Genomic DNA, 72,089 nt, shown 5'->3' on the forward strand with positions numbered 1-72,089 from the left:
CAGCAATTTTTTTTTCAACGTAGCATCTTTCTTTCTAATATCCTTGGTTAAATTTAGATGACTTAAGCATGAGTAGCATTAGTCAGTATACTGGTAGTGTACCTTAGTGCAGTCCGCCCCCGGTAACTGAGTGGTCATCGCAACCGAATGTCAATCCTAAGGGCCCACGTTCGATTCCCAGCTGGGTCGGAGATTTTCTCCGCTCACGGACTGGGTGTTGTGTTGTCCTCATCATCGTCATTTCATCCCCATCGACGCGCAAGTCGCCGAAGTGGCGTCAAATCGAAAGACTTGCACCGGGCGAACGGTCTACCCGACGGGAGACCCCACTCACACGACATTTCCATTTACCCTTAATGCAGGGGACATATTAAATTGCTGAGATACGCTTGTGTTTGTTAATGTTTACCTTTATTTCTCCCAATTTCTTGGATATCATCTTTCTTGTTGATTCTATGGAGCACGATGAATGAATGAATGACTGAAAGAATGGGTGCCTTTTTTTTACAATTTTCGTTTATTTTATGAATGCTACCGTCATGGTGTAAGTGACCAATAAAGACATTCAATTTTCATCGTACATTAGTTGAGTACCCAGCATTGCATGGATATTATTTACTCCAGTCTGTTGTTACACCATCTTCTTTCCACTCTGTACATCTCCTTTTCCCTCCACTCTGTGTCCACCCCCTCCTACCCTTCTCCCTGACTATTAGCTCCTCTTCCTCTCTCTTTCTGTCTGCACCTTCCCCCCTCACTCTGTCCAGCTGCTCCTCATCCTTTCTCTGGCCATCTCCTCTTACTCCTTATCTCCTCCTTCTCCCTCTCTCTGTCCACCTCTTCCTCCTTCTCTCTCTATCAACATTCACCTCCACACACACCTCCATCTCCTCCTCCTCATTCTCTCTGTCCATCTTGTCTTCCCCCACACTCTCCATCCATCTCATCCCATTCCATTTCCTCCTTCCTATCTCTTTGCCCATCTCCATCACGCCCCTACCTGTGTCCACCCTCTCCTTCCCCCTTTCTGTCCATGTCCTCCTCCTCATCTTCTCTCTCCGTGTTATGACCCCACTCCAATAGCACGCTGGTAGCTCTTCTCCACACAGTATCTCTTTCCAGACAATAACCAATATGTGTACCAATTTTGGCTGAAATCGATCCGGGTGTTTAGTAGCAGCTTTTTGCCCTTGGCTTTGCCGATGCAGTTCACATGTATTTAACAAAAAATGGTTCCAATGGCTCTTAGCACTATGGGACTTAACATCTGAGGTCATCAGTCGCCTAGAACTTAGAACTACTTAAACCTAACTAACCTAAGGACATCACACACATCCATGCCCGAGGCAGGATTCGAACCTGCGACCGTAGCGGTCACGCGGTTCCAGACTGCAGCGCATATAACCGCACGGCCACACCGGCCGGCTGTATTTAACATATTTCCCACGTACTTGTGCACATATTTCACCTTATCTCTAGCGAAGGTACGACGTCCTGCAGTTTCATTTTCACGCAGCCCAATGCCTATGACGTCATGTTCCCTGAACTATGTGCTGTACAGTGATATAATTTTGCAGGTACATCCAGTGGTATATGTGGATACTGTCTGCGAATTATGTTGAGAATAGAGTCAATAGTAAAGAAGGAATGCATTAAAACGTCATACACGATGCGGCAGTTTTTACGTATCTCAGTGTTCACGACGTCGTACCTCCTATACTATACGTATTTAAATTAAAACAGCTTGCCTGATGCAGCAATTTTGCTGCGTGAACAGAGAAAATATAGCAAGCGATAATCTTTTTTTCGTTTCATCACTTTGTGGAGTTTGTCAGCGAGAAAAAGTTACGTAATGGATTAAGATTATGTGTACACTTTGTTGCAAGTATCTGAGGGCTCTCTTGCTCAAATACTGGATGATTAAGGTCTGAGAGTTTGCGAGTCATGGGCTACACTTCTTTTACAATCCCCCCCCCCCTCCCCTCCCCTCCCCGTCCCCAGCGCTTTGACAGCTAAATGGTTCTTACCCCACAGCCATTCTTTCAAGACAGTAAGTAATATGTAATATTTGGACCAAGTGTGGTTGAAACCGGTCCAGTGGTTTAGGAGGAGAAGTGATACACAGAAACATTCTTTTTTATAATGTTATTTTCATTTCGAGTTGTTTTTTATTGGGAGACAATTCCACAGTAGGCCACACTTTTGTGTTAAAAATATCACATGACAGAAGCTGTTGCAGAGTGAGAAATAAGATGTGGCTCTGAGCTGTCACCTTTGTTAGAAAACTTCAGCCTATGTGTGCGTGGGTTCATGCGTGCGTGCACTTTTGCACAGACTTAATCTCCCGTTTCACTTTTCACAGGGACAGGAGGGCCACGCGGTAGCGCAACTGCAGCGCGACAAACTGCCTCATCTGGTGAGTACTGACTTTTTTGTAAGACCTTCTACTCACATTGGACTGTCTCGGGTACGGCAAGAGAATACAGCCAGAGCGACCCATTTTGACTGGGCACACCGACAACGGAAGCACTGCACTGCTGTTCTATGTTTGCGCCTAATAAAGCGACAGCGTAATATCGCTACTATTCCTTTGCCTTTGCGGGTGGATATTGGCTAGTGCAATATTATCAAGGAGTCTATGTCTGGCAAAAAGTTCAGAGTGGCTATTTCCGACTTTGGGCTCGTTGTAATCGATCAACTTACGTTGTGACACACACACACAGATGAGAACACTGACGATCTACGGGGTGCATGCATGGTGTAGACTTGGTGGCGATGATTTTAAATGAAATTGAAATGGAATGACGATTTCGAGTGTGAAGTTTAATTAACTAAACCACTGCCGCTGATTCCTTGTTAGCTGGAATACTCAGAATCACCTGATAATTTTATGTTGCCGCGGCATTAGTGTTTAATTACTCGGTATGGTCTAGCAGTGGTTTCTGGTAGCTAAATAAAGCTTTTGAAATGAGGCAACAGGGAAATTCTGCAGACCAGAAGACAGACAGAGGTGATGAAAAGTCAGATATATCGACTCATAAAACTCATGAAATGCGAGGTAGGCTGTTAATTCTATTTGCGGGTACTCCAGACACAATTTAAGCAGCAATGTGGCACGAAAACGTCTTGCTGCAGGCCAAGGTAAAATGATTGGAATCACTGAACTCGTGAAACAGAGCATGAATAACTCGTCCTGCCTCTTTTTAGAGATAGAGTGTGCAAACAGATAATCACGTTGGAGGTGGTCAAGAGATCTGCGCTGAACGAAGCCCAGGGAGGAACAGAACGAGCTAACTTATAGCAGCAGCGTCGATAGCTTCATCATATCTAACGATCGAGATGCTACCTGAAGTATCACTAGGAAATCACGACCGAAATAGCGGTGAATATTTTACTGAGCAACGGTAGTGCTAACACGAGCTATCAGACATATTTCCTAAGTATGCGCACAGACATGAAAATGCCTTCGACACCCCCACTAGTGCTATCACGAAATGGCTCCGACAAAAGAGTGCGGCCGACTGGGGTAGCGAAAGCGTCTCTCGTCACTTTTATCAGTTCGGTCAATACAATGCGGTAGGCGCCTCCGGCAGAAAGCGGGCCCCGTAGCCAACCTAGAAAGGGTGACCACTTAGAATTTCATAAAGCTAAGTGATAGCCTGGTCTCCTACTCCGGGTGTAGTTGGGACTGAAGTGGTGCCTTCTCGCCAACTCTGCGACGGTGGGAAGGAAGGTCTGGTAAGCTTGCGCCTCAAGGTAACCGGGACTTGAAAAACGGCTCTGCAGAATTCCACTATCTTGCAAATTACAGTATTACGAATAAGTAGCTTAGTGCTCGCTGCGTTGCTCAGTAGGCTGTATAGTCTGCAAAGTTCTTCTTTTTTTTAAATTTCTATGTTGTTGACAAATTGCAAATTTTAGTTAAGGCGATGGAAGCAAGGTATTAACCGAATATAATTCCGACCATAATACGATTCTGGTAGGTGAAGTCTGAGTCATTTTTTAATCCTGCCTGTTTTAAGTTCTTTTGGAGACACTTCCATAGATACTTTCATTTCGTAACACATATTTCTTTAGAACTCAAATACAGATTTTCGTAGACTGAGCTTTAAAACTATTTAATATAACAAAACACTTTCATAAAAATTTTCGTACCCTATTTCACCCCCTTAGAAGTTGAGTTTCCATTAGCTGTGAAACAAGTATTTTTTTTTTTTTTTTTTACTTATAACCGAGAAGCCAAATACATATACAGATTTAGTTTTATAAATGTTTTCATAAAAATTTTCACCCCTTTTTTAACTCTCTTAGGGGTTGAATTTACAAAAACAATGAAACAAGTGCCGGTCGGAGTGGCTGTGCGGTTCTAGGCTCTACAGTCTGGAACAGAGCGACCGCTACGGTCGCAGGTTCGAATCCTGCCTAGGGCATGGATGTGTGTGATGTCTTTAGGTTAGTTAGGTTTAATTAGCTCTAAGTTCTAGGCGACTTAGGGCCTCAGAAGTTAAGTCGCATAGTGCTCAGAGCCATTTGAATGAAACAAGTATTTTTTTGTTTCTAACCGAGAATTCAAATACCAGTTTGTATTCATGTAGCTTTAAAAATACTTTAGTATTTCTTTAATAACGCTTTGTTAAAAAAAAACTTTCACCTACTGTTTCACCACCATAGGGGTTAAATATACCAAAATGCTAAAACATTTATTTCTTTCTGACCGAGAAACCAAATACCAATTTTCTTAGTTCTAGCTTAAAAATTGTCTTAATAGCAACATATTTTGGAAAAATCCTTTAAATCCCAATTCCACCCGTACAGCGGTGGAATTTTCGAAAAATTCTTAAACGATGCATAAACTATAACATCAATATCCTTTCCAAATTTCAAGTTTTTTCCTTAGCGATCTGGAGTGGACAATGATGAGTCAGTCAGTCAGTTAGTCAGTCAGGACATTTCTATTATATACACAGATCGATCCATGATTCGGAAAAATTCTCCGCACCCACGAGACGACAGTTCTCCGCTCAGACAAGCCATCATTGGCCTCATATTGCCAGGGAAGATTCGTTTAATGTCATTAGTTCAGCAATTAATTTTGAATTAATAATTTGATGAAACCCATTTATTATATTCATAACTTTTCAGATAATCAGAATAAACGATCGGAAACATAAATTAGATTTTATTTAACAAAGAATAAAGCAGCAACAACGCACTGTTTTGGCATAACATAAAATGAGGAATTTGACGTTTTAGCTAAGCACGCTGAATCTACAGAAATTGTCCTCGACTTGAAACTGCCATATGCAGACTACTTACATCAGGTGAAGAGCCGCAGAAAACAGCAGTGGCGTGAGATGTGTGTCACAACAAACGCACTGTAAACAATTACGTCACGAATCGACTGCTGACATGCAGCGTTACTCTTTGCTTGGCCGGCCAGCAGCGCCATCGAGTGATGTCGTGTTAAGGTTGCTAATGGAAGCGATGTTCCGCCAGCGATGGCCTAATGGCGCTTCTGCCATACCGATGGCGGTAGTCCACTACTGAGAGTCACAGAAGAGCGATGGCCCATTTATGAGGCACTGAAAAGCGGCCTTAATAAGCTAAGAAAGAAATGAGGGAAGGAGAAAGAGATTCTGGCTGTGGTCGTGTGGATGGCGTCAATAGAGACGTGAACAAGTTTCGATTGGATAGGGATGGGCCAAGGAAATGGATGTGTATTTTTCGAGTAAACCATCTTTGCATTCACCTTGAGCGAATTTGGGAAAACACAGAAAACGTAAATAACGATGACCGGACAGAGATTCGCACCCCTTTCCGCTTATATGCGAGTCCAGTGTTGCTCTGCGCCGGCTCGCATTGTTTCCCCTGTTTGGGCCGCGCTATTACAAATTGTTATTGCGCGCTTAAAAGTCAAATTTTGTGACCTCTTCGACACCCGTTTCACGTGATTAGGTTCTCTGTTCGCAAAAGGGCTCGTTTTCACTTCGTACAAATGTTAACAGGGATCGAGGCGACACAACAACGCGCTAGCTCTTTCGATCTCTGCTGGCTTCGTTCCTAGCGCGGGAATCACGTCTTGATCTTTGCGCTTTCGTTCAGTATTTTATAGTTTTCTTCTTTCTCACACTGACAAGCCTTCGTGACCTGTCATATTTAACTACTGGCAGACAGGAATTTATTTGTTTACCTCCCGCTCAATGTTGGCATGTAACCAATCACGTAGCATGCGTTGTATATGCACACTACTAAGGGGAAAATAAGCGAAGATTAATTACGGAAAATGAGTATTTTACCTTAGCGTTTCAGGTCCTTTATGAAAGCGCTATGTTAATGCGAGTCTTAGATACACTCTGTGGCGTTTAATAGCGACCGTTCTCCAGTATGTCCCAGAAACGTTGCAACAAACTTCGAGGGGTTGTACACAAAGTCTTGAATAACAAATCGAGGATAAGATTGGCTATGGCGGCCGCCACTTGGCCAGTCCTTCGGTAGCAGACGTGACCTTGCGCACTGACGGACAGCAGGCGGAACATCTCGCGCTGTCCTTCGTTATTCAGGGATCGCGACCGATTACACGATCGCCAATGAAGAAGATGGAGATAACTGTTGCTTAGAAGAGACTTGTCTCCTGTGAGAGCAATGCTCTGTTTCCTCGGTGGATGACGTTTCAGACATGGGACTCCATCCACAGTTTTTCTCTTGGATCCCCCTAAAGTTTCGATTACTTTTCGATATGCAGCAGAAATATAAAATGCAGATGGAAATCAGTATCCAAAACCGTCATCCACCAATGCAAGAGAGCATCACAGTCATAGGACACTAGTAGTTGCACCTGGTACCATCCGCCATGCTCTGTAAGTTGGCTTGTGGAGTATGTATATACACTCCTGGAAATGGAAAAAAGAACACATTGACACCGGTGTGTCAGACCCACCATACTTGCTCCGGACACTGCGAGAGGGCTGTACAAGCAATGATCACATACACGGCCCAGCGGACACACCAGGAACCGCGGTGTTGGCCGTCGAATGGCGCTAGCTGCGCAGCATTTGTGCACCGCCGCCGTCAGTGTCAGCCAGTTTGCCGTGGCATACGGAGCTCCATCGCAGTCTTTAACACTGGTAGCATGCCGCGACAGCGTGGACGTGAACCGTATGTGCAGTTGACGGACTTTGAGCGAGGGCGTATAGTGGGCATGCGGGAGGCCGGGTGGACGTACCGCCGAATTGCTCAACACGTGGGGCGTGAGGTCTCCACAGTACATCGATGTTGTCGCCAGTGGTCGGCGGAAGGTGCACGTGCCCGTCGACCTGGGACCGGACCGCAGCGACGCACGGATGCACGCCAAGACCGTAGGATCCTACGCAGAGCCGTAGGGGACCGCACCGCCACTTCCCAGCAAATTAGGGACACTGTTGCTCCTGGGGTATCGGCGAGGACCATTCGCAACCGTCTCCATGAAGCTGGGCTACGGTCCCGCATACCGTTAGGCCGTCTTCCGCTCACGCCCCAACATCGTGCAGCCCGCCTCCAGTGGTGTCGCGACAGGCGTGAATGGAGGGACGAATGGAGACGTGTCGTCTTCAGCGATGAGAGTCGCTTCTGCCTTGGTGCCAATGATCTTCGTATGCGTGTTTGGCGCCGTGCAGGTGAGCGCCACAATCAGGACTGCATACGACCGAGGCACACAGGGCCAACACCCGGCATCATGGTGTGGGGAGCGATCTCCTACGCTGGCCGTACACCACTGGTGATCGTCGAGGGGACACTGAATAGTGCACGGTACATCCAAACCGTCATCGAACCCATCGTTCTACCATTCCTAGACCGGCAAGGGAACTTGCTGTTCCAACAGGACAATGCACGTCCGCATGTATCCCGTGCCACCCAACGTGCTCTAGAAGGTGTAAGTCAACTACCCTGGCCAGCAAGATCTCCGGATCTGTCCCCCATTGAGCATGTTTGGGACTGGATGAAGCGTCGTCTCACGCGGTCTGCACGTCCAGCACGAACGCTGGTCCAACTGAGGCGCCAGGTGGAAATGGCATGGCAAGCCGTTCCACAGGACTACATCCAGCATCTCTACGATCGTCTCCATGGGAGAATAGCAGCCTGCATTGCTGCGAAAGGTGGATATACACTGTACTAGTGCCGACATTGTGCATGCTCTGTTGCCTGTGTCTATGTGCCTGTGGTTCTGTCAGTGTGATCATGTGATGTATCTGACCCCAGGAATGTGTCAATAAAGTTTCCCCTTCCTGGGACAATGAATTCACGGTGTTCTTATTTCAATTTCCAGGAGTGTAGATGCAGACAAGGCCTGTCTACGCAGCAGACAGCTCCAACTTCTCCACAGGCGATCGTGTTAATCAGTCGCGATCACTGCACAGCAGAAAACATTTCAAGACGTACTGCCTGCATTCCATCAGCCTACAGTCACGTTTGCTGCCGAACGGGTGGCCTATGGGCAGGCGCCGGCGCCTACAACTTCGACACACCGTTGTGTCGTTGGATGAAGTTTGCTGGAAGGACACAAGGGACTTTGACAAAGGGAACATCGTTACAATCCGACGTCTGCAATCGAGTATCTTGGAAACGGCAAAGGTGGTACCGTACTCGAATGCTACTGCCGACGACGCCTATGGAAAGCAGTGGATACCGCGAGTAGGCCACAAACTGTTGGTCGTCCATGCCTCATCACAGACGTCGAGTTGGAGGCTTTCCCGGTCTGCAGAATACGATAGGCGTCAATCTGTGGCAGATCTGACGGCGGGGTGCAGTGTTGATGCAGGCACAAGTGTTTCGCAGCACGCCGGTTAACACATGTTGTTGAACAAGAGGCTCCACAGTGGACGCACGTACGTCCAGTCATATCCAACGACACTGCCGGTTACCGCTGCTGGAGACGGGATCATCAACAAGCGCTCGTGAATCGATGGGAAGCCTCGTCTAGTCGGGTAAATCATTTTTCTTGTTACACGACGTCAGGGTTTGGATACATCATCATCCAGGCGAATGGCTACTCGAAACGTGCCTCGGGCCCTGGACGCAGGTCGGCGGGAGAGTATAACTTTTTCGAGACATTCATCTGAGCTTCTGCGGAACCGGTGGCACTGATCGATGGCATCATGAAATTTCTCACCAGGCCATCATACTTGGCGGGAGACACTATTATCTAGGCATCTTTACGTGCTCACTCTTCTCTCAGAACTGAAAAGTGCGACAGGTTCTGATAGATGGGAATGCTATGGGAATGCTATAGACACTACCCAACACATCTGTGCAGAGCTTCATTGGAATTTCAGACTGGTAGATCATTTCGCGACTGATCGGAACTTATTTCCGAACAGACCTCGCATTATAAAAATGTATGTATGTATGTATTAATGTTCCACATCTCCTCCTAAACCAATGGACCTGTTTCAATCAGACTGGGTACAGACATTATTTACTGTCTGGAAATCGTCTTTGCATGTGTAAGAACCATCTACCTGTCAAAAATGTAGGACTGGGAGCGTGAAAGTAGGGTAACCCACGATGAGCAAGTCATTGAGTATTTGAGAATGGGAGACTTGCAAAAACTTTACACACAATTTTAAACTTTTATGAAACTTTTTCTCGCTGATGAACCTCACAAAATTATGAAAGGGAAGAAAGTAATTTGCTTACAAAATTTTCAGTGCTCGTCTAGTAAAACTGCCACATGAAGCACGACGTTTTAATTGATTACTTCTCTGCTGCTAACTGTATTCCCGATACGTATTGCATTTTCACATGTACGATTGTATTTACCTGGAAAATTATAACATCGCACAACACATATTCAGGACAGATGACGTCAGATACTGAATGCATTAAGAACTGCAGCATAATGCATGGTCTTTTAATATGTTACTTCCTTACTACTAACTCTATATGCAACACATTTCGCAGACAGTATTCACATATGTGACTGAAGGTATTCGGTAGTTCGTGCAGTGTGGTGTTTGACGAAGGCTGTTGTGGAATGGATTAGCGTGACACTCCATATGGACGAGCATTTGTAAGGGTAGAAGCCGGTCAAAGTGTGCCTACTGTGGCCGCAGTAATGCGTCATCTTGCGATTAAAAAAGTCCGCTGATGATGGAAATGCTATGTGGATTTAGTCATATATTTCTGCATACGGACAATCTGTTCGAATATTGCAATAAGTGAGACGATCTCACGAAGTCCATAAATTGATATCCGCGGTTATTTCACGCAGTGTTACTTGTCTGTTAGCACTGACAACTCTATGCAAACTACGCTGTTCTCGGTCGTGAAGTGAAGTCCCTCGAGGATCGATACGTAGACCCAGTGGCGAAAATGAACAGACATCTCACTCCTGGGCAGGTTGCTGCGAACTTCGCAGTTGAGACCGGTACACGTGTCTCTGCCAGAACCATTTCTTCGCGATTAAATCAGTCTGGTTTGTATGCTCGGAGCCCTGTTAAATGCGTTCCACTTCAACCACGCCATCATCTACAAGAAGTTCGTTAGTTTAAGGAGCATATTGGTTCGAATCAGCATGAATGTTACAGAGTGATGTTCTCCGACGAATCCCATTTCACAATGGTAAGTGATCCTAGCCAGAAGTTAGTATGGAGACAGAGAGAGGAACACTTTACACACTACAGAATGTTCATGAATGTTGTCGGTGTGGCCTAGGCATTACGGTGTGGGCAGACATTGTGTACGACGGACGAACACCGCTGCATATCTTCCGCGAGCACAGCAGTATTGCAGTGAAGTTATTCTGCTTCATGTCCGTCTATTTATGGACAATAATGCCTATCCACACAGCACCGCTGAGGTACCAGAAGTGAAGTTATTGCACGTATGGAATGGCCTGCGTATTCCATGAACCTAAACCCTAAAGCGCATGCCTGGATGCTCTTGAAGACGTGTTTCTTGGTGAATATCCCCTTCTTGTACGAGTAAGAACTGAAAAACACCTTGAGAGAAGAGTGTGACAATATACTCGAAGGGCTCCTGTACGGCTTGGTAGCCAGCATGAATAACATGTGCAAAATGTGCTTTAGTGTCCGAGGAGGTCATGTTCCTTTGAGTCCGATATCAACCTTTATTTTGGGAGTCTGACCTCTGTCAATGATGAAAGTTATTTATGTTTGTGACCCCCCCCCCCCCCCCCCCAATGAACCATGGACCTTACCGTTGGTGGGGAGGCTTGCGTGCCTCAGCGATACAGATAGCCGTACCGTAGGTGCAACCACAACGAAGGGCTATCTGTTGAGAGGCCAGACAAACGTGTGGTTCCTGAAGAGGGGCAGCAGCCTTTTCAGTAGTTGCAGGGGCAACAGTCTGGATGATTGACTGATCTGGCCTTTCAACACTAACCAAAATGGCCTTGCTGTGATGGTACTACGAACGGCTGAAAGCAATGGGAAACAACAGCCGTAATTTTACCCGAGGGCATGCAGCTTTACTGTATGGTTAAATGATGATGGCGTCCTCTTGGGTAAAATATTCCGGAGGTAAAATAGTCCCCTATTCGGATCTCCGGGCGAGGACTACTCAAGAGGACGTCGTAATCAGGAGAAAGAAAACTGGCGTTCTACGGATCGGAGCGTGGAATGTCAGATCCCTTAATCGGGCAGGTAGGATAGAAAATTTAAAAAGGGAAATGGATAGGTTAAAGTTAGATATAGTGGGAATTAGTGAAGTTCGGTGGAAGGAGGAAAAAGACTTTTGGTCGGGCGAATACAGGGTTATAAACACCAAATCAAATAGGGGTAATGCAGGAGTAGGTTTAATAATGAATAGGGAAATAGGAATGCGGGTAAGCTACTACAAACAGCATAGTGAACGCATTATTGTGGCCAAGATAGATACGAAGCCCACACCTACTACAGTAATACAAATTTATATGCCAACTAGCTCTGCAGATGAAGAAATTGAAGAAATGTATGATGAAAAAAAGAAATTATTCAGGTAGTGAAGGGAGACGATAATTTAATAGTCATGGGTGACTGGAATTCGGAAGTAGGAAAAGGGAGAGAAGGAAACGTCGTAGGTGAATATGGATTGGGGGTAAGAAATCAAAGAGGAAGCCGCCTGGTAGAATTTTGTACAGTGCATAACTTAATCATAGCTAACACTTGGTTCATGAATCATAAAAGAAGGTTGTACACATGGAAGAATCCTGGAAATACTAGAATGTATCAGATAGATTATATAATGATAAGACAGAGATTTAGGAACCAGGTTTTAAATTGTAAGACATTTTCAGGGGCAGATGTGGACTCTGACCACAATCTGTTGGTTATGAACTGTAGATTAAAACTGAAGAAACTGCAAAAAGGTGGGAATTTAAGGAGATGGGATCTGGACAAACTGATTAAACCAGAGGTTGTACAGAGTTTCAGGGAGACCGTAAGGGAACAATTGTCACAAATGGGGGAAAGAAATACAGTACAAGAAGAATGGGTAGCTCTGAGGGATGAAGTAGTAAAGGTAGCAGAGGATCAAGTAGGTAAAAAGACGAGGGCTAGTAGAAATACTTGGGTAACAGAAGAGATATTGAATTTAATTGACGAAAGGAGGAAATATAAAAATACAGTAAATGAAGCAGGCAAAAAGGAATACAAACGTCTCAGAAATGAGATCGACAGGAAGTGCAAAATGACTAAGCAGGGATGGCTAGAGGACAAATGTAAGGATGTAGAGGCTTATCTCGCTAGGGGTAAGATAGATACTGCGTACAGGAAAATTAAAGAGACCTTTGGAGAAAACAGAACCACTTGCATGAATATCAAGATCTCAGATGGAAACCCAGTTCTAAGCAACGAAGGGAAAGCAGAAAGGTGGAAGGAGTATATAGAGGGTCTATACAAGGGCGACGTACTTGAGGACAATATTCTGGAAATGGAAGAGAATGTAGATGAAGACGAAATGGAAGATACAATACTGCGTGAAGAGTTTGACAGAGCACTGAAAGACCTGAGTCGAAACAAGGCCCCGGGAGTAGACAACATTCCATTAGAACTACTGACGGCCTTGGGAGAGCCGGTCCTGACAAAACTCTACCATCTGGGAGCACGATGTATGAGACAGGCGAAATACCCTCAGACTTCAAGAAGAATATAATAATTCCAATCCCAAAGAAAGCAGATGTTGACAGATGTGAAAATTACCGAACTATCAGTTTAATAAGCCACAGCTGCAAAATATCAACGCGAATTATTTACAGACGAATGGAAAAACTAGTAGAAGCCAACCTTGGGGAAGATCAGTTTGGATTCTGTAGAAATATTGGAACACGTGAGGCAATACTGACCTTACGACTTATCTTAGAAGAAAGATTAAGGAAAGGCAAACCTACGTTTCTAGCATTTGTAGACTTAGAGAAAGCTTTTGACAATGTTAACTGGAATACTCTCTTTCAAATTCTAAAGGTGGCACGGGTAAAATACAGGGAGGGAAAGGCTGTTTACAATTTGTACAGAAACCAGATGGCAGTTATAAGAGTCGAGGGACATGAAAGGGAAGAAGCGGTTGGGAAGGGAGTGAGACAGGGTCGTAGCCTCTCTCCGATGTTATTCAATCTGTATATTGAGGAAGCAGTAAAGAAAACAAAAGAAAATTCGGAGTAGGTATTAAAATCCACGGACAGGAAATAAAAACTTTGAGGTTCGCCGATGACATTGTAATTCTGTCAGAGACAGAAAAAGGACTTGGAAGAGCAGTTGAATTGAATGGACAGTGTCTTGAAAGGAGGATATAAGATGAACATCAACAAAAACAAAACGAGGATAATGGAATGTCGAATTAAGTCGGGTGATGCTGAGGGAATTAGATTAGGAAATGAGACACTTAAAGTAGTAAAGGAGTTTTGCTACTTGGGGAGCAAAATAACTGATGATGGTCGAAGTAGAGAGGATATAATGTAGACTGGCAATGGCAAGAAAAGCGTTTCTCAAGAAAAGAAATTTGTTAACATCGAGTATAGATTTAAGTGTCAGGAGGTCGTTTCTGAAAGTATTTGTATGGAGCGTAGCCATGTATGGAAGTGAAACATGGACGATAAATAGTTTGGACAAGAAGAGAATAGAATCTTTCCAAACGTGGTGCTACAGAAAAAAGCTGAAGATTAGATGGGTAGATAACATAATTAATGAGGAGGTATTGATTAGAATTGGGGAGAAGAGGAGTTTGTGGCACAACTTGACAAGAAGAAGGGACCGGTTGGTAGGACATATTCTGAGGCATCAAGGGATCACCAATTTAGCATTGGAGGGCAGTGTGGAGGGTAAAAATCGTAGAGGGAGACCAAGAGATGAATACACTAAGCAGATTCAGAAGGACGTAGGTTGCAGTAAGTACTGGGAGATGAAGAAGCTTGCACAGGATAGAGTAGCATGGAGAGCTGAATCAAACCAGACTCAGGACTGAAGACCACAACAACAATATTACGTATGTTTTTTTGTCAAATCCAAAAATAAAGCGAGTTCAAAAGTTGAAGAATTATAGATCGATACGCTATCGACGATAACAGGCTAGTGGGTAATGAATAATGAATTGTTCTACAGTCAAGGTTTTCTTACTCTGTAGGCAGTTCACACATTCAGGTTTACTAAATGCTGAACAATGCTACATGATCTGCTACGAACTTCATTTAACTTAGTAAATCTAGAACAAAGTCAGTGTAGTACCCACTCTATAGTTAAAATCTTATTTTTGTTAATGAAAATACTGGCCCAAAAAAGTTTTGATTTGTACTTCAAAAGCCGTCAGTACTCCTGAAGGCGCTAGATAAGTCGCTAAATAATTTTTGTCGCTAAAAAGTTTTTTTTGTCGCTAAGACGAAGGCAAAAGGCGCCATTTCTAGCGACAGAGTCGCTAAATTGGCAACACTGCTGTGATTGTTGCTGTCCAACAATATCTCTCTCCCTCAGCAATTGTCAGGCAGTGTAACATGGTTTGTTGTGAGTGCAGACGGACATTAGTTCGTCTGACAATCGTGGTGAAGCTCCAGACTGGCGTGCCCCGAGATTCGCAAACACGCTGTCTGGCACGCGGTGCCAGATGCACGCGCGGCCAGGGCACGCACTCAGACGCGCAAGCGCTGGTACGCCGGTAGTGCTACTCGGCCGGCCAGCGCCGCTGCGTGAGGCTGGGCTGCCGCGTCGGCGTCCCGCGTCGCATTTTTTTTCTTTCCTTTCTTGTCCGGCCGGCGCGCTGCCTCGAGCGTCCTTGCTTTGAATAAACGCTCGTAAAGACGCCGCAACTCCGCGCTGCGTTCTCCCGGACAAGTCGCCGGCTATCCGTGTAGCGGCGCCGGACGCATAGTGCCACGTGCTCGCCAGCGATTTAAAGGTACACACTATACATTTGGGGGTATCCTGTATTTGAGCGATACAAAAATTATCCTGTAAGGACATGGATCGCTAATACCGTGAATTTAATATGTTTCCTCTTGTTTGTCTTAATCGTGTAACTCGTTACCGAAATGACACTGAGGTGACAAAAGTCATGAGATTTCTCCTAATATGGTGTCGGATCCCTTTCGCCCGGCGTAGTGCAGCGTCTCGACATGGTATGGAGTGAATAACTTGTTGAAAGTCCCCTGCGAAAATATTGAGCCATGCTGCCTCTATAGCCGTCCATAATTGCGAAAGTGTTGCCGGTGCATGACTTTGTGCATGAACTGACCTCTCGACTACATCTTATAAATGTTCTGTGAGATTAGTGTCGGACGACCTGGGTGACCAAATCTTCCGTTCTAATTATCCAGAATGTTCTTCAAACCAATCGCGAACAGCTGTGGCCCAGTTACATCCCATATTTTTATCCACAAAAATTTCATCGTAGTTTGAGGGAATGAAGTCCTTGAATGGCCGCAAATGGCCTACTAATAACCCTGAGAGGCACCCACATGCCTTGCTCATACTGTGGCATCAAGCAGTCAGGCCTGCAAGTTGAGTGGTCTGCCAAGCGAGTGGATTCATTCTTATTTATCGAGTAACATGAACTCTAGTGCTCACACTTAAGTTACAAGTTATCCTCCTATATGATTAATACGCAACGGAAACACGCATCTGACTATCAGTAATTTACAGAACTCTGACTGTACACTACGCACTGGCAATACCACATTTTCTTTCTTTTTTCATTTAACGGCTTTTGTTAACACGTGGCCACCGCACTGAATATGAATGGCGCACACATTATATATTTGGGACATTATGACAACATACAATTCGAAGGAAAAGTCCACCAATCTTTTTCTTTTCACTATCCTATTTATTCCGATAAATTCTCTAACTTAAACACACAAATTCTATAACCTACAACAATATCACATGAGAAATTCCGCCCAATGGGCATGGCTTTACATTGGTGTATCTCTATATTATGGTCTCGTAATTATTTAACGCTACAGTGCACTTTCTGGATAGGATGGTGGATCTTTTATTATACCTCACACTTCGACTCTCACAATCATCATCACGAAACTTTCCTCCAGACCGAGCGGTACCGAAGGAACAAGCATAACCCACTAATCTTTTGAAACTACCTTGCTACTCTCCCATGCAAACCACACATACCCAAACTACATCACATACATCACACTGCAATAAGAAATATAAAACACTAAATAGTCACAACACTATCACTTTCAGCCTTCCCACTTCAATTAATATTTATCCCAGTTTCACACGACACTGCCCCACTTCGTAATTCTACTTTCCTACTATGAATTCTGGAGATATACGCACGTCTTCCTGTGCAATGCAAGCCAAGTGGCGTTGCTGGATAGACGGCCGATTCACCTTGCTTCTCTATAAGAGTTTGAATCTAGCGTCACACGGAATTATATCACGGAAGGTAATATTAAGAACGTATTCATCACACACGCGAGTCCTCAACTGATACCATGGACGAGTACTTCTCTTTATCCTTTGTCTCATACACAGATTGAGACTCACACAGTACTCACCACGTGGAAGTACTCGTCTCTAATTTCAAGTCCTGCACACGCCATTTCTTAAATATTTCAACTTATGGTACACATGCTATTTCTTAAATATTTCAACTTATTGTACACACGCTAGTAATTCAGCTTAACTTAAGCACACGGAAGTATTTCAACTTATTGCTACACATGGTTTCATTGTGACCGTTGGTCACTTCCGAAGATTACTACAATCCCTTTAATATTACCTGCCTGACATTTAATTCTCCCCACAAAAGTTCCTGAAATAGAGAAATTATTATTTCAAACTACTCTTAAATATTCCACATGCATACCATGTCTCCACTCTTTCATCATTACGGAGCACAACTAAAACAGGTCTTAACAGCACAAGATCCGGCGGCAGAGTGCTGAAACATGGCCGTTCTCTAGGTCCTCTCCCATCTCTGTGGAGGTGGGGGAAGCACCTGGCTATCGTATTGGTCAGCCACATTTCAGGCGCTCAAAGCTCAGGTAAATGTCATCTCTTTGGTCCCACCAAAGGTGGCCAAAGGATCGACTCAAAGATGATCATATATTCACATTCACTATCTGCGCTTAGCAGACGACCATACATTCATTCATTTCACAGATCTCACCAAACTGGATGTAGGGATTTACTTTGTGAGAGTGCACATGTGATCAATTAAATAAATAAATTGTCATTCTTTCCCACACTGGTATCCGGCTTCGCTGTATTAATTGAAATTGAGTTATTTTACAAAAAAAAAATGGGTTGTTCTGACAAAATAATGAAGTATTTCGTACCTATTTTCAATGTCGGACGGTACTGTACCCTTTCAACCCAACATAACTAGGACCCAGTCCATTCCATATAAACACAGCCCACACCATTACGGAGCCTCCACCAGCTTGCACAGTGTCTTGTCGACAACAAAGATCCATGGCTTCGTAGGGTCTCCCCCACACTGGAATCACACATTAGCTCTTACCAACTTAAATCTGGACTCGTATGACCAGGCCATTGTTTTGCAGTCATCTGGGGTCCCCATTATGGCTCGAGCCCAGAAGAGGTGTTACATGTGATGTCGTGCTCTTAACAATGGCACTCGCGTCGGTCGTTTGCTCCCATAGCCCATTAATGTAAAATTTCGCCGCAGTTTCTTAAGGGATACGTCAGTCGTACGCCCCACATGCATTTCTATGGTTATTTCACGCATTGTTACCTGTATGTTAGCACTGACAACTCTAGGCAAATGCCTCTGCTTCAGGAGAAGGATGTCGGCCACTGCGTTGTCCGCGGTGAGAGGTAATGCTTGAAATTTGGTATTCTCGGCACAATCTAGATACTGTGAATCTCGGAATATAGAATTTAGTAACGATATCGGAAATGGTATGTCCAATGCGTCTAGCTGCAACTACCATTCTGCGATCGGAGTCACCTGAGTGCCATTAACAGCTCCACCAATCACCTGATCTTTTGTGTCTTGTGTACGCAATACTACCGCCATCCGTATATGCTTCCCACGGAGGACATCCTTCATTGGCCCAAACAGATGGAAGTCTTAAGGTGCTGGATGAGGGCTGTGGACTGTATGAGAGAGAACTGTCCAATGAACGTCTTTGAGCTGCCCTCGGCTGCACAGACTTGTGTGATATCTCGTTTTGTCAAGGAGAAGAGAAGTTAGTTTGAATTTTTTGTGGCGACGAACACGCTGTAGACGTTTCTTCTATTTCCCGAGGGTGTGTGCAGCCTCCGGCACGCGGCAGGTCGGACGGGTTAGCGCGTCCTCCCTATGACGACAGACGCCTCGCCCAACGAATTACCGTGCTTTTGTTCACTGCCAGGTCACCGTAGACATTCTGCAAGCGCCTTTGAATATCTGCGGTGCTCTGATCTCCCGCCAGAGAAACTCAATGGCAGCTTTCTGCCTGGAACGCACCTCTGTTACGGACGTCATTTTGATACCTACGTGTAGTGTCGCCACCTATCGGAATTTCATGAAACTGTAGGGGCTGAACCGGGAATATTCCACAGTAACTCACAGTAAATTCTTCGTTTTTTCAGCAGACGCTGACCGAGAAAACGCTTGTTGCATTATTTATTTTCTGTTTGCAGAGTGGCATTAGCTTGGCAGTGAAGTATGTCGAGTACAACATAGGCGGTACATCAAATAGGGGAGATCGAGACGTAAGTCCATTGCCTGTAGAAAGTAAATTGATACCAAATAACAATAATTCTTAGATTTACAGTTTCTAACACACAGTTCAACTAAAACTGATTTCTGATTACGCGGCATGGGCATATGATTAGTGAGCATGAAGAATCAAAATTCCAAGGTGCTAAGGTAGTGGCCATGGAGAATTTCTCCTCAGTTTGGTCATACAGAACTAGGAATGTGAAGTAAAAATAAAAGTAAACTCAAGCTTAGACATATCGTTGACGAAAATACGTATTACTTCATAGTATATCCATGAAAAATGTAGTTTAACAATTAAGCAAAAATTATTCACGTGCTGAAAACAAAGCAGTACTTAACATTAAAATGAATTAAAAGAAAGTGAGCCTCAATGGTTTCAACATTTGTCATACTCATCACATTCATTTTATTGATGTCATCTACTGAAGTTACATGGGGGCTTAATTATATATATTTATGCAAATAATTTTAATCTTAGTCGCTGTTTGTCCGGTTACGCAGTCTCGTAACCGGTTGGCCCTGACTAGTATTACTCCGCAATCTGACTGCTTGGAATAACAACAAAGAATGAAAGAAAACTTCCGTTAACACAATTAATTAATTAAGTCCCCAGCAACTATAAAACCTACGAAACAACAAAACACAAATGTAACTGTTCTGTGTGTGGAAGTGTGATTCAATGTACACATCTGGCACGGTTCTTCCTCAATAAGACAAGATATTTTAAATACCATTTACACTGAATTAATTAAATAAAACTGAAATACTATACTTGCACATAGAAACCAGAATTACACTCTAATACATGAACACAAGCTAGATGCTTTGTTGACGGAACCTGTGACCAAGAGGCATTATTGTTTAAGACATTTGAAATAAAAATAAAAAAAAATTTCTTTACCTTCATATATATTGACGAAAAGTACACTCTGATCATTACAATATCCGCAATCGAACAGCATCGGCTGTCTAGCCCATCAGAACAACTGCATACAACATGCTCACAACTAGTCACGGCTACATCAGACCTCCTACTTCCCACTTCTCAATATGCACGACGACTTCTCGACAAGAACTCTCCACTACCACATCTCAACAGGCACTGCCAGTGGAGACGGCTGAATAATACTCTTTGGCGCAATCTCTGGCGCTGTGACTCAGTGTAGCCACCTTTCAAAGTGATTCCATCACGAGAATAATTTTTGGGTAGTCTTAATCCAGATTTATCGTGGATGTACTGTGAAAGAAGCCGTGGAAATTGTGATAAACAATACAGTCGATGGCGAAAATGCTGTCACTTAAAAAGTTTTGTGAGACTGTAAACCCTCAACAAAAATAAATATTTATTACTAGACAATCTGCAGTTGCCTACTTAAACTGTGCAAGGTGGAAAGAATTTGGACAACGCCTTTTTCATCACAGCATTAGGGGGAGGGGCTATGAAATTTTTAATCATTTATTGGTTGATGCTGGGTAGCTGCACACAAAAGTCGCGGTAGAAGGGCATTCTTTGGTTGTAATTTCACGTTGGGTCTGACAGCAGGGCAAACGTGGGCCTTCATGACATCCGTGATCCACATGGGACAAGGGCTGCAGCGAGAGCAGTTTTTAGCATACCAGGCGTTTAGAACCTACGAGTTGCACCCCGTCGTGAGGCCTGTGGAAAGGGGGCTTTGAATTCCACGGTAAACTATAAAATGGTTCAGATGGCTCTGAGCACTATGGGACTTGACTTCAGAGGTCATCAGCCCATAGGACTTAGAACTACTTAAACCTAACTAACCTAAGGACATCACACACATCCATGCCGTAGCGGTCGCGCGGTTCCAGACTGAAGCGCCTGGAACCGCTCGGCCCCACCGGCCGGCGGTAAACTATAGATCTCCTTTCCCCGACTGGACAACTGGAGTAAGTGAGGGACTCACAAGTTGCCGGTGTGGCGTCCACCCAAAAAACTTGGACCCGGGCACTGAGCCACACGCACTAATTATTATGGCTGACTAGAAGAAGAGACAATATGACACGCGATGCAGTATCAGTAAACGAAATCAATGGCACTAGAGGGAGCCATAGAGGGAAACGTTGTGAGGAAAGACAGAGACTGAAATACACAAAACAAATAATCAAGGACACTGGGTGCTTCTCTGAGATGAACACGTTGACTGACGAGAGGAACCTATGGCGTGACACGTGAAATCGGAAGAAAGACGACAAAAAATTAAAAATAAAAGCAGCTCTGGGGTCCGTTGGGAATGTGATAATATTTTTTCCACACTTATGTGTTACGAGCAAAATTATTTACATGTGGTGTATGTCAAGAGATGATTTTATATGTGCATGTGACGAAGATGTAAGATAATATTTTGTTGAAGCAGTTTTGTTATGATAGTACAAAGTTTTTGTTAATCCAGAAGTTGGGCACTAGGGGCTCGAAACACTAGCATCGGAAATGAATGTAAAGTTGTCTTTCCTGGCGGGTGTCCCTTGCGCTGGTATCGCCGGTGGGTGATTGAAGGGAGAACGAGTGCGCTGGTAATTCACAACCTCCCGACTTTGCGAACGAGCGCTCAATTGCCCAGTTGGCCAACGAGCTGCTAACTGCGGCCGTAATGTAACAAGTCTCGAAAGAACTCATAAGCACATTACAAAGTTAGAGGCGAGGCGATAAAGCGGCTCGCGTTTTAAAAATTGGCCAGTTTGCGAGCCGAGTGAGGCGCGCTAAGTGAATGGGCACAGCCTCTCAAAGGCCGCCGTGATGGGTGCGAAACGGAACTAACTACTCGTCATAACAGCGGTGGCGGCCGCCGTTAACGCTCGCTCCTCCTGAGGATGTTAAACATTAGCGACCGCAACTCAGTGCCCTATAAATTATGCGGCCTGCCGTTTCCCTTTGGCGAACAACACGCACTGCCGATCGGCCGGGAATTATCCCCGCTGAGTGCACGCGCGCAGGCCGGAGACCATTGAGCGGGAAAACTGCGGGGCGTAAAGCTCTCCACTGAAGAGGGTGCGTCCGGACGTGGAGTGCTCCTAAAATCGCCATCGCCGTGCCTGAGACCGCCCAGGTGGAATCCCGCCGTTAAGGGCAGAGCTCCTCTTGAGCCAGTGTAGCGACTCTTTCACAAAGCGCGTACCGCTCTCTGCTGTGCAGGTGTAAAAATGTTTCGCAGAGTTACCCTACCCCGTGTGTTTGCTGAATATCACTAGCTGACATACAAACGCTACCGTGTGCCGATCAGACTTCTGGGTCCAGTTGTCGAGTTAACTGTAGCGTTTCTTATGGTTCCTTACTTGAACAAGTTACACTGAGATGACTGAAGTCGTGGGGTACCTCGTAATATCCTGGTGGACCTCTTTTCTCCCGGTCTACTGCAGCATCTCGACATGGCATGGACTCACCAAGTCGTTGGAAGTCTCCTGCAGAAATACTGAGCCATGCTGCCTCCATAACAGTTCATAATTCCGAAAGTGTTGTCGGAGTAGAATTTTGTACACAAACTGACCTCTTGATTATGTCCCATAAATGTTCGATGGGCTTCGTGCTGAGCGATCTGGGTCGCCAAATCATTTGCTTGAATTGTCCAGAATGTTCGTCTAACCAGTCACGAACAATTGTGATCCAGTGATGTGGTGCATTGTCATTCATAAGAATTCCATCATTAGATTAAAACTGTGTGCCGGGCGGAGACTCGATCTCGGGACCTTTGCCTTTCGCGGTCGAATGCTCTAGGAGCAGGTAGGAGACGAAGTACTGGCAGAAGTAAAGCTGTGAGGACGGAGCGTGAGTCGTGCTTGGGTAGCTCAGATGGTAGAGCATTTGCCCGCGAAAGGCAAAGGTCCCGAGTTCGAGTCTCGGTCCGGCACACAGTTTTAATCTGCCACGAAGTTTCATATCAGCGCACACTCCGCTGCAGAGTGAAAATCTCATTCTAATTCCATCATTGTTTATGAACTTGAAGTCCATGAATGGCTGAAAATGGTCTCCAAACAGCCGAACATAACGAGGACCCCGTCCATTACATGTAAACAAAGACCACACTATGATAGAGCCACCACCATCTTGCACAGTGCTTTGTTGACAACTTGTATCCATGGTTTCCTGGCATCTGCTCCACGCTCGAACCCTACCGTCAGCTCCTACCATCTGAAATCGGGAGTCATCTGACCAGACCACGGTTCTCCTGCCGTCGAGGGTCCAACCGATATGATCACGAGCCCAGCAGAGGCGCTGCAGGCGACATCGTGCTCTAAGCAAAGGCATTCGCCTTTGCTTAGCCCATTAACGCCAAACTTCGACATTCGTCGCACGTCCCAAATTGATTTCTGCGGTTATTACAGGCAATGCTGCATCTTTGTTTGTACCCAAACGCCATTGCTCTCGATCGCTAAGTGACAGCCGTCAGCCACTGTGTTGTTCATGGTGAGAGGCAATGCCGGAAATTTGGTAATGTCGGCCCACTGTTGACACTGTGGATCTCGGAGTATCGAATTCCCTAACTATTAACGAAATGGAATGTCCCATGCGACTACATCCAGCTACCATTCCGCGTACAAAATTTGTTAATTTCCGTAGTGCGGCCATAATGATGTGAATCAACTGAGAACAAATGACAGCTCCGCCAATGCAATGATATTATCGCCATTTGCATTTGTACATCTCGTCACCACGTGACCCTTGTCACCTCAGTGAATCTTTCCAGTTCACGTCTCTCACCTGGAAGTAATCACCAACAGTGCTGGAAGCAGTTAAATACTAACAGGAGCTTTTCTGTGTTTTTTGTTTATGTTGAATCCCAGCACCTACTTGCTTTTCCTTCCATGTTGTTTTGTGCGTCATTGGTGGTTCAGTGGTCGACTCGAATCAGAGGGAAAGGGGGCAACACGGGGGTCATGAGGCTCCAAAACACTGTTTTAGTGAAATTGTTTATATTTTTGCATATATAAGCCGGCCGAAGTGGCCGTGCGGTTAAAGGCGCTGCAGTCTGGAACCGCAAGACCGCTACGGTCGCAGGTTCGAATCCTGCCTCGGGCATGGATGTTTGTGATGTCCTTAGGTTAGTTAGGTTTAACTAGTTCTAAGTTCTAGGGGACTAATGACCTCAGCAGTTGAGTCCCATAGTGCTCAGAGCCATTGAACCATTTTTGCATATATAAATTTCCACATTTCCCACCTAACTTTCGGTGGGTGAAGTAGCTAAAAGAAAATAATTAAGTTTCTCGAAAGTGGCAAGTAATTGTAGGAAACTGCAAGCTACTTCTCACTTTCTTGTCCTGTTGGATCATTTGGACTCCTGACCGCTTGCGGGCAACATTGCACCCAGACTGCCGACAGAAAATATGACATACGCCGAGAGTCCACAAGTAGGACGGGTAAACCATAGGAAGGTAAGTAAAACGAGACAGAACGGGAAACATTTCCCGCCCTACTAACACTAAAATCTCAGAATGTCCGATTTTCAGAAAGCAGGACTATCATTGATAGGCTCATAAACTTGTGAATCTCTAATTAAGCTAATTTTTATGTGCCGCTAATATTCTGCCACCCTTGGAGAGTGGCGTCAAACATTTCCAGTACTGCCTAAACGTTATTCTTTCCAGTTCCTGTGCTACGTAGTAAGGTGCGCTTTCAGCGGAAGATGCAGGTGCGTTCAAAAATGGTTAAAGAAATGCTGTATAGCTGTTCAACGCTCCACCATTCGCCGTTCCTTACTTACGCAAGCTGGTGGTCCGAGAATCACGGAGAACAAGAGCTACGAGAATCTGCTGTAAATATTGACAGCCGGCAAAGAGAAAACAGAGAGAAGAGAGTGTGTGTATGGAGGTGTGTGTGCGTGCGTGCGAGCGAATGTGTGCATGTGTGCGTGTGTGTGTGTGTGTGTGTGTGTGTGTGTGTGTGTGTGTGTGTGTGTGTGTGTGTGTGTGTGTGTGTGTGTGTGTGTGTGTGTATGACGCCGTTGGTTCGGAGAGTTGCTTAATTCACGTTCCTTTGTAAGGATTCTTTACTTCTGATGCCGCAGGAAAGGAAATTTACGTTCATGCTACGAGGGAACATCAGGCATTAGTAGGGCTGCCCAAGAAACTTTTATTGAATGCTGCACTACACTTCAAACAGATACATGTACATCTAAATCTACATCACACCCCACAACCCACCTAATGGTCTGTGGCAGAGGGTACGTCTGATACCATTAACTGATCTCCCTACCCACTTCCGCTCGCGAATGGTGTATGGGAAGAATTACTGTCGGTTCAAATTTGTCGAGTTTTCTCGTCGTGGTCATTACGCGAGATGTATGAAGAAGTAAGTAATATGCTGTACGATTGTTCGAAAGTGCCACAGATCACTAGGTGGGTTGTGGGCTGTGATGTAGATTTAGATGTACATGTATCTGTTTGAAGTGTATAAAAGTTTGTTGGGCAGCCCTACTAGTGCCTGAAGTTCCCTCGTAGCAAGAGTGCTCCCTCGAAATTTCAATAGTAAATCTCTTCGTGATGCAGAGTGCCTGTCTGCCAATGGAGTTTGTTGAGCATCACTGTAACGCTACAGCACCGACTAAAAGATACCGTGACGGAACGCGCTGTTCTTAATTGGATCGTCTCTATCTCTCCATTCAGTCATACGTGGTAAGGATACCGTACTGATAAACAGAACTCAGAACCGGTCTTTCTTTAGAGATGAATTACATTTCCTTAAAATCTCTCGCATCTACTTTTCCTGCTTTTTATATGGCCATTCCACTTAAGGTCGCTCTGGATATATACTCCTGGGTATTTTACGGGAGGTACTGTTCCCAGCAGTTTCTCATCAATAGTGTAGTTGTACAGTAGCGGCTCTCCTGCGTATGTACAGTATGTTACATTTATTTATCTTAAGCGTCAGCTCCCGGAGCCTGCACCATTCATCGGTAATTCGACAAATCGATACTGTCCTCTGGCACTGTCACACTCTTATTAACAACCGCCCGTCATCTACGAACAATCCTAAACAGCACCCGACACTTTCTATTTGGTCTTTTACGTACCTTGTAAACAGCAACGGTCGTGTCACACTTCCATGGGGTACTCCGCGTATTACCTTTACACCAGTCGATTTATCCCGTCAAGAGCAACGTGCTGATTTCTGTGTGCAAGGAAGTCTTTAATTCAGCAGCAAATATGATCCGGTACACGGTAAGCTCGTATTCTTTTCGCTAACCATCAGCGTCGGACGGTGTCAAGTGCGTTCCTGGACTCAAGGAATACGGTCTCAACCTGAGTGCCGTTGTCCACAGCGTTGTGGATCACTTGGAGGAACAGAGCGAGCTGAGTTTGCGGAATCCATGTTGGTCTTTATAGAGGAGATTCTCGTTCTCCAAAAATATCATAATTCTGGAGCATAATAAAAGATTGGCGTAAACGAAGCAGATATGAAATTCTATGACTTTGTCCTCCCCTTCTGGAAAACGGGAATGACTTCCACTTTTCTGCAGCCAGTAGGCACCCTTGAGCGAAATTTTCACTTTGCATCCGAGTGTGTGCTGGTATGAAAATTCCTGGCAGATTAAAACTGTGTGCCAGACCGAGGCTCGAACTCGGACCTTTGCCTTTCGCGAGCAAGTGCACTACCGACCTTTTTTTTTTTAATATCATTTTGTTCGCTTTCGTTCGTCGCATCTACTCGGGGCGGCCGTCGTAAGACACCCTTTTAAGTTCTTTGTTGATCGATTAACTCAATTTTTGTTTGTTTGTTTATACAGAGGGCAGCTAACCCTCTGACTGAACACTTCCGACTGAGCTAGCCAAGCACGACTCACGACCTGTCCTGACAGTTCACTTTCGCCAGTACCTCGTCTCCTACCTTCCAAACTTCGCAGAAGCTGTACTGCGAACCAGGAAAAAAGTGTGTCATTTTGTGTGGAAGCCGGAAAACTGCATATCCACCTATGCGCTATCATACAGGTTTACTGTCAAATTCATATTAAATTTTACATGAAATTTTATAGCAAGTTGACATGATGAAGTTAATCGCGTGGTAATGATGTTGCCTCGTAAACAGAGGTCGCTTGTTCGAATCTTGCCGGAAGCTTGGATATGAATTTCGCTGTTGTAATGTAAACACTATTAATCCGTACGCTATTAAGGGAACCGAGGAGGTTCGTCAACTCAATAGATTAAATTGTGCTAGCTCTGAGTATAGCACGTAATAGCCACTGTTTTGTGTGAAAATTTTTACGATGTCTTTATATTATCTTCATCGGTTACGGAAATATTTTACTTTAATAACTTAAAATGGCTCTTTATATGTGTGTGCACATGCATGTGTGTGCGTGTGTTTGTGTGTGTGTGTGTGTGTGCGTGCGTGCGTGAGGCGAGCTTGTGACAGCGGTGACGGACACGCCAAAACGAGAAAGCCGACAGCGAGACAAAGACGGAAACACAAAACGAAATAGAATTTCGCAAGCGTCGCACGCTCGAAGTCTCATTAACTCTACTGTGATTGGAGGGTCGGTTTTAATGGCTTTGTCCCCTACCCTCCGCCGCCGTTGCAGATAGCTGGCTGACTGCTTAATTTCCTTCCATTCTCTTCCCCCAGTTTTCTTCCTTTTTTCTTTCCTTTTTTTTTTTAATACTAGAAGCCTTCCTGCGTCCGCCATTCTTCATTTTACTCCGGCAGTAAATCGCGACAGCCCTCGATACGCTATCTTTACGCGTAGATAGCGCTGATTTATCCAGACGTCGCCATTTTTATGACCTGTGTGCTGTGCAGCTTTCGACGTATCGCTTTGGCCTGCAGTGTCCGACCGGTAGCTTCAGTTTACCTGAGGCACAATCTGGCACATTCCCCGAGATTGTTTCGGGCTGAAAGGTGTGTCTGTTATTGCGCTACGTTAAAGAGATGCGCACTGTTCTGTTTACGGTATTGTTTATAAAAAAAAATCAAGTAACTGCAGCAAACAGCACCAGGTGTAACTATTTTCAGTGGTTGCCATATCGGAAGCAAAATGTAGCGGTGTCCAATAATGCGTCTGTGACATTCATTCCCCTATCAAGGGCCATCAGTGAACTTTTAGGTAAATTAGTTGGAAAGTTAATCGAAAAGCTTACGTTTCAAGTACGTTTGTGCTCACTATTACAACATTTCATACTGCAGTTACTTTCAGTTCGCGACAGCGCTTTCATGATTTTATCACCTTGAATTCCGCATAGTTTGTAAAATACGACTTAAAAATCGTGTAATGAGCTAGGAGTAGGCTTAAGACGAACAAAATAGTTTAGAAAATACATATCTATCGTAAATAGAGAAGGAATGGAAAAATATAGAAACTGTACTTAAGAAAGCTACTGAAGAAGCCTTAGGAAAAAAGAAAAGAATAAGGAGGAAGAAAGCGTTACAGTTTTGGGCACCAGAATTAGATAAAGTTATAAGCAAAAAATGAGATGCTTACTGCAAGTATCTAAATGAAACAATAGAGCAGAATCATCAATTTACAAACAAGAGAAAAATGGAGCAAATCGAGCAGTCAAATGAGTTCATCAAGAATGTTGGGATAGGTTTATTAGCACTGTAGAAGACGATGATCACGGAAGCCAAATGATAGCTTATAAAACAATGAAAATACTAATTCAAACAGAAAAAGAAGTTGCTCAAATAAATGACATCCAACAATCAAAACGGATAGAACACTACAAGAACTTGTGGTGTGGAGAAACGTGCTCCACACAGAATATAGGGGATGAAATTGAAATAGTATGCGTAGACGATTTATGTATGGATGAATTAAGAAAAGCCCTCAACTCCACAAAATATAGAAATGATGCAGGTATCATAGGTATAAGCGCTGAACTGCTAAAATATGGAGGCACCCTACTACAAGAGAGATTACTACATCTGTTTAATATGTGCTGGAAAAAGCGAGCTCTTACAGAACCATGGTTACAAGTAAAGGTGAAGTCAGGCCCCAACAGCTGCGAGAACTATAGAGAATCTGCTTAATAGGGAATTAAGATTAAGACCAATTCCCGCTTGAATTGTCTTTTATATGCAGACGACGCCACACTGCTGTCGTGTAATGAAAGCGACCGAAAGAGGGGAATAAATTCCTTTGAAAAGGAAATATCCAGTGCGGACAAAAATTGTGATCAACGATTGAGCAATGCAACAGGTCAAACATTTCAACTACTTGACTTGTGACGTCACATATCAGAATGACGAAGGCGTGGAGGAGAAAATAGCAACTTGGGAATATACGCGAAACAATAAACAGACGTCTAAAAAATCAAGCTAGGAGAGAACCAAGATTGAAATGTTACGAGGCGATGGCGGTGCATGATGCATTGTAAGGAAAGGTCAAGGAAGCCGCGTAAACGTAACAGAGACGAGGCTTCTAAGTGCAGTAAAGGGATGCACAACAGCCGACAGATTTCGAAATTTGGAAATGAGGAAAGAACTGAAAATATTTAACGTCCTCAATAAAATAGGAGAAACTGGAATGAACATCTCGAAAGAATGATCGAAGAAAGGCTACCACTCGAGATAAGGAAATTTAAGCCAGATGGGAGTAGAAGTCAAGTGTGACCGAAAAAAACAAAGGTATACAGCATGAAGTGAAGATGATATGATATTTATCAGAAAAGAGAGAGAGAGGGAGAGAGAGAGAGAGAGAGAGAGAGAGAGTAGAAGAAGAAATGATCGATGGTATGGCATTATTAGTCGCGATACTCCGTGTGGAATTGCTTGGCCACCTCGTGTAAGTCTCATTATTTGACGCCAGCTCGGAGACTTTTGTGCCTGGTGAAGGTGAGACGGAATAATTAAGACAATACGCACATGCCGTGGCGAGCGAAGGAAATCTCCGACTCCACCGTAGGCCCGCGATCTAAAACATGGCTGCTCACAATTCTCTAATAACAGGGCGAGTCAAATTTTGGTTAAAAGAAATACTTTTTACGATCTTTACCACCGTTCACTGAGTGAATAGAATTCGATTAGAATTTGAATGGTAAGTGCGGGAGCTTATCATGTCGCTTATGTATCTAGGGGCAATAGTAAGCAGCGATATGAATTGGGTTCGACGCGTCAAACAGGATTGTGTGTGTGAATTCCCAAGGGACCAAACTGCTGAGGTCATCAGTCCCTAGAATTACACACTATTTAAACTAACTGATGCTAAGAACAATACACACTCACCCATGCCAGAGGGAGGACTCGAACCTCCGGTGGGAGGGGCCATGCAATACGTCACATGGCGCCGTAAACTGCGCGGCCACTCCGCGCGGCCAAACGGGATTAAGGAATGTGTATCTACGACTGAGGCATACCGGTAAGGTTCTGGGAAAATGCACCATCTCTTGGAAGGAAACACATACAATACGGTAGGTGCGAGCTGCACGTTCGACCTGCAGCGGCCTTTGTAGTTCCTATCACGTAAACACGACAGCAGACTGCAGCTGAATACAGAGACGTGTTGATATCGTCCTAACGAGCAGGAAGAGCCTGTACGAAAACGTGACAGTAATGAACAGGGAACTAAATTACTTGGTCCAGTCGCATTAATGTGATCGACTGTCGAAAGCCTGGATGGACCACTTTTAGCAGCGCGGAAGGAACCGACAAGGGTGTGGAGCCGTTCCGAATTCACTGCCCTGGCCAGCTGCGCCAGGTTTCTCGGTTGGGAGACGCGTGACGCGAACAGACCCATCGAGGTACTTCCACAGACCCTCGACTGGATTGAAATCTTGGGAATTTGGTGACGGGCGGAATACTGTAAACTCATCCTGGTGCTCTTCAAACCATGTACGTAGTCTGCAAGATGTGTGACACGTTGCGTTGTCCTGCTAGTAGATGTCATCGAGCCGAGGGAAACATAAATTGCATGTAAGGGTGGACATAGTCCCAAAGGATAGATGCATACTTCTGTTGATCCACTGTACCTTCCAGAATGACGAAATCATCGAGGGACTGCCAGGAAAACGTTCGAGTTCACATCGTTGAGGTTGTTGTTGTTGTCGTCGTCAGTCCGAGAACTGGTTTGATGCAGCTCTTCACACTATCCTATACAAGCCTCTCAATCTCTGCATAGCTATACCAGCATACATCCACTTATATCTGATCATTCTGTTCGAGCCTTGGTCTCCGTCTACAAGTTTTAATCTTAGTACTTCCCTCCATCACCCAAGTGATCGTTCGCTGATAACTCAGAACGTGCCCTGTCAAATGATCTTGTGAGACTAAGATTAAATAAATCAGTGCTTCAGCAAGTCGAATTGGTGAGGCTCCCACACCAGCGAACAGTTCAAAGTAATACTTTAACATTTACTTAAGCAACCAACTCAGCCACTCGCAGGTCGATTTATAGGCTCTTTGAGGCTGTTTTCATATAGCGTTGTTATGCAGTGATGATTGTAGTGACATGTATAAAGATCGATGCTACTCGCAGGCACTAACCGCTGACCCTCAACATAAACAAATGTAACGTATTACATATAAATAGTCATCAAGACCAAACGTCCTATTATTAAATGACTGCAGAACGATTTAAACTGGAAGGACAACATGAAATTGTCCGTAAGTAAGGCAGAAGTCAGACTGAGATTCATGGGAGCAATTCTTAGGGAGTGCTCTGCACTCATAATGGGGGTAACTTACAAATTCTCGCTCTACCAATACTTGAATGTTGCTCATAGGGGCGGGACTGAAGGTACCCACAGAATGTGGTTACGGAGCATAGTTGAACCCTTAGACTACAAGTAGATCACAACAGTAGTACTGATGTTGATACATAGCAGAGTAACAGCAACGATCAAAAAAGCGAACACTGCATTAGATGTACAACACCAATTGATATTTCGTCATAAAGGTGCACAAGAAATTTTGCAGAGTGACAAAGTAATAGCAGATGAAGCATTAGCGTTTCTGCAAGATGAGTCAGTGGAATGAGTGGTGTTGTATACGCTCGACTATGCGGACAATGTACATGAGGAGCACAATGATGACGACACGTGCTTAACAAATGAAAGTGATACTGAAACAGATGTCGAGCCATGTAGTTCATCATCCTTGTTGGACAGGGCGCCACAGATACCGTCTCCAGTGAAACACAGTAAAGCACATTTGTTGTCCTACGAGCGAGTAAAATATAATTATGTACATGGAAGATCATCCGCAGCATAATGAAAAAAATTATGAACATATTTCGAATAAGTTCGCAGCAATATGACCGTGTAGCGCATAAGAACTACGGATATTCCAGGTAGGACAAGGCGCACTTGTTACAACAACAGGTGATTGGGCGTTTCAAGGATACTCGATACAATTTACAGGATGAGCATGGTAGTGTCCTACTACGTTAGGAACATCAAACTGCGCGCGACATAGATTACAGTGATTTCAAGGGAAGCAGTAGACGGTTCCATAACTTCAAATAGTGCTACAGAACTGGAATGCGTAAGATAAGACAAGCAAAATGTCAACTTGACGATGCACTTCGGAATCGGCACGACAATTTGTAGACGAGCTAAAATAAAACTTATCCCATAGTTCCGACCAATCGGGATTTGAAGAGGAAATGTGTATGAAAAGGACCCTTTAAATCAGAGGTATCAAGAAAGTTGTATCAAGATCAACTAACATCAATGCCTCAATGCGTTCGTATACAGTTGTGCTGACTTCTAATCTTGATGGTAAATTGGCTTAAGAGTTATTTACCGTGCTGCGAGAAGGTAGAGCTGCTCTGTCTCCTACATCGTTTCTCGTGTGCGTGATCTTGCAAGAGCCGTAGGGAATATTTACATCACAGCAATCAAGAGTGGGAAAATGTATATAAGATGCCTACAAGTATGCTATGAGCACTGATTTTGGCCAATAGCTGGTCAAAGTAACTTGCTTTTGCCTGATTCCTGGTCTGCGTGTAAAAATCATACTCCTGTAAAGCAAAATTCCTCTTGAGAGGTGCAATTCATACCACCTGGAACCAGTGGAGAAATTTAGCCGCTGGTGTTTGTTTGTTTCCATGCCCATAAAACATATTATCGTACTATCGGCAGCTCCGCCTTAAAGGACACCCAGTTTCATGATAAACTCCATGAAAGCCTGTTTAGCATTCGGTTGCATGCCATCACATTCCATCAGTTCTCATCGCCCTGTTACACCAATGTGATCGTATATTTATTCTTTGAGAGTGGACAACTAACTAGACGTGCTGCCCTCTTTGTAACCCCCAAGGAGTTCGCCTTCGATCTTGATGGAGCGAACCTTTGTGATCACTATGTCGAGTTATTTTCCATTCTGTGTTCACGGTGCAAGTTAATGGTTTGTTTTATGTCTTGAATGTCGACAATGCACATGGTGGCTCACTTGCAGCTAATATTTTTCCTGACATAATTGTTAACACCACACTTTCAAATGAGCCTTATCGAAGACTGAACTTGCGATCTCGCACTGGATGGGTTCCTTGTCAGTCTGTGATCCATTCCAGATAAGACTGATACAGGAAATACAGAATATCCAAAGAAGAACAACGCGTTTCTCCTTAGAATATCTCGCGCACGAAGGCGCTCCAATGGCAACTGAAACAATGAAGGGAGGAAGTGGCAATGGAATGCGAAGTACTCTTCGCAACGCATCAAAATGCCTCTTGTGACGTAGCTCTATCCATGTAGAATACCTGCTGTGTGAGCTGCAGTGGTCAGGCTCTCTGAATACGCATAGCTGATGACAATAATGAGAGTCAAGGGTGTAGACAACTGTCGGAACTTACTTGATGAGTGTGATTAGTAGCGTATACCGCACCACAATGAAGGTAGTTTAGTGAGGTGTAGTCGCTTTCCAGGAGATCCAAAGATGCCCCCACAGAGCGAGTGAGCCGCACATGCCTTCCAGCGTAGCCAGCTGTGCGCTGCCGGGCAGACTGGCCGAGGGAGTAGGAGGGGCGGGGGAGGGAGTGGGCGCTTCCAATTAACGCTCCGCCGAGGAATGCGCGTCGACGGCCGCCAAAGGACGCTCCAGCGCTGGAGTCTCTGGACGCAGGACCGCTCGTGCGTCGCTCGCTGTCGGCCGGCCGCCCCTGGCGCTCCGACCTAGAGCCGTGGCGTAGTTGTTGTTGTTGCTGCCCTTGACGCTGTTTGGACCCAAAGTGCACTACAACTCAGTTATTAGAGCACGATAAGCAGAAGTTTCTCCAAGAGACAGTGAAACAGTGTTTTCATTTTAAAAATACACTTGTTCAGATTATATTTCTGTTAAAAAGCTTAGTGACTGTTGCTCCAGCGAGCTGAGTGGTAGCTGCCGATCACCAGATAATCTCTTTACTTTCTTTACCACTATCAATAATTAGTTCGTCATTTACACAAATCTTGTTCTGAACAAGAGCCGGCCGGAGTGGCTGAGCGGTTCTAGGCGCTTCAGTCTAGAAAGGCGCGATCGCTACGGCCGCAGGTTCGAATCCTGCCTCGGGCATGGATGTGTGTGCTGCCCTCAGGGTAATTAGGTTTAAGAAGTTCTAAGTTCTAGGGGACTGATGACCTCAGATGTTAACTTAGTTTGGGTTGTTTTGGGGAAGGAGACGAGACAGCAAGGTCATAGATCTCATCGGATTAGGGAAGGACGGGGAAGGAAGTCATCCGTGCCCTTTCATAGGAACTATCCCGGTATTTGCCTGGAGCGATTTAGGGAAATCACGGAAAACCTAAATCAGGATAGCTGGACGCGGGATTGAACCGTCGTCCTCCCGAATGCGAGACCAGTATCTAACCACTGCGCCACCTCGCTCGGTCAGATGTTAAGTCCCATAGTGCTCAGAGGCAATGCGCCAATGTGTCTGAACATGCTCTATAACGCCAATGCGGTGATTAATCATCTACAAATATCATTAAGAAGAAAATGTCATATATTATAGAAGGGCTACCCATTAAAAAAAGGAAAATAAACGAGGTAAAATTGCCGTGGGCAATATGTAGTGAGCATTTTTGCCGCTATGTGCGCATAGTTCAGTTCAGTACCGCCTTTGTGGTTGACCTGGTTTGTTCTATTCATCTGCAGTGACTTTTTTTGATAACGCTGTTTCGTTCTTGTGATGGGAAGTTTAAGTGAACAAGTGAAGCTGTGAATCTTTATTTTCTACTCGGTAAAAATGGTGCTGAAAATGTTTTAATGTTGAAAACAGCTCACAAGGATGACGCTATGGGAAAATCTCAGGCGTACGAGTGGTTTGCTAGCTTTAGAAATGGCGACATGTCGATTGATGACCGACTTCGTTCTGGACGTCCACCAACTGCCCAAATCGACGAAAATATTGAGAACATTCGGGAGCTTGTGCTCATCGACCTTTTATTTGGAAGTTTTAAGAAGATTGGGCAACAGCGTTCGTTAAAAAAGAGCCGATTTTTGGCACAGGAGGCTGGTTATTCCACCACCACAACGCACCTGCACACACAGCCGCGTCTGTTAGACAGTTTTTGGCTAAAAATGGTGGTTACGCTGTCACACGCATCTTACTCGCCTGACCTGGCTCCGTGTGACTTCTTCTTATTTCCAAATATGAAAAGGGGCGTGAAAGGACACTGATTTGACAACATTGAAGAAGTCAAGAAAAAACGAGCGAAGAACTGTCAGCCATTTCTAAAGAAGACTATAAAAATTGTTTTGTACGGTGGAAGCAACGATGGGACAGATGTATTTTAAAGGGGATAAGGTCGTTTTGTAAACAATTTGAAAATATATACCTTTTATAAAATAATTCCGATTTATTTATTTATTTATTTTTGGGTGGGGGTACCCCCTCGTACATCGCAACATCCTCAGTTCGGTAAGAAATATGTCTATGAATATGAATGACAGACTGAGTAGATTGCTGCTAGGAAAAAAAGGACGGTAATGTGATTTAGTCCAAGTGTTGTAGCAAGTGATAAGCTAAGAAAATATCTAGACCTCAAAGTAACTCAAGAGATACTGGTATCTACTGCATGAAATTCTTCGTCCTGTACAATGTTTTTTGTAGCGGTGATTCGAGACAAAGAATATCAACAATTTTCATGGCAGAACAGAAATTATCCTAAGAGACGCAAGTATTCTAGATCTGCGGGATGGCTTTGGTATTGTGCGGAACATAAAAGTAGATACTCTTGAAAAACACTGCGTAGAAAAATACGTTCAAGCAGTAATGTATTCCGAATAAGTAGTACGCTAAATATCAACATATTTGGCACTCAGTCAACACAGATTAATAGAAGCAATATGCAGAATAACACTATAACAGAGATCAAAACGCGCTTACTACGAAATGATCATGTTGACACATTGGCTATATCAGTGGTGCTCGATCCTAGATTCAAGGACACGCACTTTAAAGATGCTTCAGCATGTTCTGAGGCAATCAAAACCACCAAAGATCTGCTAGAAGTTGTTGAAACTACCGTCAGTAAGTACGATCGATAATGGTATACAAAACTTAAAGACGAAAGTAATTTTCTCATGATGTGTTTCTGCCAAGTAACACAGTTTGATGACCCTTGGACCTTATATAGAAAGAACTGCCACAGTACAGTACAGACAGTACAGAAGGTAACTGAAAGAAATACACAACGAGGCGAAAGGACACTTTGGTTCAAGGAGAGTAATTACGCTGAACTCATCGCGATTCCTGATAGTCCCTGAAGCCTGTGTGATCACTGCAGACGGCAACGTTTCCTCAGCGACGTGTTCACATGATGGCCACAAGGTCGGTAAGGGACTCTGGTGGTAGGGCGTTCCACTCCACCGCCAACGCGCTTTACAGCTGGTGGAAGGCTGTTGGTGCATGTGGACGTGTGCAACACGTCTCTCCAACGCAAGCTACACGTGCTCTATTGGATTTAAGTCGGGGAAATGGGCAGGCCAGAATATCCTCTCCTTCTATAAGCTCCTCCACTTGCCATGTTCGATGGAGTCGCACATTGTCATCCATAAAAAGGAAGTGAGGCCTATAGAGAAGGAATACATTTTCACGATAACGTCTATGTCTCGCTTGTTGTAATGTCCAGCGGATCATTATAAATCACGATGACTTCAATGTAATTATTTTCTGTGAATAAAAGTGTCATTCCTATTAGTTTCATTGCGCATTTCTTTCAGTTTCTTGTCTACTATATTGTAACAGTTCTTCCCAATGAATGGTGCAAGTTTCATCGATCTATGCTGCTTGGCATTGACACATGACGCAAAAGTTACTTGTGATGAAACACCTTTCTCTTCTTTCGATGCTCTGTCTGCATTAATACTACTTAATTTTTCATTCTGACGAGAAGTAACCAAAAACCAGTCAAGAAGGTATTTTGTAATCAATTTCTTCCTGGATAAATTACATTTCTTTAGTATACTTCTGATTAATATACGTCTAATGTGTAATTTTTCTACAGCTAGTTCCACTTGGTTGTTTCACATTAGGTTGCTTTCGACGGATACTACTTGACGTTTCACGGTCCTGTTTCCAGTGATTCTTGGCTATTTGCGAGCAGTACGTCGTATTGCGTAGGTTCAGGATCAGGTAACGGTTCCTGCACCGATCACGGTCGCCTTCAAGTCGCCCTGCACTTCGCTACAGTCTTATATCGTTGTAAGTTCATAGCACCATCCGCGAACCGCCTCACGGATATCTGAACGTTATTTGATACATTATCTACATATAAGTCGATTCCGAAGTCTACCTACAGCTGTTGTAGAAGTCGTTTGGTTATTTTTCAGAATGTTTGGCTGCAAGGGAAACGTGGTCTCCTACTGGTCTAAAATATGTCTGTACTCTCGAGCGCTAGTCGCGTGGGTTGATCGGGATCGTGCTTGACGTTGAATACTCTCTCCTCGAACCCACTGATTCCGTATTTGCACGTCATTTGTGGAATCGCAACCAATAAGAGCAGCAATTTCCGTGAACAATAAACCACAGTCTCTGTCGCGTCCCAGCACAGTGCCTATCACAAGCTCTGGACGAAAGAGTGGCCCGAGTGGCTCAGTCGGGACGTTGACGACAATGTGACCTGAAGTGCACTAAGGTACAATGAGAGGGAGAAAATTTTGGAGGATGCTAAGTACAGGCGATTTTGAATGGATGCAGAAGTTGTTAGTGGAAGCGAACGAGGGCGCAAAATATTTAAGGATAAAATTTAAGAACAATTTTTATCTCAGAAGTTCAGCCTTATTTGGAATGGTATTTTACAGCGGCTTTATGTTTTTGGTGTCCCACACTGGCCGTTTACACACTGGTTTTTCACGCCTTTTGTTCGAGTTTCTCTTGTAGAGATATTCTCGCTCAGTCTTCCGAAAGTCTTCTAGAAGATTCCTAACTTCCAGAAGGTTCTCGAACATTTCGTCTGTATGCCAGAAACTGATAGCTGCCTTGCAACGGCGCTTCAGCCACAGGCTGTCGTGAAACTTCTTACATTAAGCCAGTTCGATAGCTGTGACATCTCGAGAAGTCACTATATAGCTACTGAACTGCAAACATATGTGCCTTTTCCACGAGGTGTGCCGCGATATTGTTACAAACAACATTAGAATGAAACTTCCTGGTAGAGTAAAACTGTGTGCCGGACCGAGACTCGAACCAGGAAGTTTCATATCAGCGCACACTCCGGTGCAGAGTGAAAATCTCATTCTGGGAACATTCGAATGAGATTTATGAGCTTGAAACCCGAGGGGTAATCTGTGTTCATACAGCGTGAAGATTAATAAAACCTACAAACTGCAGGGACGGATTCCTGAATGGAAGTGGAGGAGAAAAGGTCGTGGGAACATGTGCCCGGAAATGCGTCGTTGCTACTGTAGACGGCGCTAACGGAAGACGTTTCCTCTGACCACGTGCCGTTTGTTCCTCGTGTGTTGCAAGCTGTCTCTTTTCAGACAGACGAACCTGCCGAGAGGCGGCAGGCTGTGCGTACACCAGATGTGGAGTTTGTACTAGGGTTCGTCTCAATAACGTGCAGAACCCCGTCCTGTGCACACAGTCCACAGCCTCCCTACACTTTCGTTTGTCTGAAGGGACTAATGGTCACACGAACGCCCAAATGTTGTGTGATGTGGTTGGTATCTATGAGGGTACTTGTTCTGATATAGCCTTGCTTCCTCTCGACCGTTCCATCTGCTTGGCCGTATACAGACAGCATCTCGGCTTGTTCCCGACATGAGTACAGGACCATTCTGTTGCTTACAGTACACTGTGTCAAACACACAGCCTGCAACACGCAAGGAACACACGGCACGTCGTCAGAGGACGTTTTTTCGTTCATTTGCAGTCAGCAACCCGTCCCTGCAGTTTGTCGTTTTTACGAGTTAATGTTCCCCCTGTATACAATATTCGGATGCCTTTAATCACACCTACGTCGAGGCTTGCACTGAAATGCTAATGATCTGCATACCCCAGCATCTAGTACACTCTGTACAAACTTGACGTTTGTTGCACACAGTCTTCGTGCTGTTGCTGATGACCAGCATTCCTACACGACACTGAATGGAAGCGCAACTAGTAGGTCGTTAAACTACAGATATCCACAGAAGACACTGCTTTTTAAGGTAGTCATTGCAAGCCTCGTCTTACAGTAGCACCGATCTAAGTGCACAGAAACATCTACGCTTGCGCAAGCACGCTCATTGTGTTCCTAATCCTGGGACGGCAGTTACGGGGTCGGAGCGGTGGCGCCTGTGTCGTCGCTCTCGTCCGCTACCTGACTCAGGAATCCACCTGTCTTCTGGCAGGCCATCACACACTTTACTGCCCACCGTTCGCCGTGCGTGACTTCATTGTGGCGCAGCGGCCTGAGTCATCGCCGCGGACTGAGGCACACGAATTACACACCCCTCTCGCTCCAAGGGATCTACGCACTCTTATGAACAGTTCTTTTACATCACCACTACTGAGAATTTTTCTGTGTTGGTGATTTACCACTTTCTCGTTTAGTATTCCGCTTCTCCAGATTACCCTAGACGTATGCTGATTTCGTTCGAAAAGGTGACGTCACTCGTCTTCACGAACTTCTTCAACCTGAGCATGCATTCAATCTAAACTAGCAACTCAGACGGCTGCAGCAATCTGTTATTCTCAAGATTATTCGCTTTTTCAGCGAACGCTACAGTTAGACACGTTGAAACTGACTCAACGTACCTTCAAAATATCAGGAAATCAACAAAAGGCTTAAGGATGGGTGGTAGAGAGTTCATTGAGGCTAATCTGATGTGACTGAACATGTAAAAAAAGTAAAGATGCCGTCAACACGAAGAGTGGTTTCATAACCACGATGGAGCGCCGTTACGTTTCTCCGACTATTTAAGTGATTTAACCAGTTACTGGGTGGCCCTCGAACCTAGTGAGTAGTCCTCGACAGTAAGTGTTCATGAGAGACAAGGGTTCGTTATGAGTGCCGCCGGAAATTTTCGCAGGACCTCATTTTTCTCTTTACACATAAATGATCTGACACACAGGATAAAAAGCATTCTGCCGCTGTTTGCTGATAGTGTCCGGGGAGGTGTCTTCGTGGAATCACTCTAGGAGGGTGCAAGACGACTTGGATAGAATTTCTAGTTGGTGTAATGAATGGTAGCTTGCTGTAAATGTGAATGGCGAAGTTAGTGTAGGTGACTAGGAGAAACAATCACGTAACGTTCGAATAAAGTATTAGTGGTATGCTGCTTGACAAAGTCACAACGACTAAACATCTCGGTGTGTGATCGTGAGCTAAGAGCCACTTCGTCAAAGAGCCATTGCCAATTTTAGGTTATGTATCTGGCATAAAATAATTCTACAAAGTCGTTAAAAAATCTCATTCCATGCCATTAACTTACAATTTAACAAAAAGGTTGTGAAAAAAAAACACTCTCACTGAATACTCTCCTCGCTATACTAAACCGATATATAGGTTTTTATCACTTTAGTCGCGATTCTATAAAAAGTGATATACGCGACGTGCTGTATAACTGGTCAGGCTTTATCAACCGAGACTGCAATAGTTAATCTGACACTTTCGTAGATTATTTTAATGATTTGGCGCGTTTGATTTCCTTATACCTGTTTTCTGTGAATAATTCGTAGATGTGATCGGAGGCTTTTCCGGTGTATGTGTTGTTTCCAGGGCTCTCGTAGATGTCCCTTGAAACAGTTATCGTATCTCACTGGTTTCTTCAGCAGATACCTCTGATTATAAATGAATATGTGGATGGCTAATTTATTTGAAACAAGTGAGCGGATGTTCTTATGAAGCGTTTATTAGCAAACACCACAAAACAGCGACGGTTTATGAGTGTGAAACGATTCATATAAAAAAGCTCATGGATGTCGAGAGCATCGCAAAGTTGACTATCACATAAGAGCAGGCTCCGAGTAGATGCTGTCATCTGAAATCTCTCGCTTTCATCCTAAATCTTCATAACTCTTCGTAAATCTTCGGTAATTTAACAATATTGGTTCGTGTATTGAATTAACTGGTTTATTACACAGCGATATTATGGCATTCCATAGGCTCCTTCTAGTACTTCCTATGTCGGAAGCAGACTTTAAAAAATAATGTTTAACAAATTTATTTAGTAAATTTCATAAACAGTCCGGCGCATATACAGGATGAACATTAATAAAAATTACAAAGTGCAGGGACTGGTTCCTCACTGGAGATGGAAGAGGAACGGTCCTATGAACATGTGTCGAGAAATGGACGGTTTACGTGTAACAAATTGTCCCACAACACAGTACAGAGCTGTATCGCACCCACGTCCCAAGAGATGTTCCATTGCATTGCAGGTGGGTGATAGGGCTAGTAGCGGTTGTCACGCAGGATGCACACTGTCGTACTCTGACTTACACTAGGTTGGAGGGTCACTTTCCTAGTGTATCTTCTAGGGTTCGGCTCAATATTCTGTAGAAACCGGTCCTCCAAGTCTGGTGTACACGTACTGTGCCGCCTATGTGCACTTTCGTCTGTCTGAAAGCGTCCATAAAGGCCCAAAAAGGGCTAGAAGTGTTGTGTGATGTGGTTGGTGTCTGTGCGGGTACTTGTTTTGGTATAGCCGTGCTGCCTCTAGACCACTTACATCTGCTTGGCTCTACACAAACACCAACTCAACTTGGATGAGATTTTCACTGTGCAGCGGAGTGTGCGCTGATATGAAACTTCCTGGCAGATTAAAATTGTGTGACGGACCGGGACTCGAAATCGGGACCTTTGCCTTTAGCGGGCAAGTGGTGTACCATCCGAGCTACCGAAGCACGACTCACGCCCCTTCCTCACAGCTTTACTTCTGCCAGTACCTCGTCTCCTACCTCCCAAACTTTACAGAAGCTCTCCTGCGAACTTTGCAGGACTAGCACTTCTGAAAGAAAGGATATTGCGGAGACATGGCTTAGCCACAGCCTGGGGGATGATTCCAGAATGAGATTTTCACTCTGCAGCGGAGTGTGCGCTGATATGAAACTTCCTGGCAGAGTAAAACAGTGTGCCGGACCAAGACTCGAACTCGGGACCTTTGTTCCAGTACTTGCTTGCGAAAGGCAAAGGTCCCGAGTTCGAGTCTCGGTCCGGCACACAATTTTAATCTGGCAGGAAGTTTCACCAACTCGACTTGTTCCCCACATGAATACCGGACCATTCAGCTGGTTACAGTATCTGAGTCAATCAGCGTGCAACACACGAGGGACACAGGGCACGTCGTCAGAGGAACTCGTAAGCGCCATCTACCGTGGCAACGATGCATTTCCGGACAAATTTTCATACGATCTTTTTTCCTCCATTTTCAGTTAGGAATCCGTCTCTGCAGCTTGTTGGTTTTATTAATGTTCACATTGTATATCTCATATTATGATTGTGGCAGTTCAGATTTAAACAAGAAAAAAAGTCCAGTAAACATGGGCTGTAAAGGGGTTACCTTAAGAACTGTGGGCAATTGCTGAGTGGAAGAGACGTGTTTCACTGTAGTGATCATGTACGAATGCTCATAGCTCATAAAGTATGTACTTTGCAGCATTTTACTGGGCATTTGATTCTTGTTCTGGTCCATATTACCATGTCTCAGAGTATGAAAAGCAAACATTTTGCAGTAGAAGAGATTAGTTTCACAGTATCGAAGAAGTACTCTCAGTCTTTAAGGATTTCCTTTCGAATGATCATTCCCGTCATATCCACTAAGACTGATCATTCCTCCTGAGACACACTGCTTTCAAATGGTTCAAATGGCTCCGAGCACTATGGGACTTCTAAGGTCATCACTCCCCTAGAACTTAAAACAACTGAAACCTAACTAACCTAAGGACATCACACATCCATGGCCGAGGCAGGATTCGAGCCTGCGACCGTAGCGGTCCCACGGTTCCAGACCGTAGCGCCTAGAACCGCTCGGCCACCTCGGCCGGCTGACACACTGAGTATATGAACAGTCTAAGGGTGTTATTGTATTCCGTCACTGCACAAAGTGAGTGACGAAAGACGGAAGGGCCTGTGTGGGGTTGGGAAAGTGGGTCAGACGCACGCTCCCCTTTTACAACCCGGCTGGCTGGCCGGCCGGCTCACTCTCCCGTTAGAAGCCGGCGTTTTTTCGGTTTCCTGCCGCATCCCGGCGGATCGTAGACGGCAAGCTCTCCGCCTGCCTCCGGCCGGCCGCACCGTTAGGCCGGACAGAGATGTGGCAGAGGCGATCACCGCAGTGCAGTGCGTCCTCTCCAGTGTCAACACGGCCGGCGGCGGGCATGGGTCGCGCGCCGGCGCTCCCGTCACCGGGCACAGTGGCTGCCAGCTGCTGCCTGCTGCTGCACCGGCCGCAGGGCTACGCCAGACAACACGGCAGGTAAGGCTGGGCGCTCGCACGCAGGTGCCGCCCTGGGCCTGCAGGCCCCAGCTACAGCGCAGGAAGCCGAAGAGTACAGTGCCACTGGCGTACGAGGCCGAATCACAGCGGCAAGATCCTTTCACAGATTTCGACGCTCTGTTCTGCGAGGGTCGTTTCAAAAGCCTTGCACACTGCGTACGCGCGTATGTTGCTGTGGCGTGATGGAGTAGAAATTCACATCAGCTATGAACGATACCTTAGGCGAGACGGTCGGATATGTGTTCACGGGTTCTAGTGGCTGTGTTTAGTTTTAAAATATAATTTTATACCTCAGGTCAGATTGCATGTAGTCACCATCGTCCCTCCATCAAAATCGTATATTTCCGTCGGAAGAACCCAACGGATTTTTATAACGCTTTGAGAGAGGTGTGAAGGGAATATTGTGGTGGATTGTAGCACAAAAATGGCTCTGAGCACTATGGGACTTAACTTCTGAGGTCATCAGTCCCCTAGAACTTAGAACTACTTAAACCCAACTAACCTAAGGACATCACACACATCCATGCCCGAGGCAGGATTTGAACCTGCGACCGTAGCGGTCGCGCGGTTCCAGACTGCAGCGATTGTAGCACAGTATCACCGTGGTCCGTTCGTTTCCGTGAAGATGGGATAAGCACTGAGGTCAACAGAAGAAGTGGAACAGACTACACTTCTCAGATTATTGTTAACAACATTTTCAGACACGATCGATGAAAAACATGCGAGGGAACTGCATATGAGGCCAGAATGTCTGTCACATAGTTTTAGGAAATCGTAACTGAAAAGTTAAAGATTGGAAACGTTACTGCCAGATGGGTTCTGCACGATCTGAATGAAGAGCGAAAAGCAGGCCGCAAAAGAATAGTACAAGAATTACTTCAAAGTTGTATCAAACAGAAGGAGAACATTACTTTTGAATACATTATGGGAGTGGCAGTGATCAATGTGTTACAAATATTTCGTGCGGTTAAAGGCGCTGCAGTCTGGAACCGCAAGACCGCTACGGTCGCAGGTTCGAATCCTGCCTCGGGCATGGATGTTTGTGATTTCCTTCGGTTAGTTAGGTTTAACTAGTTCTAAGTTCTAGGGGACTAATGACCTCAGCAGTTGAGTCCCATAGTGCTCAGAGCCATTTGAACCATTTGTTACAAATATTTACTACTAAAAACAGTCTTGATCACGATTTATTTATTAAGGTGACCGGTTTCGATCACTACTGTGGTCATCTTCAGACCATTGAGTAGGAACCTCTTTCTGCTGGAGAATCACTACTCCAGCACTACTCCAGCAGAAAGAGGTTCCTACTCAATGGTCTGAAGATGACCGCAGTAGTGGTCGAAACCGGTCACCTTAATAAATAAATCGTGATCAAGACTGTTTTAATAGTACAAGCAGAAGGAGAACACTTCATGAAAGGGATTGTAACAGTTGATGAAACGTGGATACGAGATTTTGAGCCAGAACTGTAATCTCAGCCGTCACAATGCAGAAGTTCCGACTTATCACGCCCGGAAAAAATTCCGCCGCCAACAATCAGAGGAGAAACTAAAGATGATCTTTGCGTATCACGTGAATGGAGTCATAACTATGAGTAGAATACCTCGTGGGACTTTCGTAACAGGCGCGTACTACAAGCTGTTTCTGTGAAATGTTTTGTGCCCGAAAATTCGCCAAAGAAGGCCTGACATGTTTGCAGCTGGTGTCCTACTTTCGTACGATAATGCAAGACTGGATATTGCCCTGCCAGTGGGAGAAACGCTCGACAAATGCGGATGGAATATACTTCCTCACCTACTACACAGTCCTCATAGGGGGCCCACTTTGCTTTGTTTCCCAAATCGAAGAAACAACTCCGTGGAAAACGTTTTGATACAATTGATGAAGCTTCCAGTGAGGGGACCCGCGTAATGAGACAGCTTAACACTGGAGGTGCCATATTCGGAATACAGAAATTGCCAGAACGTTGGGAAGCTGTCAGGAGCAAGAATGGAGATTATATTTAAGGCTTGTAAAGATATTTCGCCGATTACACCATTTCTACTACCCTCTCTTACAGTGTGCAGAACTTTTGAATTTACCCTCGTATATAAAACGTAACTACAAGGGGAAACACTTGATTATAAACTTGCTAATAATGATTCTAGTACTCCGATGTCTCTTTTCCCGCAAAATTATTCAATGTAATGTCTAGTTCATCGCAAACGTAAGTCTGTTTTTCGATATTATCTCACGGTGGTCTTAAGTCCAGGGGATGCAAGCCAAGGTGTGAGGGGCGCCACAGACGCCTCGTCTGTGAGGTATCTGTTCAGGACGTATTATCATTTTTAGCGGCCGTTTCAGGTATCAGATTGAGACGGGCTCCAGCGACAGCCCAAGTGCAAGATTTGTATACAGTCCGTACCACAATCAGTAACGAAGAATGTCTCTACTGAAAATGCACGACGGAGAGAGACGCTAATAGATGAGTCGTGTGGAAAAGCATTCTGCAGCCGACCCTGGTTGTTGCTTCGTCCCGATTGCGACAAAGGCACTGCTATTTTGTGGATCCCCATTGCTAAGAGCTTGCGAGCAGAAAGCACAGAGTAGTTTTGTTCTTATTCGTCGAATGCAGCGTCCGTTTTCCTCTTATTATTATTTTTCTTCTTCTACTGCTGCAGTCCCCTTTAATAAAACTTGTATGCTTTCCGAGTACTTCTACTGCTCTGAAGAAGACATATCCTCAATTAAGCATAACACTTTGGAAACGCTTTTTCTGCTTCGTTCTGTATACACAGTAGGATCGCGCTTTGATATTTATTGACTTCCCTCTGTTTCGTTCAAAAGAAATTAGAGATCACAGTATCTTTCTTGTAGCAATATCCTATCAGTATTGCAGACTCCCGCAAGTTTTCCCTCGGTCATTACTACAGTATAATATCGTGCAGGGCCCCCGCGAGCCGACAGATGTGCCACATAAGGACGTGGCATCGACTCGACTGATGTCTGAAGTAGTGCTGGAGGGAATTAACACCATGAATCCCGCAGGGCTGTCCATAAATCCCTAAGATTACGAGAGGGTAAAGGTCTCTTCCGAACAGCACGTTACAATGCATCCCAAATATGCTCAGTAATGTTCATGTTTGGGGGGTTTGGTGACCAGCGGACGTGTTTAAACTTAGAAGCGTGTTCCTGGAGACACTCTGCAGCAATTCTTGATGTCTGGGGTGTCGCAATGTCCTGCTGGAATTTTCCACGTCCGTCGGACTGCACAATGGACACGAATGGATGCAGGTGATCAGACAGGATGCTTACGTACGTCTCACATGTCTGAGTCGTATCAAGACATATCAGGGGTTCCATGTTACTCAGACTGCTCACTCCCCACACCATTACAGAGCCTCCACCAACTACAACAGCCCCCAGCTGACGTGCAGGATCCATGGATTCATGAGGTTGTGTCCATACCGGTACACGTCCATCCGCTCGATACAAGTTGAAACGAGACTCGTCCGACCAGGCAACAAGGTTCTAGTGGTCAACAGCCCAGTGACTATGTTGACGGGCCCAGGCGAGGCGTCAAGTTTTGTGTCGTGCAGTCGTCAAGGGTACACGTGTTGGCCTTCGGCTCCGAAAGGCCATATCGATAATATTTCGTTTAATGGCTTAAATTCTGACACTCTTTGATGGCCCAGCATTGAAATCTACGACACTGAATTCTCTTCAGTCGTCATTGGTCCCATTCTTGCAGGATCTTTCTCCGGACGCAGCGATGTCGGAGATTTGATGTTTTACTTGATTTCTGATATTCACGGTACACTCGTGAAATGGTACGGGAAAATACCCACGTCATCGCTACCTCGGAGATGCTGTATCCCGTCGCTCGTGCGCCGACTATAACACCACGCTCAAACTCACTTGAATCTTGATAACCTGCCATTATAGCAGCAGCAAGCGCCAGGCATTTGTTTCCGACTGGAGTACCGTATTCTGTCTTTTTACATATCTCTGTGTTTGAATACGCACGCATGTACCAGTTTCTTTGGCGCTTCAGTGTATTTTTGCTCCCGTCTCTGTCTACGTGTCTTGTAAAATAGTCTCAATTACAATTTTGTCATTGTAAAGTTCCACGAATAGAAAGTAACTTCCTGCTAAGTCTATGGGGAAAACTTTCACTAATTCTCAAAACAACGGCAGTACTCATTACCCAATCCATTTGTATATAACGGTTATATGTGTAATTTCTGGCCCCATGTTATTCACTACCAGTAATTTCGGACATTACAATCATAGTTTCAGAGGTCATGTGTCCCGCCAATACAAAGATAATTTTTTTTTTGCACCTGAAAATTTTCCCCTTAGCGTTTTCATGATTGTTAACGTTGTATTTATGCCGTTGGTGCGATTTCCTGTGTTGTACTAACATGGAGTGTTACAGAACTCTTGCCTAATTAGCGATTAAATGCTTTGTAATTCTTTGCGATGTAACGAGATGAGCACGAAAAGCGATATTTTCGGCTATGCGAACAGCTATGGCCATAGCAGGCCGGTTTTCTGTGTCACTTCGTAAATCGTAGAAATTCCAGTCTCTCGCTGACGTTCGGCCTGCAGTCCGAGGAGGGCATCTGTCACTACCGTTTGGGGCATGGCAGAGGGTACCTTGGACCAATTCTAGTTACTTTCTTTCCTGTTCCACTCATAAACAGAGAGAGAGAGAGAAAAACGACAGTCTGTGTGCCTCCATATGAGCCTTAATTTCTGTTCATGGTCGTTAAGCGAAATGTAAGTTGGTGGAGCAGAACCGCCCTGCAGTCGACTTCAAATACCGCTTCTCAAAATTTTCTCGACAGTGTATCGCGAAAAGAACGTCATTTTCCCTTTGAATTCACCAAGCATCTCCGTCATACTCGTGTGTTGATCGAACGTACCGGAAACACATCAAGCAGCCCGACTTTGAATTGCTTCGACATGTTCCTCTAATCCGACCTCTCGGGGATCCCAAATCCTCGAACTGTACTCAGGAATGGGTCGCACTAGTGTTCTAGACGCAGTCTCCTTTACAGATGAACCACACTTTCCTAAAATTCTCCCACTAAACCGAAGTCGACCATTCGCCTTCCGTTCTATCGTCTATACGTGCTCGTTGTATTTCACATCACTTAGCAACGTTACGCCTAGATGTTTAAGCGTCTTGACTCTGTGAAGCAGAACACTACTAATTCTGTTTTCGGACATTACGGAATTGTTTTTCTTATATTATTCTACATTCTTATATTTTTCTACATTTAGAGCTATGTGTCATTCATCACACCAAGTGAAAATTATGTCTAATTCATCCTGTATGTTCGTACAGTCAGTCGGTAACAACACCTTCCCGTGCACCATAGCATCAAAAATAGTTCAAATGGCTCTGAGCACTTTGGGACTTAATATCTGAGGTCATCAGTCCCCTAGAACTTAGAACTACTTAAACCTAACTAACCTAAGGACATCACACACATCCATGGCCGAGGCAGGATTCGAACCTGCGACCGTAGCGGTCGCGCGGTTCCAGAACGTAGCGCCTAGAACCGCTCGGCCACTCCGGCCGGCACCACAGCATCATCAGCACCCTGTCCGTTAGACCATTTATGTATTTAGAGACTAAGAGCGATGCTATCACTCTCATGGGGGGAGCATTCCTGACGATACCCTTGTGTCTGCGTATACTCGCAGTCGAGGACAACATGTTGGATGTAATACTTAACAAGTCTTCGAGCGACTGAGGTATCTGAGAACGTATTTCTTGCGCTCGTTCCTTCGCTAACAATCTGCAGTTAGGCACTGTGACAAAAAACGCTATCCTGAAATCTAGGAATATGGAATGTGCCTGCTGCCTAGCATCAGTGCTTCGCAGGACGCAGATCGAGAAGAGGGCAAGCCGGGTTTCGCAAGAGCGATGCTTTGTAAATCCATGCTGATGTGTGGACAGAGTTCTTGGACCCAATCGCAGCCGTTTTCACGAAAACGCCAGTAACATATAGTATACAAAATTAAGTTGCACCTTTGCTTCCGTAGCGCTGGAATCGAGAAAATCAGTTGTGAAACACTTTGCTATTGCCTAACTGTGTTTCAACTTTTTTATCGATTTCGAAGCAACTACGGCTTCATCGTCAACTGCTTTAGGATTGTTCTCGATGAGATGTAGTCCGCCTCAGTAGCTGACAGCTCAGGGCGCGTGATGCCACGTGGAGGACCGCCGTCCAGTATCCGGGATGCACTCAGCCTCGGCAGAGCGAAGTTCCTACTACAGTCCCCTCCATACCGCAACCAAATGATGTCGTGTGGTGGAAGATGATACGGTGGATATTGTCGAAATCTCTTATTTTTATAGAGAATTAGCGAGAGTAGTGCACCGAGAACATTTCATGGGGCGTCGAAGACTTCGTGGCTGTATTACGAACATACGTTGATATGCATTAAGTCCTACCTAAAAATCACAAGGAAATCATCTTTCGGAAGTGCTGTTTCACTCCATTGTTGTCTCAGTGTATGATGACCATCGACATCGATGTTGAGCAGCTATACATCAGTGTTGGAATATCGATCCTGAACTCTTTTAAACGTCACAGCTGTCAAAGTATTGCTGACTTGAGGTAGTCAGTGACCAGAAGTCTGTGAGTGTTAAGCCCTGCCAATAATTACGATCGATATAAGCGTATAAGCCTGATGGACATTCTTACATGTTTGACAAAGAAGTTTCACTTCTCACACCTGCTAATGGCGTAATGATTTGAAGACACGTAACACTACAAGAGTAACATAGACAGATATCCATTCCGCGTGTATCGATACGCTATGTGAAGTAATGCGAAATAATGTTTCGTGTTGTCCTTGTCGGCCGGTGTGGCCGAGCGGTTCTAGGCGCGTCAGTTTGGAACCGCGCGACCGCTACGGTCGCAGGTTCGAATCCTGCCTTGGGCATGGATGTGTGTGATGTCCTTAGGTTAGTTAGGTTTAAGTAGCTCTAAGTTCTAGGGGACTGATGACCTCAGATGTTAAGTCCCATAGTGCTCAGAGCCATTTGAACCATCTGTTGTCCTTGTTTATAGAAGTTGCTAATGGGAATATGTCTTACTGAAACATGTTGTGTTTTGAAAGTAAATAAAGCACATTTTTTGACACAGACGAGCACAACGGTCTTGCATGATCGAGCAAGCGCGGATGTTACTTACTAGCTTCAGGCAAAACATACACACATCAAAAATAGTTTTGCATGATCTCGGGTCTGAGAGTTCCGAACCTGTACTGGAATAGAGATCAACATAAACAGCATTTCCGCCCTTTTTAGTGCTCATGAAAACCACACATTGCATGTTGTACCACCATACAGTGAGACCTTCAGAGGTGGTGGTCCAGGTTGCTGTACACACCGTTGCCTCTAATACCCAGTAGGATTTCCTCTTGCACTGATGCATGCCTCCATTCGTCGTGGCCTACTATCGACTAGTTCATCAAGGTACTGTTGGCTCAGATTGTCCCACTCCTCAACGGCGATTCGGCATAGATGCCTCAGAGTGGTTGGTGGATCACGTCGTCAATAAACAGCCCTTTTCAATCTATCTCAGGAATGTTCGATAGGGTTCATGTTGTGTAATGCTGGACACTCTAGTCGAGTGACGTTGTTATCCTGAAGAAAGTCATTCACAAGACGTGCACGATGGGGGTGCTATTTGTCGTCCATGAAGATGAATGCCTCGCCAATATGCTGCCGATATGATTGCACTATCGATCGCAGGATGGCATTCACTTATCGTACAGCCGTTACCACCAGCGACGTACGTCGGCCCCACATAATGACAGAATAAAACGGCAGGGAACCTCCACCGTGCTGCACTCGCTGGACAGTTCAGCCTTACCGGGTTGCCTCCAAACACGTCTCCGACGACTGTGTGGTTGTATACGACACTCATCGGTGAAGAGAACGTGATGCCAGTCCTGAGCAGTCCATTAGGCATGATATTGGACCCATTTGTACCGCGCTGCATGGTGTCGTGGTTGCAAAGATGGATCTCACTATGGACGTCGTGAGTGAAGTTGCGCATCATGCTGCCTATAGCGCACAGTTTGAGTCGTAACACGACGTCCTGTGATTGCACGAAAAGCATTATTCAACGTGGTGCCGTTGTTGTCAGGGTTCCTCCGAGCCATAATCCGTAGGTATCGGTCATCCACTGCAGTAGTAGCCCTTGGGCCGCCTGAGCGAAGCGTGTCATCGACAGTTCCCGTTTCTCTGTATCTCCGCCATGTGCGAACAACATCGCTTTGGTTCATTCCGAGACGCCTGGTCACTTAGCTTCTTGAGAGCCCTTCCTGGCACAAAGTAACAACACGGACGCGATCGAACCGCGGTATTGACCGTCTAGGCATGGTTGAACTACAGACAACACGAGCCGTGTACCTCTTTCCTGGTGGAATGACTGGAGCTGATAGGCTGTCGGACCCCCTCCGTCTAATAGGCGCTGCTCATGCACGGTTGTTTACATCTTTGGGCGGGTTTAGTGACATCTCTGAACAGTCAAAGGGACTGTGTCTCTGATACAATGTCCACAGCCAACGTCTATCTTCAGGAGTTCTGGGAACCGGGCTGCTGCAAAACTTTTTTGATGTGTGTAATTGATGTTTACTGTTCGACATATTAGTGTGATGCTATTTCCATTGAGTAGTAATTTTATGTTTGAGCTTCTCCTGGGGAGTTGTGCTGCGACGCGAGGTCTCCTTATCATGTACTTACATCATCATGCAGTGTATCCTCGGAATCTGCAACGCCGTATGTCGCGCCATGGAGCCCCTTGTGGAGATGTTCTTTGCCATTGACTTCTCAACAGCTGAAACAAATATGGGAGATTCTATGTAAAACAGTTCAGTTAGCTGAGATTAGGATTTGACTCAGCCTTGAAGATGTAGCCAAGTTGTGAACTGTGTGCTCCAGTGTTTCAAGACGGAATGCATGGATAATAAACCAAGTTGTTATCTAGTACGACGGATTTCCATCAGTAGCTTGGAAACCTTCGAAAGCAAATTTCTTAGACTTTACAGGGTTGTCGTCCGAACAGCACTGAAGTTGCTCTTCGTCGGCACGAACCACTGCAACGTGTAGCCTACCATCCGCGAACAAAGTAGCAAGGGGTAAAACTGCACGAGTAAGCCTACAACACCTATCCTACCCTCCACGATACGAGGATTTTGGGCTCGACTATTAACGGTTATAGATCTTATTAGGTGCAAGTTGAATTGGATATCAGCGTCGATGAGATGCCAACGTGTCAATTCGTTGCTGACGCGTGCTACAGGCAATCGACTGGATTGTGGCCGGGACGACTTCGGGGGAGATTGAGAGATTTGGTAAATGCAATCAAAGAAGTCTACGTTTATTGCTGTGATACGGTTTACGGAGGTATACTCTAGGAAAGGCGCAGTTATATCGAGTGTCATTGTCGTGGTCTACAGGGGTGGGTGGAAGAAGCTAAAGCTATTAGATGAGGAAAGTGATATTTACAACGTGAATGCAGAATAATACAGACAGAGGCAGAAGGTCTATCTGCTCTTACCAGCGGCTCGATGAAGCTCGTCACGAATTGCTCTCCCGTGCCAATCTCTTCACATAGCACTTACTCGTCCCTGATTGGTACTTATATTCGTTTCTCTGACTTTCCCCAGAGCTTTAACCCTGTGCAGCTCCTTCTGGCACCGTGGAAATTATTCCCTAACGTCTTACTGTATGTCCTATCATCCTGTCCCTTCTTCTTATCAGTGTTTTCCACATGTTCCTCTCCTCGTCAATTCTGTGGACTACCTCCTCGTCCCTTACGTTATCAGTCCATCTAATTTTGAACATTCATCTATAGTACCACATCTCAACCTCCTCGATTCTCCTCTCCTATTTTCCCGAAGCCCGTGATTCACTACCATACAATGCTGTGCTTCAAATGTTCACTATCTGCAATTTCTGCAGCTGTACTACTGATACTAGTGGACATCTTTTGCACGAATACCGCTTTGCCTGAGCTGGTCTGCTTTTAATGTCATCCTCATCCTTGCTTTGTCCATCAAGCAGATGCACGTTAGAATAAAGCAGGTAGTTACGTGGCCTCTATCCCACGCCCATGACTTCTTATTAAAAGAATGTGCGGTTACAATGCGATAGGACGCTGGACTGCCCTTGCATTTCGCTCCTTGAATTCAGCATCAAAGTAGGAGCATGTATACGTGGTTACAGCAACTACGCACATGGCGTAAAATGTTAATGTAACGTCTACATTATTTTCCACGTCCCATGACTCTGGCCGTGGTCGGATCGCATTTATGAATTTCATAGTTATCTCTCTGCATTGATGAACCGAAATGAAATTACAGCTGAGTGTTATTCAGACCTACGTCAATGAATTCTTTACTTTTTCTATATATTCAGAACCGTGTTCCAACATTCTAGAAAATGTGTGCGTCGGTTCATTACTTCAAGTTTCTGAAGCAGCCGCTTACTTAAAGAAAAGAGAACGCCCGATTTCTGTTTTTTCTGCTAGCGTTTTGCGTCGTGGAATACAAAAGCAGGGAAGACGCTCTTGGTTCCACTAGGTCGCTTTCGCCCATTCCGCGGTACTACACTGGCCCGTGTGACAGCTTCTGACCCGTAAAATGCACTGTCGCCAACATTGCCAGACTAAAGTGGACGGAAATGTTGTCGAGCATTTTGCTGCAATTCGTTTGACCGGACATGTTGCCGGGCCGGATTCTCGGAAATATACAATTTCTGCGGTCCGCCTTTCTCGGAAATGAAACGATCGAGATGTGAGTACGAGCAGGTTTTTCAGATTTCGCGCCGTGCGGCAGAATGCGGTAGGCTACGTTAGAAAGTATCAGCACCGTCAAGACTGAATTGCGAATTCCATATTTGCAGCTGGTAGCCTATAATCAGCATGTGCGATTTTTGACGAAGGCATTTCACACGGATCCGCACTGTCATTAGTGAACAAAATACGGTCTTACCGAGTGTTAAACGAGACTTCTGGCAGGGTTCATGACTTCCTTGCAAACAGAGCACAACACGTCGCTCTTAGCGGTACATAATCGACTGTTGAAAAGGTAATTTCAGAATGAAGGAAGAGTAAAAGGACCATTACTGTTTACGATATGTATGTAATTTAAATGATCTAATGGAGAATGTCGGAAGCTTCAAGAGGCTCTTTGGAGACGAAGCGGTTATAAAACGATTTTGAGGACCTACAGAAGACTTATCACATTTTCAGGGACTGAAAGTTGACCTTGAATCTGACTCAATATAACAGTAACAGCTTAGTGCCCGCTACTTCGCTCGCGTAGACGGTATGGTGTGCACAGATTTAGTTTCTTTCATTGAATTTTTATGTTGTATACAAATTGCAACACCTTCTAAACTTTTCACGCTAATTAAGGGCGTAGGAGCTTGGTCTTCTCCTAATGTATTGTTTACCAAAAATCAGTTCTGGTAGCTACAGTCCAAGGTTATTGTTCCTAATCATGCCTTCTGCGTTCCTATGCAGATAATTCCATAGAAACTTTCATCCACCAACACATTTTTTTTTTTTTTTTGTATCTGGCCGAGAAGTGAAACACCAGATTTCATAAGTACAGCTCTAAAAATTTTTTAGCCTAACGAATACATATTCTTAAAAAATTGCATCCCCTGTTTCTAAAATATTGGAGCACTTACTTTTTTGTTTGTATCCGAGAAGTCAAATACTAGTTTTCATAGACGCGCTTTTAAAAATAGTTTCGAAGTCTTTTAGTAGTGATTTATTAAAAAAAGATCGTTCAATCACTATTTGACTCCATAGGGGTTAAATTGCCTGAAGTACTGTAACACGTATTTCCTTCTTTCTGACGGAGAAATCAAATACCAATTTCCGCACGTCTAGCTTCAAAACTGCCGTAATAGCGGTTAATTTTCAAAAAGCCTTTCATCCTCTATTTCACTCCCTTAGGAGTGGAACTCCGAACAATTCCTTCTTAAACGACGCCGACAGTATACGGTCAAAATCCTCTCCTAATTTCAAGTTCCCATTCTTAACAAATCAAATGGTTCAAATGGCTCTGAGCACTATGGGACTTAACATCTATGGTCATCAGTCCCCTAGAACTTAGAACTACTTAAACCTAACTAACCTAAGGACATCACACAACACCCAGCCATCACGAGGAAGAGAAAATCCCAGACCCCGCCGGGAATCGAACCCGGGGTACCCGAGCGTGGGAAGCGAGAACGCTACCGCACGACCACGAGATGCGGGCTCCCATTCTTAACGATTTGGGCTGAGCGATGATGAGTCAGTGAGAGTGTGAGTGAGTCAGTCAGTCGGGACACTGTATTTTATATCCACTATGTGATCAAAAGTATCCGGACACCTGGCTGGAAATGACTTACAAGTTCGTGGCGCCCTCCATCGGTAATGTTGGAATTCAATATGGTGTTATCCCACCCTTACCCTTGATGACAGCTTCCACTGTCACAGGCATACGTTCAATCAGCTGCTGGAAGGTTTCTCGGGGAATGGTAGTCCATTCATCACGGAGTGCTGCACTGAGGAGAGGTATCGATGTCGGCCGGTGCGGCCTGGCACGAAGTCGGCGTTCCAAAACATCCCAAAGGAGTTCGATAGGATTCAGGTCAGGACTCTGTGCAGGCCAGTCCATTACAGGGTTGTTATTGTCGTGTAACCACTCCGCTACATGCCGTGCATCATGAACAGGTGCTCGATCGTATTGAAAGATGCATTCCCGAATTGCTCCTCAACAGTGGGAAGCAAGAAGGTGCTTAAAACATCAATGTAGGCCTGTGCTGTGATAGTGCCACGCAAAACAACAAGGGGTGGAAGTCACCTCCATGAAAAACACGACCACACCATAACACCACCGCCTCCGAATTTTACTGTTGGTACTACACACTCTGACAGATGACGTTCACCAGGCATTCGTCATACCCACACCCTACCATCGGATCGCCGCATTGTGCACCGTGATTCGTCACTCCACACAACATTTTTCCACTGTTTAATCGTCTAATGTCTACGCTCCTTACACGAAGCGAAGCGTTATTTGGCATTTCACTAACCATGAAATCCAAGTTTTCTCACCTCCCGCCTAACTGTCATAGTACTTGCAGTGGATCCTGATGCAGTTTGGAATGCCTGCGTGATGGTCTGGATAGATGTCTGCCTATTACACATTACGACCATCTTCAATTGCCGGTGGTCTCTATCAGTCAACAGACGAGGTCGGCGTGTATGCTTTTGTGCTGTACGTGTCCCTTCATGTTTTCGCTATCACATCGGAAACAGTGGGCCTTGGGATGTTTAGGAGTGTGGAAATCTCGCGTACAGACTTTTGACACAAGTGACGTCCAATCACCTGACCACATGAGAAGTCTGTGAGTTTGGCGGAGCGCCCCATTTTAGTCTCTCACGATGTGTAATGACTATTGAGGTCGCTGTTATGGAGTACCTGGCAGTAGTTGGCAGCAGAATGCAGCTAATGTGAAAAACGTATGTTATGGGGGATGTCCGGATACTTTTGATCACATCATGTATAGTTATTACACTTAAACAGGCGCAGAAATCCACTACAAGACGTCTGCACTCTTGACTACAAATCACTGGAAACAGTGACTATGGTAAAATACATAGGTACAGCCACAACAAGAAAACCTGAAAAATTAAAGCTGAATAGGACGTTCCCGATATTCATTCTTCGCGTGCGCCATTCGTGAAGGGGACAGGAAAAGGGAGAAAATGTAATGGAGCCAAAAGTACCCTTGGTCACGCACCATAAAGTGGCTTGCGGTTTGTAAATGGAGATGTACTCCGTGCTCTTACATATAACTGACTCGGCTCGAAGGCCGCGGGGCAGTTTGGGTAAGGGTCCCGATATAGTGTCCGGCCGCCGCCCACAGCAGGCTGGGCCACCAGTTATCTGGGCGGCGCCCGCCTCGCGGCAGATAGGCCTCGCTCTGCTCTCCAGGTCCGCTGCGGCCACGCCCTGCCGACCCGGCGCCGCCCTGTCACGTGACCCGGCCACGCGGTGCCTCCATGTTTCTCCAGCGGGTCAAATCTCCGCAGCGAACCTCGGCCCCCAAACGCTATAAAGAAAGTTTTCTGTCGTGTTACTGCTGTCCATGACTCTACATACACCGAGGAATACGACAGGTATCTCAAGGATTGTACACAATCATTGATCATCTTCACAATGCGGAATAATCACTTAAGTTTACCACAGGGACCCATATTTGTTCTGCTCTTTTTCTTATTATATACAGTATAAATGATCTTCCATCACATATGCACACAGTGATACAGCATCTTCACAATGGAAACATAAAAAATGTGTGTGAAATCTTATGGGACTTAACTGCTAAGATCATCAGTCCCTAAGCTTACACACTACTTAACCTAAATTATCCTAAGGACAAACACATACACACCCATGGCCGAGGGAGGACTCGAACCTCCGCCGGGATCAGCCGCACAGTCCATGACTGCAGCGCCTTTGACCGCTCGGCTAATCCCGCGCGGCATGGAAATATCTACTACAGGTGTATCACAGGGATCAACATTGGGTTCTCTCCGTTTCTTTTTACATGTAAATGATATTTTTTCGCATGGTCAAGAATCAAACATAGTTCTCTTTGCTGACGATGCAAGTATTATAATCAACCTTAATTTAACACCTGAAAATGTAAGTTAATATTCTCTTGAAAATTGATAAATGATTTTCTGCGTATGGGCTGTCACTGAAATTTAATTAGACACAATAAATGAAGCTCCCTGAAGCACAAGGCTTGAACACATAATTAGAAACAATGCATGAGGGTAAATCATAAATTAAATACGAAACTTTAGGAGTTTATAGCGACAGGAAACTGAAATGTAAATCGCATATTAAAGATCTTCTTAAATGTCTTTGTTTTACAACTTTTGCGTTACGGGTAATGTCAGATACTGGAGACGGAAATGTAAAAATGTTTGAATTGTTTCTCTTATTTTCATTCATTATTTTCATTCATTGTGGGGTGTTAAGATGCGATAGTTGCCCAGTGTAGGACAGTATGGTAAGATGAGGACAGTCATACTCATCGTCATGATCTCGGTCGACATTGTAGCCCCTTTTCTTCTGCACCTACCATCCGAGGACTCACTGCTGTACTCTGTGTTATACCTTTGGACAGAGACTAGCAGTAGCCGGACTAGCAAGGTAGTCTCATGCGTACGCTACCGTTAGCACCACAGCAAAAACGGCTGCATTCAGAGTGATTCTATCTCTCGGAAACATGGAGTGACAATAATTGGTGTCACGGATTTCCTACGTCGTCACGTGTAACCACCTATGCGCCAGTATAGTCGTGCTAGTTTTGAACAGGACAATGCGAATCCAGGCATGGCACGTGTCTCTGGACTGACTGAGATCTCTAAAAAATGGTTCAAGTGGATCTGAGCACTATGGGACTTAATATCTGAGGTCATCAGTCCCAGAGAACTTAGAACTACTTAAACCTAACCGACCTAAGGACATCACACACATCCATGCCCGAGGCAGGATTCGAACCTGCGAGCGTAGCAGCAGCGCGGTTCCAGACTGAAGCGCCAAGAACCGCTCGGCCACACCGGCCGGCAGTGAGATCTCCCGTGGCCTGCAAGATCCCCATATGTGTCCGCAATAGAACATGAGTGAAACCAGCTAAGGTGTCAATTCTGGCCCAGTGCCAGAATTCAGGACGCCAACTAGTAGTTACAACGCCGGCCGATGTGGCCGAGCGGTTCTAGGCGCTTCAGTTTGGAACCGCGCGACCGCTACGGTCACAGGTTCGAATCATGCCTCGGGCATGCCCGTGTGTGATTCCTTAGGTTAATTAGGTTTAAGTAGTTCAAAGTTCTAGGGGACTGATAACCTCAGCAGTTAAGTCCCATAGTGCTTAGAGCCATTTTACTAGTTACAACAAGTGTGTGTCGGCCTGCCTCAGTAGGGAATACAGCCTTCATAACCGAATCAACGCATGCACCAAGGCCAGAAGGGCGGCAACGTCATACTGTTACGTGGGTTGATATTGCCAAGACCTTTGTAAATTTGATTGAATTTTGTAATCACTTAAATAATACCAGATATCATCTCCACCTGTGAAGTTCCATTTCGCTTCCTCCTCCCATTGTAGATCCTTCTTTCTTTTTGTCGAGAAGTGAAAATAAATACTCATAATGAGGTCAAACACGAGGAAGAGTTCTACTGGAGAATGAGGCTGATAATGTTCAATTGAGGGAAGTCGCCGAGGACTCCCACGGGTGTAAATCAACACGGAGGCAGAGAGTCGGTGGCGACGCAACAGCTCGCAGTTGCGTAAGAGCGGCAGGCGTTTCCTCGTTAGCTGCAGGCGCAGGTGCTGGAGAATAGGAACACGGCGCTTTGTGTGCAGCCACGGCGGGCGTCTGTTGCACCTCGCCGGCGGAGCAGTCACGCAGCGGCAGCGACCGCGATGCGCGCACACGCTGCTTCACACACACACACAGGGAGGCGGCCGCTACACGGGACAGACTTGGCAGGCAGTCAGACGTAGCGCGACGTAAATAAACACGCGGGCGGCGCCACGCCGCGCGACACCGCACCGCACCACGCCGGGGTGTCCGGAGTACGACGCGCCGCCGCGTGGACACGCTGACCGGACCGCACCTTCCACTCGTCCAGCCTCACGACACGCGATGTTCGCGTACTGCAGTTTTCTGGTCAGGTGTCTGAGCACAGCTAGAACAAGATTCCCTGAAAGTCGCACAGTTGATCTTCGTCCGAATGTTCATAGCCAAAGAATGAGTGGAAAATCGACGTATCATGTATGAGATTCAATAGGTGATGTCTATTTTTGCCAAAAAGAAAAAAAAACCACCTGATGAAAACGAATTTTGGAAGGAAAAGTCGAATATTTCACGAACAGCTGCTGCTAGCTGTAAATGAAGTGTCACAAAGTTAAAATCTTCTAGGCCCATGTATTTTTCGCGTAAAAATGTTTAATCGCGTGATGTTTAACTGACAAAATGGTTTTCCTCGCATCCAGTATTAATCTGAGGACAGTCTAGAAGAATAAAGGTAATCAAATGCTAGTAAGATCACACTTTCTGAGCAAAACTTAAAATTAACAAAAAATTGTAAAAAAAGAATTCGATCAAATGATTTGTCTAAAGGTAAGAAATAAAATAGGCTGTGTCTTTGAGTGATGGTAAAAATAAAGAAATGAGTCAAATGTGTCTCTAATGTAGTTTATTAATTGCATCTGGAAAGATCATTTCACAACGTATTTGACAGCCCTTAAAAAAAACTGTCTTACCTTTTTCGATTTCTGGGTAGCGTTGTGGGATGGTCAACTGTCTTCTGATGGCCTATGACGACGTCTTCCTCTCTTGTGCCAATCTCTTCATCTCAGAACAGCACTTGTTTGTTGACTTATCTTCCTCTACACTTTCTCTCCTTGAGGCGGGCAGACTTGGAGCAGGACAGGCACCACAGGTAATTTCAATTTCCAGTGTCTATACTTTTACAAATAAATTCATAAAACTTTGTCAACATGACCAGGAAGGATTCAGAATTCACACTCATAGCAGTGGAAGTTCTAAAACATAACGAAGTAATTTCTTTTAAGTGTGAAATTTCATCATTTTTTTTCACTTACTAATGGCAGCATTTGTTGCTATAGGTACACTTTTCTTCATAAGTAAGAGAGATTCTTCGATGAATTTTGCATAGCGTACAAACCATACTTAAAGGTGTATGAAACTCTAGAATTTAACAAATCTATTAAAAACTGTGGTAAAAATTGAGGTAATTAACTATAAAATTTGTATTTTTTCTAAACATGAAGTTTAAAATATAACAGTTCATTCGTTTTTTCATAAATTAAATAAATTCTAGAGTTTCATACACCTGTGAGTATGGTATGTATGCTGTGCAAAATTTATCGAAGAATCTCTCTAACTTATGAAGAAAAGTGTACCTATAGCAACAAATGCAGTCATTAGTAAGTGAAAAAATGATGAAATTTCGAACGTAAAAAAATTTATTTTGTTATGTTTTCGAACTTCCACTGCAATGGTTGTGAATCCTGAATCCTTCCTGGTGATGCTGACAAAGTTTTATGAATTTATTTGAAAAAGTATGGACACCGGAAATTAAAATGTCCTGTGATGCTTCTCCTGCTCAAGTCGCCCCTTTTGACGTCCTACCCCCCCTTAACGACAAAATTAGAGGTTATGTTAGATGATCAGCGTGCCTTTAGGAAAATTAATGACACCAGATAAACAGTTCTAAAGTTCTCCTTCAGGATACTAATATGATTCACGACTTTGATAAATCGTGCAACAATATAAAATGGCGCAAAATGTTCGAAATTCTCAAGGAAAGAGTGGTAAGCTATAGAGAAAGATTGCTAATACACTATGTACAAAAACTAACAGTCAGAACTACGAACAAAAGACAAAAAACAGAGTGCTTGGATTGACAAGTGTGTAAAGATCAAGACGTTGGTAAAGGAGAGGAACATGTGACGGGCCATATCAGACTAGACAAAAATACTAAGCCTTTCCTAGCAAATTCTGCGGAGAACTTCATTTCTAACGTCGTCAGCTTACTTAATTTTCAGTTCCTTTTGCAATACTATATCGCTATCAGTTCTTCTCCTTTCTGGTATTACTACAGTCCGTTATTGACTTTTAACTGATACTGTGCTTCAGACGTACATTCTCACATATTTATCCTCAAATTACAAGATAGGCCTATGTTTGATCCTAGCACACTTACGGCAGGAATACCGTCTTTGCCTCTGCTAATATGCTCGACGTATCATCCATGTTTAGTCCATCATGTGTTATGCGGGCGGAAATACGATACTTATTCTACGATTTGGTCTTAGTTGTTATACAATGCATGTCTCTGGTCTCATTTCCGCTGCTGCTTTATACAGACTGATCTCGTTCAACACCAGCGAAATGGCCTGCACTCTAACTTGAATGTAAGTTCTCTAAATTCACCCAACAGTGTTTCGCGAGAACAGCGTCGTTGGTCTTCGAAGCATTTAAGTATGGCAAGAATTTTTTATATGGGCTATACCGGCCTGTTACTGTGATAGGCTCAATGGCTCTGAGCACTATGGGACTTAACAGCTATGGTCATCAGTCCCCTAGAACTGAGAACTACTTAAACCTAACTAACCTAAGGACATCACACAACACCCAACCATCACGAGGCAGAGAAAATCCCTGACCCCGCGGGGAATCGAACCCGGGAACCCGGTACTGTGATAGCACCGCGTCCCTGAATTCATTCGATATCTTTTGACACCCCTACTTCAAAACAACCCTGCACCCTTCAGCAATACTCTGTAACTGGTCAGCCGTGCGGAGTGGCTGCGTGGTTAAAGGCGTCACGTCACGGTCTGCGTGGCCCCTCCCGCCGGAGGTTCGAGTCCCCCCTCGGGCATGGGTGTGTGTGTGTTGTTCTTAGCATAAGTTAGTTTAAGGGGCTCCGGAAAGGCTCAAAATCATGAAAAGTTCAATTTTTACTTTTTTGCGTTTTCTGAATCTGCAGACTATTACCTTTTAATCGATATATAATTTATTCAATTCCGAAGACTACAACTATTTTTAAATTTGTTTTGAAATGGGCGTGACCCACTGTGGCGCCGTTAAACTGCTGTCAAATGGTGTTATTGTTAACGTCCGTGTTCATCAGGTACATTTTAGTGATGTGAGATAAAGTATGTGTTGTGGCTAACCTGTGATGGTTCAATATATATCGCTGGTGTGATTGTCGATTGTTTCATGTTTATTTACTCTGTCGTTATCTCGAAAATATTCGTAATTAATTCTGTTTCTTGAGTCTCTGTTTTGTTGAAGTATAATAATGAGTAAAAGTAAAGTTATTAGAGATCCTCTGAAGGCTTTTAAGAAAAGGAGAAATGTTGGAAAGCCAAAGGTATGTGTTATTACTGTAAACAATAAAGAAGTGAGTGAACCTAACATCTCAAGTACACCTGCCCATAGCAGTCAAAGTGGGAAAGAAAATACTTCACAGAAGAAGCTTGGTTCAATGAGTGAAAACTATGAATGTTTTATGGGCGAATCGGATGTGAATGAAATATTTGATATGTCGGTTCTCAAAGGAATTTTTTCAAACTGTGTAAGATGTAATCATTGTAGTGAAGTTGGTCTGGAACTCTCCATAATAAAGCACGTAGGACTTGCTAGTGAAATACAACTGAAATGTGATAAGTGTTCATACATGGCCACCTTTTGGAACAGTGTTGCAGTAACTGCAACTGAAGAAAATGGTAGCAAAATCTGCGAACACAACAACGAGCGATGCTTGCTTTGGACAAGGAACGCCTTCGGGCTGCAGACAGGGCTGTAAAGAGTCTAGAAATACAAGCAAGAGTAAACAGAAGGAGGAACAAGAGGAAGCTGGAAGAGGAGTTTGCAGAGGATGAAGATAATCCATCCTATGGACCTGGAATGCACTAAAAAGTTAATCCAATCTTTGTCGCTCGATTCCCAAAACTTTTATTTTCTCATACTAATTACATGTTTTCTAAGGATCTTCCAAACATATTTGTTTCAAACTTTCAGTAAATGTTACACAGTACCTTCTGCATAATTTAACACAGGCTTTTTCCAAAAAACTGTATATTTTTGAATATATAAATAAAAAATTGCAAAAAAATGTTGTGAATTTTCATTACAATTGAAAAAAAAATCATCTTTAGTAACTGAACTAAAATTTTGTAAATCCCTGTGTTAAGTTGTAGCCCATATTCCAATAAATAATCTGTAAAAAGTTCAACTTCCTACCTCAAATACTTTGTGAGGAAAGATGTAATTTATAAGCGTTATTTTAACATTGCAAGTATAGGGCGTTCCGGAGCTCAGCAGTTTGGTCCCTTAGGAATTCACACGCATTATTATAACTAGCCACACTGGTGTCTTTCATAAATATCGTTTACAGTTGATTGCATTTTTCCAGAACCCTTCCAGCAAATCTAAGCCTATCATTGACCACCTTAACACTGACGTTACGTAATCATCCTGTTTCATATCGATTATTAGTATTACCCTCAAATACTTGCACGACATGACGTGGTCAAGATGTTCACCACTGATCTTTTAATCGGATATCAACAGGTTCTTTCTCTTTGTTACTGGCATTTGATAACCGTTGAATACAGCTGCAATGCGTTACTCCAGATGTATATTTTGCCCAACGCTTCCTGCATTTCCGTATGATCGTCCGAAGGCTGTACTTCCCTATAGACAGCATCATCAGTGAACAGTGTTAAAGTGTAGCTGATCCTGGCTAATAAATAGTTTATGTAAGTTGAGAACGTTAGAGGTCCTATTATACTAACATCTTGCCTGCATGATGTTACTTCCGTCTCATTCGTCGTTTCGTCGACAACAAGAGCAGTTTCGTTTGGGTGTACGTGCCACCTAGGCAGTGTGATAACACATGCGGATCCGGTGTGAAGGTGCTGATTATCCTTCAAGATGTGGTTTGATAACTTTAATATTTTACTTTTATGATGCCATTGTTGTTAATTTTGCGTAGTTTAGCATAATTGTTATCGTCGTCCTGACAAACAAGAGATAAAGGATTATAACAACAGCGGCAGTCTCGGGAACGGGAATAAATACTTAGAGCGTTCAGTAGCTTGCACACGTCGTCCCACGTTCAGACAATTACGCAACAACAGTGGCTCATTGTCAGAAGAGAGTACACGTGTTCTGGGTTTCCTGCAGACACGGTTCTGCTGCGTATCGGATAAACAGGTGGAACCACAGTGTGGGAGTGAAAAGGCGCGGCAACTCCGGGGCTAAAGTGCGCGGTGCAAAAAGTCTAAACGGTACTCGGAACCACCTCGAAAATTCTGCCGGTGTACGGACTGAATGCAATGTCGCGTCCACCCGTAGCGAAATACTGGCAGCAGTTTGACAATGGCAGCACAGACGTGGGTGATGAGCGTAAAGAAGGAAGGCGATCGACATCGGCACCTGGCTACAGTGTACGGACGGACGAGGAAGAACAGCTTGGCGGAAGGAGGACGTACAGACAGCGCTTCTCGAAGCGTGACGACGGACTGGATTCTAGCGTCGTGGAACTGGACGATTGCGACAACGATCCAATCGTTGTTTACAGAGAGTGACTTTGTGACTATGTTGGAAGACAGTGACACTGGACCACACAGGCTGCTTATAATCAGATGCCATGCTTGTGGAACATCGTCTCAGTTATGCGACTGGATCAATGAGTTCCTGTCATAGAGGTCACAGTCCGTAGTAATTGGCGGAAAGCCATCGAGCAAAACAGAAACGATTTCTGGCTTTCCATAGGTGATGTTTACAAGCCCTCTGCTGTTCCTTATCTTTATAAACGATTTAGGAGACAATTTGAGCGCCAGAGCTAGGTTGTTTGCAGATGATGCTGTCGTTTATGTTCCAGTAAAGTCATGAGAAGATGAAACAAAGAGCAGAACCACTTACAAAAGATATCTGTATGGTGTGAAAATTGGCAACTGACCCTAAATAATGAAAAGTGTGACGTCGTCCACATGAGTGCTAAAAGGAATCCGTTAAACTTCGGTTACACGATAAATCAGTCAAATCTAAAGGCCGTAGAGTCATCTAAATACCTGAGAATTACAATTACGAACAACTTAAATTGGAAGGAACTTATAGAAAGTTTTGTGGGGAAGGCTAACCAAAGAATGCGTTTTATTGGCAGGACACTTAAAAGATGTAACAGATCTGCTGAAGAGACTGCCTACACTAAGCTCGTCCGTCCTCTTTTGGAGTACTGCTTGCGCCGTCTCGGATCCTTGCTAGTAAGGATTAACGAAGTACATCGAGAATGTTCAACGAAGAGCAGTACGTTTTGTATTATCGCGAAATAGGGGAGAGAGTGTCAAATTCAGATGGTTCAAATGGCTCTGAGCACTATGGGACTTAACTTCTGAGGTCATCAGTCCCCTAGAACTTAGAACTACTTAAACCTAACTAACCTAAGTACATCACACACATCCATGCCCGAGGTAGGATTCGAACCTGCGACCGTAGCGGTCACGCGATTCCAAACTGAAGCACTTAGAACCGCACGGCCACACCGGCCGGCTAAAACTGTGTGCCGGATTAGGAAGTATTTGCTATTCCTAGACCTCTTAGAAACTTGTGTTTTCTGTTTCTTTTCCGTTTAACCAGACTGAGCCACAGCAACGTGTGCGCAGGAACAGTTAGTAATAGTACATAATTTATTGTAAATAACCGTATACTAAGAAATAAAACTTGCAATAAACGGGAGGGTCATTAGAGATGGAGGAGAATGCGATGAGAGAACACAACTCGTGGAATCGCGTGTGTTTATATTTTACCTGTAAGATTTCGTAAGTACGTGCGCTGGTTTTAGTACTTGGGGTACCATGTTTATGAGACGAGTAGTCTCGGAGAATTACTCGTCGTCATTGTTCGGAGGGACGTTTAAGGTTATCACTAGAGCAAGATCCCTTCCAACAACAATGGGAAAGGGTGGTGCGCGCGGGCGCACAGTGGAGACTGCAGCGTCATCAAGTCGCTGGCGGCTTAGAAGTCGAATTGTCGTGGAGGGGTCGAGGGATGCGAGGGGGGTGAAGACCGGGATTTTATTCGGGCAGTTCGCCGGCCCGGAATTTTACTGCAGATGAGAGAGGAGCCGGCTGCCCGCGGCCCAGAGCCAATCTTGATAAGTGTGCGCGGCAACCAGGGGGTGGGTGGAATGGAATGGGGGCACGCCTTTGTGCCCAGCGGCGGCTTCTGGAGAAGGGGCGCAAGAAAGCCCGGAGCCGGCCGGGATGTTTATTGCCCCGGGGGCTGTAAAAATATCCAGCGGGTGAGCGCCGGAGGTCCGCCGCCGCCGCCGCGCAGCCGGAAAAGGGTGGCGCTGGCAGCCGCGGTACTGGCGGAGCCGGCGGGGGATGGCGCTGCACTGGGGGCTGCGGAGCGGAGGCGGTACAGGCGACACGTGAAGACTGCACACAGTCAGAGCTGCACCCAGACAGAAGTCTGTCAAATCTGCGCCCTGCATATCTGGAAACTACGTGCTCACTACGTCACAGCCTCCTACCTGCACCACGAATCCTCACTCACTCTCTCCCTGCACACGCACTGGGGTGTTGTGCGGCCCTGTCCGAGCCGCGTCGATGCCGCCTTGGAAATGAACAACGAAAACAATATATGCTACTGCCGGAAGAACAGCTAGGGCGGCAACAATAGTCCGCACAACGTACAATGATGTTCCCTGTTATGCAACAAATGGCACTGGTTCTCCCGTCCTACGGTACAGGCCGACAGCTTGCTCTAAATGTAGAAAAATGTAAGATATCGCGGATGAACAGCAAAATCAATACTGTAATATTAGGTATGTGCTGCTTGAAAGAGCCACGTCCATTAATATCTAGGTGTAACGTTTCTAGCAACCCTACCACAACAAAGGTCAAAAATTAATTATGCTTGTAGTGTTGCTCACGCTGCTAAATATTGCATTTTCTGGCAACAACAAAGTTTTATTATGTCGCAGGTGTCATTAGAGCACAGTTAATAAAGTCATTTCTTGAAATAATGTATAAACTAGGCACTCATCTTTTCGTGTTTCCCACGCTGGTCTCGTTGTGAACTCATGGCTCAATCGTCGAAAATCTATGTAGTGATGATTCCAAGCTCGGATGCAAAGAGGCCTAGGAGTTATTCTGCGATATTCAAAAGTTATATAGATGTGTTTCATAAACCATTCTTGAAGATTAAACTTTTGCAAGTTAGGACAATGGTGATGTAAAAAAGTAATCAGCACTCCGAATTTAAGTTACACTTCTTTTTTATTACTTTTGTTGCAACATCACGTAACTCGTTCCAAAACATCACTTCACAATATAAAACATACTTGAAAATATCTTCCCCACTGTTAAAGTTCACATTTCGTAAACTGACTACAATTTGCGTCTTTTTAACATGACGACCAAAGCTTGACACTCTAATAAACGCTTACGCGCCCAAAAATCTGAGTTACAAGTACGTCAAAGATCATAGTGACAAAAGAAATAATACAAATAAGAATAATATCATTGCGTTATATACATATCGATGCATCGAAGTACCTCTACATTAATGAAATCAAATCTGAATGTTGTCACAGCAATATGTTAACTATTTTACAGAAACACAGTAGAATATTGCTGGTATCGAGAGGTTGAGGAGAGATGCCGTAATGGTTACGTAATTCACGTACCATTACACGTTGCAAGGCGATATGAAATCGAACGTGCACGTAAGGTCGGTTGCAATCAGGTGAACGGTCGACTTCACTTGATTGGAAGGATTCCAGGGAAGAGTAGGTCATCATCCATAAAGGAGACCGCCTGTAGAACAGTAGTACGACCCACTTATGAGGACTGCTCTAGAATATGGAATCCAACCCAGGTCTTATCAAAGAAAGATATAGAAGCAGTTCAGGAGCGTGCTGCTTAATTTGTGACTTTAGGTTCGATGAACAAGCAAGTGTTACGGAGATGCTCCGTAAACTCAAATGGAAATCACTGGGAACATTTTCAGCTAACTAGAGAACGATTCTGCTGCCGTCAGCGTGCAGTTCGCGTAATGGCTCTTACGGAAGCAGGTAGACAGTCGTTTTTCCCTCTCTCTATTTCCGAGTGGAACAGGAGGGAGAACGACAGGTAGCGGTACAAGCTATACCCCACCATGCACCGTATAATGCTTTGCGGAGTTTCTATGTGGATGCACATGTAGATGCCATAATACTGCAAACAAAAGTTCAATCAGCAGAGTGACGGTGGCATCAGTTAAGAGGCGACATACGAAATACCATTCAGTTTACCTTAATTTTAATATTTTCGGTAAAGGTTCCTTTATTATAGTGGTCAAACTGTCTGCAGTATTTCATTGCTCTGAAAGATATGTCAACGATACTAATTTTTCATTCCACATGTAATGCTGGCTTAAAAGGACGAAACAAATTTGCGAATATTCTTCACGACGTTAAGTCAGTGAATTTAGTGGCTGAAGCTAATGACCGATAATGCTGCCAAGCAGATGCGAACGGTCCTCTGTTTCAGCGTATTTATCTGTGTCAGAATATTACGAACTGAAGGGTGTCAGTATACGGTGTGATTCAGCTGCCCCTACCGACCTTTTATGCAATCCGGAACCCTTCAAATCACATGCGAAAGATTTTAATATTCTCTCGCTCACTACACTCGAACTATTAGTCGCACAGAAAAAAATGAACAGTTCCTTTTTGGAGTAAATTTAATGTAGTTACATTTATTCCTGGGCTGCGTTTTCTCTAGAACCTGTAGTTTTTAAATTATTCAAGAGAACTGTACAAAAGCTATGTTGAAAAGAGTTTGTGGCCTCCAACAAAAACGTATCTCTCTATAAAATTTAGCTACATTAAATTTATTACAAAAAGGTCCTGTTTAATTTTTCTTTAGGACTAATAGTTTGCATGTAATGAGAGAGAGAGAGAATATGAAACTCTTGTTTATGATATTTGAAGGCGTTGTGGACTTGATAAAACCCAGTGGTAGGGGCAGCTGACTACGCTGTACGTCAACCACATAAACATACATAGATCCTAAGCTATAAACCAAACAGGATGAATGAAGAAGATTTCGAGATGACAGAATGTTAATATCCATTTCACTATAACAGTTTCCACTAATATTTTATAATATATTACTCTTCTTATCGGGATATTGTTCTGATATCTGTACTGGATTAAGCAAAACGCTTAGTTTATGTCAAAACCGGACATTACGGATACAAACTGATTTCATTTCTTATAAAAGTGCAACAAAACATTTCACAGGTATAGTATCTTATGAGAAGTATCCAGACAGCTATCAGTGGTCCTTTATGACTGCTTTAACTCGGCTGAGCAGATCTTCAATGAAACGTTTAAATGTCTGTGGAGGGATGGCAACCTAGTTATTCTTCCTCAGGAGCCGAAACTGGAGAAGGTAGTGGTGATGTGGAGCGAAGTCGACCTTCCAGATCATCACAAGAGTGTTCCATTGAGCTGATGTAACGATTCTGGGCAAGACATTTCATTTCAGAAATGTTAGAAATGTTATTCTCCAAAAACTACTGCCTCACAGACGCTGCTTTTGACGCGGTTCACTGTCATCCTGATACAATCGTCGTCTCCGAACTGTTTCTACACTATACACAGTGCATAGTGGTGAAAATGTGTTTACATCCTCCCAGCTTTTGCTTTCTGTTAAGCACAATGTTGAGATAACACCTTAAAGACAATCTCATACCGTAAGAACGCCTCCTATGTACTGCACTGTTGTCGCTACACATGATGGCAGGTAAAGATCTCCAGCCATTCGTCAAACGGAAACCCTTCCATTATATTGCCACAGAATATAGCGGGATTCTTCATTCCAAATCACTCTGTACTACTCGCCAGTGTCACTTAGCGCTGACTGCAAAAACGTGTGGCGTATGTGCAGCTGCTCGACCACGGTAATCCATCCCTTTTAACTTCTTGCGTACAGTCGTCGGGCTAAATGGACCACTGGTAGAACTACGAGTGATTCCTTCCACTGATTTCATCCAATTTTTTGCAACCAGTCCTCTGCAATGCTCGATGGTCCCTGTCCGCCAGTAAATGAGGTCTGCCTGTTCTTGGTTTATATGTGAGGTTGTTCCTTCATATCGCCACTCAACAATCGCAACACTACCGGTCTGGCCACCGTATCCCGTATGGGTTTGTTACTCTGGTGACATCCAATGACTAGTCCACTGAGCCCTCCCGACCGACCCATTCTGCTGGTGCTCCTCCTACACTGGCGGGTCCGCCTCTCCTCACATCTAGTGGCCACTCCCGCCTCAAGTATAAGTGTCTGGACGCCTCTGATCAGGCAGCGTATATCTGCGAGATAATGCAGAAAGAAGTTCGAATACTTCTGAGTACTCATGGCAAGCCGCTGCATTCCGTTGTTTGATAAAACATCCGGGGATAATATTACGAAAATATATGAGGTAGGTTGAGTACACAAAACAACTTGAAGAGATGGCGAATTGGT

Source organism: Schistocerca serialis, chromosome 12, assembly GCF_023864345.2.
Source record: "Schistocerca serialis cubense isolate TAMUIC-IGC-003099 chromosome 12, iqSchSeri2.2, whole genome shotgun sequence".
Taxonomy (NCBI): Eukaryota; Metazoa; Arthropoda; class Insecta; order Orthoptera; family Acrididae; genus Schistocerca; species Schistocerca serialis.